Below are 72,089 nucleotides of genomic sequence, written 5' to 3'. Positions count from 1 at the left end.
CTATTCCTCCCATTCTGTATATGCTTTTTTCATTTTTATTGCCCAGATGTAGTACTTTGCATTTTTCCCTGTTAAAAACCATTCTGTTGGTTGCTGCCCACTGCTCCAGTTTATTTAGGTCTTTTTGAATCCTCTCTCTCTCTTCTCTAGTATTAGCTATCCCTCCTAGCTTTGTGTCATCAGCAAATTTAATCAGTTTACCCTCAATTCCTTCATCTAAATCATTGATAAAGATGTTGAACAATACAGGTCCCAGGACGGAGCCCTGTGGTACCCCACTTGAGACATTCATCCAGCTGGATGTGAAGCCATTTACAACCACCCTTTGAGTCCGATCACTAAGCCAGTTATGAATCCACCTAACAGTTGCCTGGTCCATTGCATACTTGGTCATTTTTTCAATAAGGATGGTGTGAGATACTTTGTCAAATGCTTTGCTGAAGTCAAGATATACTATATCTACAGCATTTCCCTGATCCACCCAGTCAGTGATTCTGTCATAGAAGGAAATTAAGTTAGTCTGACATGACTTGTTAGTTACAAACCCATGCTGACTCTGGTTAATCACTTCATTCTTATCCATGTACTTACATACATGTTGTTTAATAATTTGTTCAAAGATCTTTCCTGGTATAGAAGTCAGACTCACCGGCCTATAGTTCCCTGGGTCCATCTTCTTCCCCTTTTTGAAGATAGGAACAACATTTGCTCTTCTCCAGTCTTCTGGGACTTCTCCTGTTCTCCAAGAATTTTCAAAGATTATGGAGAGTGGCTCTAAAATTTCTTCTACGATCTCCTTCAGTACTCTGGGGTGTAATTCATCTGGACCTGGAGACTTGAACTCATTTATGTTAGCTAAATATTCCCTCACAATCTTTCTGTTTACAGATAACTTGGATTCCTCTATTCCTTTAAAAGGACAGTGAAGATCAGTTGATGTTACATTTTCTTTCTGAGAGAAAACAGATGCAAAATAGGAATTAAAAAGTTCGGCCTTCTCAACATCCTCTCTTACCATTTCTCCATTTTCATCCTGTAAAAATCCTATAGCATCTTTGACTTTTCTTTTACTTTTGACATACCCCCAAAATCCTTTTTTATTGCTTTTGACATCTCTTGCAAGCCTTAATTCATTGTCAGCTTTAGCTAACCTGATACGTGCCCTGCAGGATCTGCAGACTGCATTATAATCTTCTTTAGATATGCCTCCCTCTTTCCATTTTATAAACATTTCTTTCTTTCTTTTTAGCATGTGTTTAAGTTCTGTGTTCATCCATCCTGGTTTCCTTAAATGCTTCCCATTCTTCCTACTTTTCGGGATTGTTAACGATTGTGCTTTGAGAATCTCATTTTTAAAAATTTCCCATCCTTCCTGGACATTTTTGTCCTTAAGGACATCCAGCCATTGGATCCCTCCTATTCTCTTTCTGAGTCTCTTAAAATCTGCCTTTCTAAAATCTAACCTTGAAGTTTGAGTCTTCACATGTCTTCCTCCTCTAGTTATCCAAAATTCTATAATAGCATGATCGCTGCCTCCTAGGGTCCCAGCCACCTTTACCTCCTCAACCATTTCCTCCCTGTTTATAAGGATTAGATCCAAAGTAGCAGATCCCCTTGTTTTCTCCCCTACCTTTTGGAAGATAAAGTTGTCAGCAAGAGAGGATAAGAATTTGCTTGACCTGTTAGTTTTACTTGAGAGAGATTCCCAACAAATGTCTGGATAGTTGAAATCTCCCATGACCACTACGTCATATTTTTTGGAGAACTTGGTCATTTGATACATAAAGAGTTCATCCATATCTTCAGCTTGCCCAGGTGGCCTGTAGTAAATGCCTACAATGGTGTCCTTTCCGTTGTTCTCTCCTTGTATTCTTACCCAAACAGTTTCCACAGAACTCCCAGTCTCTGAAGCTTCAATGTCTGTGCAGATATACGCTTTTCTAACATACAATGCGACACCTCCTCCTCGTTTATCAAGTCTGTTTCTTGCAAATAAGTTGTATCCTTTTAGCCTTTTATTCCAATCATGTGTATCGTCCCACCAAGTTTCAGTGATTCCAATGACATCATATTCCTTTTCCTGCATTAGTAGTTCCAATTCTCCTTGTTTGTTGCCCATGCTTTGTGCATTTGTATAAAAACATTTTAGTTTGTGATTGGTTTCTCTTCCTCCCATATTTTTATTATTTAAATTGTTTTGTCTTTGTTCTTCTTTTCCACTTCCAGTAGCAGAGATCTCAATAGTATTTGTCAGCTGTATGGCTTTTTCTGGCCTTTTGCTTCCCTTCCCACATTGTTCTAGTTTAAAGCTCTTCTGATGAGTGTAGCAAGGCGACTTCCAAATACATGTTTTCCAGTCTTCGTAAGGTGCACCCCATCTCTAGCAAGTAGTCCATCGTATAGGTAATTCATTCCGTGATCCAGAAATCCAAATCCTTGTTGACGACACCATCGACGTAGCCAGTTGTTCACCTGTAGAATCTTATTCCACCTCATTGTTCCATGGCCATCCACTGGGAGGATGGATGAGAAGACCACCTGCGCTCCCAATTCTTTCACTTTCTTGCCTAAGTCTTCAAAGTCACTGCAGATGGTTTCCAGGTCCTTTCTTGCGGTGTCATTTGTCCCCACATGTATTAGCAGGAATGGGTAGTGATCTGTAGGTCTGAAGAGTCTTGATATCCTGTCAGACACATCTTTAATTTTTGCTCCTGGAAGACAGCACATTTCTCTTGAGGTTATGTCTGGTCTGCAGATAGCGGCCTCTGTTCCTCTTAACAGGGAATCCCCCATGACCACCACTCTCCGTTTTTTCTTCACAACATTCTTCTTTCTCCATCCAGGAGGATTCTGAGGGCTTACAAGGTTATTCATTGCTGGCAAAGTCTTATCTTGCTGTATTTCTTCCTGGTTCTCCTGTGTGAGAGCCTGGTACTGGTTCCTGAGCAGTATGGGTGCTGACTGCCTCTCGATCCTCCTGCTTCTGTGGGTCACATGCTTCCATTCCTCTGTTTCGTCAGGTGCAGTTCGAATTTCTTCTCTTTCTGAATCATGAAGAGATAATTCTGCTCTGTCTAAGAACTCTTCACCTTCCTTAATGATTTTCAAGGTAGTTAACCTCTCTTCTAGATTTCGCAACTTTTTCTCCAACAGGGACACAAGCTTGCATTTCTGGCATGTGAAGTTTGGCTTTTCCACTGGCAAGTCTGTGAACATGTAGCAGGATATGCAGCTCACCAAATGGCTCCTGGACTCTTCCATGTTCTTACTGTTAATGTTCTGAAAACAGTGAAAAAAGCTTAAAAAAAAAGCTTCAAAACCGGCGCGCGGTTTACCGATGTCCTCTTTTCAGCTCCAACAGCCAAAATCCAGTGTTCTTTGAGCTCGCGGAGACTCTTCACTTACCCCAAAATGCAGTGGGAATATGCAAATTATCTCCTCAGGACTCCTCTCCTGGTTTACCGATATCCTCTTTTCAGCTCCAACAGCCAAAATCCAGTGTTCTTTGAGCTCGCGGAGACTCTTCACTTACCCCAAAATGCAGTGGGAATATGCAAATTATCTCCTGTACACTGACACCATACACAGAGCTCCTGTGTATAATGTCACTGGTGGTCACTATATTACCTGTACACTGACACTATATACAGAGCTCCTGTGTATAATGTCACTGGTGATCACTATATTACCTATACACTGTCACTATATACAGAGCTCCTGTGCATAATGTCACTGGTGATCACTATATTACCTGTACACTGACACTATATACAGAGCTCCTATGCATAATGTCACTGGTGATCACTATATTACCTGTACACTGACACTATATACAGAGCTCCTATGCATAATGTCACTGGTGATCACTATATTACCTGTACACTGACACTATATACAGAGCTCCTGTGTATAATGTCACTGGTGATCCCTGTATTTCCTGTACACTGACACTATATACAGAGCTCCTATGTATAATGTCACTGGTGATCACTGTATTACCTGTACACTGACACTATATACAGAGCTCCTGTGTATAATGTCACTGATGATCACTGTATTACCTCTACACTGATACTATACACAGAGCTCCTGTGTATAATGTCACTGATAATCTCTACATTATCTGTACACTGACTCTATATACAGAGCTTTTTTACATTTTCATTATCAGTCACTATCTGGTGCCATTATGAGCCATGGTCATGGCGTGGCGGTATTTGTCCCTTGTATGTGGTATTATTCAGACAGTCACTATGTGGTGGTAATATGTGGTCTTCTCATGGTTTGGCAGTATATATACCTTGTACTTGGTAGTATTTGATCACTATGTGGTGGTATGTGTTCTGGTCATGGTGTGGCGGTATTTCTCTCTTCTACATGGTATTATTAGTCTAGGTAAAGTGGATAGTTGTCAGTCATTTGTTTTTTCGGATATTAAGAATGGGAACATTCTTTATTTGCAATACATATTAAATACTTGGATGTTTAACCTCTCCCTGTGTTGTGACTACTACACAGCAGCAGAGATTTATTGGTTAATAAAGTTGATTCATTTTGAAAGAGTTTGTGGACTTATGTTATTCCTATATACGGTAACTGCATGGTGCTGGTGGGCCCCAAGATTGATTTTTTCCTGGTGGGCCCCAGGTACTCCAGTCCGGCGCTGGTCCCAGACAGTTACCTCCTCATCTGTCCTGCTGCCGGCTGGGAGTCCTGTACAGTGCAGCATGTAGTGTGATGTGAATGCCACACTATGGAGATGCTGCTCCTACTACTGCCAAGTGAGGATCTCACCTCCCCAGTATGGTGCCCTCAGGAGCTCCCACAGGGCATCACAGGCCTTAGTATGAAGCAATACCACAAGTCTTCTAGTATTGCTTCATACTAAGGCCTGTGAGAGCTCCCTGAGGGCACCATACTGGGGAGGTGAGAGCCTCACCTCATGGGGCCCCATGATCTCTATGTACGATCCCTGACTGGGCCCCATGATCTCTATGTACACCGCTGACTGGGCCCCATGATCTCTATGTACGATCCCTGACTGGGCCCCATGATCTCTATGTACGCCGCTGACTGGGCCCCATGATCTCTATGTACGCCGCTGACTGGGCCCCATGATCTCTATGTACACCGCTGACTGGGCCCCATGATCTCTATGTACGCCGCTGACTGGGCCCCATGATCTCTATGTACTCCGCTGACTGGGCCCCATGATCTCTATGTACGCCGCTGAGGGGGCCCCATGATCTCTATGTACACCCCTAACCTGATTGGCCCCATGATCTCTATGTACGCCTCTGACTCGGCCCCATGATCTCTATGTACGCCGCTGACTGGGCCCCATGATCTCTATGTACACCGCTGACTGGGCCCCATGATCTCTATGTACGCCGCTGACTGGGCCCCATGATCTCTATGTACTCCGCTGACTGGGCCCCATGATCTCTATGTACGCCGCTGAGGGGGCCCCATGATCTCTATGTACACCCCTAACCTGATTGGCCCCATGATCTCTATGTACGCCGCTGACTGGGCCCCATGATCTCTATGTACGATCCCTGACTGGGCCCCATAATCTCTATGTACGCCGCTGACTGGGCCCCATGATCTCTATGTACTCCGCTGACTGGGCCCCATGATCTCTATGTACGCCGCTGAGGGGGCCCCATGATCTCTATGTACACCCCTAATCTGATTGGCCCCATGATCTCTATGTACGCCGCTGACTGGGCACCATGATCTCTATGTACACCCCTAACCTGATTGGCCCCATGATTTCTGTATACTCCCCTGACTGGGCCACATGATTTCTATGTACGATCCCTGACTGGGCCCCATAATCTCTGATCTCTCATGATGTTTTTTTTTTATTAAAGATGGAGTCCCTAAATGTATTTTGTGTTTTATTTTTACTGTGTAGTGCGGCACTATGTTGCATTTTGTCATTTCATGCAGTGTAGAAATCTTGGGAAAAGTGTGGATTGTGCTCTGGAAGAGATCAGTTATAGCTAACTATGTTATTTTCTGCAGAGATAAGTCCTGTATAGAAGATGTGATATATCGGTCTGCAGATAAAGAACTTCACCTAGAGACATCACTGGTGAGTATGTGTATTACCTATACACACACACTGACACTATATACAGAGCTCCTGTGTATAATGTCACTGGTGATCACTGTATTACCTGTACACTGACACTATATACAGAGCTCATGTGTATAATGTCACTGGTGATCACTGTATTACCTGTACACTGACACTATATACAGAGCTCCTGTGTATAATGTCACTGGTGATCACTGTATTACCTGTACACTATATACAGAGCTCCTGTGTATAATATCAATGGTGATCATTGCATTACCTGTACACTGACACTATATACAGAGCTTCTGTGTATAATGTCACTGGTGATGACTGTATAACCTGTACACTATATACAGAGCTCCTGTGCATAATGTCACTGGTGATCACTGTATAACCTGTACACTGACCCAATATACTGAGCTTTTTTACATTTTTATTATTTTAGCATTATTTGTCAATATGTGGTGGCATTATGTGCTTTGGTCATGACATGACGATATTTGTCCCTTCTATGTGGTATTATTCAGTCACTATGTGGTGGTAATATGTGGTCTCATGGTGTGTCAGTATTTATACCTTGTATCTGGTAGCATTTGATCACTATGTGGTGGTATTATGTGCTTTGGTCATGGTGTGGCGGTATTTGTGCCTTGTATGTGGCATTATTTGGGCACTATGTGGTGGTAATATGTGATCTGGTCACGGTGTGGTAGTATTTCTGCCTTCTATCTGGTAATATTGGTCTTGGTAGAGTGGATTGTGGTTGGTCATTTGTTTTATCTGATATCAATAAGGGGAAACCTCTTTATTTCCAATAGATATTAAATACTTAGATGTTTAACCCCTCCCTGCCCTGTGACTATTACACAGCAGCAGAGATGCAGTTACGGAGTGTAGCGCCGGCGTCCCTGCCCTCTGCTAGGCAGGGACGCTGTTCCCCTCACCTCTCTGCTCCGTGCCCGGCGTCCTCCTCCCGCTCTGCTGGCAGCGCGCGCTCCTTCCCGGCCACTGTGCTTAGGGCGCGCGCGCGCGCTCTCCCTCCCTCTTAAAGGGGCCGCGCGCGCCGTCCTAAGGAGTCCCCGGCCAATGGCCGGAGGACTTCACCATATATAAGGCACCTCCTCCAAAATGGAGGTGCCCGAGCAATGTTGTTGCACTGTTCACTACTCTGCTTCAGCCCTCAGGTCCCGTTACCAGTTACCTGCCAGTTTCCTGCCAGATACCTGCCTGATTACCTACTACCTGCCTGCTAATCTGAGGTCCGACGGTCTGCCTTACTACTCCTGTCAGTCTGTCTAAGGACCAGCCTGTCCGCTCACCTGGGAGCGCACTTCAGCCACCTGCCTGCTTGCCTGAGGTCCGACGGTCTGCCTTCCAACTCCTGTCAGTCTGTCTATGGACCAGCTTGCCCACTCACCTGGGAGCACACACCTGCTACCTGCCTGCTAGTCTACCTGGAGGCTCCGCCGTCACGTGCTGTGACCACCTGCCTGTCCAGTGACTCCTGCCCGCTCACCTGGGAGCGCTCATCTGCTGCCTGTCTGCTAGCCTACCTGGAGGCTCTGCCGTCACGTGCTGTGACCACCCGCCTGTCCAGAGACTCCTGCCCGCTCACCTGGGAGCGCTCATCTGCCGCCTGTCTGTTGGTCTTCCTGGAGGCTCCGCCGTCACATGCTGTGACCACCCGTTCATCCAGAGACTCTCGCCTGCTCACCTGGGAGCTCACGTCTATCATCAGCCGCCACAGGTCGTACCAAGCCTTTACCCAGAGACTGCCCCGGTCACTTGCCGTGACCATCTGCCCGTTCATTCAGAGACTGCCCCGGTCACTTGCCGTGACCATCTGCCCGTTCATCCAGAGACTGCCCCGGTCACTTGCTGTGACCTCCAGCCCGTTCACTCAGAGACTGTCCCGGTCACCTGCTGTGACTTCCTGCCCGTCTTCCCTGGTCGCCACCCGCTCCCTTACAAGGACCGCCCCCTTGTATAGTAGCTCAGAGGTTCCGCCTCCCAGACCCGTTACACGGAGGTTCACCAGAGAAAGCAAGTTGGCATTTGGTGAGATTTTCACCTCTGTATTTATAAGACAAAACCAGGAGTGGGTGAGAAATGCATAAAACATGACCTCGGATTGCTCCACTCCTGGATTTGTCTTATAAATACTGAGGTAAAAATCTCACCAAATACTCAAAGTGCCACAATCTTCTGACAGTGCGGATTCCACCAATAAATAAGTGATCACCTTCCCAACCTGTGCATCGCTGAGAACTTGTTTTCACCAATAAAAACCCTTTAATGCAAACTCCAGTAATTGTACATCGCAGTTCTGGTGAGGGCACAGTGATGGGCAGGAGCCGCCAATATAATGGGTATAACGGCTAACAGGTATTTGCAAATAGCTGAAGGGTGGGTGGGCCCCTGGAGTCAATGTCCCTGGTGGGCCCCAGACACCCCAGTCCGGCTCTGCCCCCGCCCCAGCCCGCCCCTGATTTGTCACGCACGGACCCGAAGCGACTGTGCCCTGCGATACACACATCCTGTTGAAATTTCTGCTGCCGTTTACAAGCCCCAACCCCCCTGGGCCCGGTCGCAGTGACTGCCACTGCGACCGCGGACATTACGCCCCTGGCTACGTGAATCATATGTCCCATTTTGGTGCTCCTCACCATTTGCATGGCACAGTCATGCATGCTTCTCTATCACCATAGCATGCTGCAAACAATCAGGATGGCTTCTGCTACATCTCTATATAAAAAGATAGTACATCTGTATTTCTATGATACGTAGAGTGGATGGAAATCATACATCTTGCTAATATTTATTATATTACATTCATCTGATGCTCTGTAGTAACAATGTAAATTAAATTGGCGACTTAGTGCAGTTCTATTACTATTAGTAAATGTGGCACCTTGTGTTCCACAGAATATCTGAATATTACCTGAATATTTAATCTCAGCTAATGTTCATTTATCTCTTAAATATCATTGGTCAGATGCTGATCACATGACCAGTGGTGGTGCATGCATGATGATTCCATATGAAATGCACTGAGTGACAGTTGGAATTGACCAACAACAGTGGAGGAGATGTCGGCTAACTCTAAGCAAAGCAATAATATGGATATAAAAGAGGAGGAGATTGTGGTGAGGAGAGAAGGAATGAAGAGACTAAGACCTTCCCATGACACATCTGATGATGAGAGGAAGTCTTCAGTCAACAGGACAAAACCACCAGTCCAGAAGAAAGAAGAAGTAGAGGAGAACGTGGTGAGGAGAGAAGGAGCGAAGAGACTAAGACCTTCACATGACACATCTGATGATGAGAGGAAGTCTTCAGTCAACAGGACAAAACAACCAGTCCAGAAGAAAGAAGAAGTGGAAGAAAAGGAGAAGGTAGAAAGTCAGAAGATGGGAGCCAAGAAGAGAGGAGCCATCTTCATCTCATCAGGGGACAAAAAGGAGAAGAAAAGAAGAAGGATTACATTAGGACAGAAACCCATGGATCTAAAGCAGAAGGCTGAAGAAGCTGAAGGAAGCAGCGGTGTTCGGCCAACCGGCTCCAAAAGCACAGTCTCTGATACCATCAAGAGGAGATTATTATTCCATCAAGTGCTTGGCCGGGGATGCTATGGAACGGTCCTGCTGGTGGAAGATTCATCTACCCGCAAACATTTTGCTGTTAAGATCATCGGCAAAAGAGCCCTGCTTGCTGACGGTGATGAGCGTGTGATGGTGGAGCGACGGGTTTTACAGCTGGCATCTGGGAGCCCCTTCCTTGTCCACGCAGACTTTGCATTCCAGACCAAGGTACAGTATTGATTGCTCGATATTAGGAAATGTCACACGTACCGCACACTGCTCTGCCTCATGGACCCCACTGATATCATCTTACATTTCAATATAGCATGTCCCAAGGTAACCGCAGACAATAAGATGAATGTGATGACTATACACATGGGATATTGTGGCCCCTACTGTAATCAATAACATTTATGGCGGGGCTTGGTACATTGGGAATCATTTATTAAAACAGCCTTTTTACTTATCCCAGCCAATCACAGAACAGCTTTTACTTTTCCAGGTCAGTTAAAACAACCTTAGCTGAGCTCTAATTGGTTAGTATGGACAACTAGTTTTCTAGTGAGCAGATTTATTAATGAGGCCCAATGTACCCCGCTGTATAAATGATTGAAAATATTAGATGTCATCATAGAGGTCAATGAACTGTAGAAAATCACTTGCCCGGACCTCATGTTTCTAATTGGGTGACTGGTAATATTTGTATCATTTGCAGCATTAGCTGGGCATTATCTTGTTTGTAGGCATCATCGCCATGTAGTAGTCTCTAGCTCATTTCTTTGACACTGTAGAATTTTACATATTATTATCTTGCATAGACATGGGATTTCAGAATAGATTAAATGTATTTGTTATTTTTTGTTATTTCCTGGATGACATTGTATTTTGTGTATACCATGTGGGGGGACGGGACCCTGTGTACACTATATGTCAGGGCTATTGGCTTTTGTGCACTTTATATACAATTTGAAAATGTGTTAATATTTTTGTATACAAGTATTATCTGTATCTTAAAGGTTTTTGTTAATTAATGTTGGGACATTTTTATGCACGTGCATCTACTTGTTTTTCATTGCCATGTTTTCTGTGTATAAATATACTGGAATAAAGTACAAAATCCACTGTCTTGGAGTGAAATTTCTTCTAACCTCACCAGCTAATGAAAAAGATGGTATCATATTGACCAGGGGCGAGGTGGGCCAGAGGGGCACATGCCCTCCAAGCCGGTCGCCAAGCAGCTGCTTCTTTACAGACTGCAGGGCGGCCCTGTCTCTTTCATTGTGTACATGTGCCAGCTGGGCATCTGCAGCCCAGAACAGCCGGCACAGGCCACGTTCTTATGCCTGCCGGAGAGAAGCTTCAGCCGCTGAGCAGTACGAGAGGGCAGACATCTTTGATTCTTGTAAGGCCACGACCCCACTATCAGTATTTGGTCAGTATTCGATCAGTATTTTTTCACAGGAGTGGGAGACAAAACCAGGAGTTGGTGATAAATGCAGAATTGGTGACTTGTTTCTATTATACCTTTTCTCTGATTGTTACTGACCTGGTTTTGGCTCCCACCCCTGAGAAAATATACTGACCAAATACTGATAGTGGGGCCGTGGCCTTAGCCTGAGCTCCGGATAGTGGTCAGGACAGGAGATTTATACTTTTTGTAGAGTGTGGAAGTGGCAGGATGCTGCTCACCTCCTGACAAGTCCAGGGCCGGATCCTGAATGTTATCTATGGTCGCTCTGCTGAGGATCAGAAAGATTTATTGTAGCAGATGGACCCTTCAAGCAGGTTGGGGTCGTGCTGTCAGTGTGAGATCATCGGCTCTCGATCTGTATGGATGTTCAAATCACATCGGACCTGAGATCGAGACACTTCAGACCTTACTATACAGACCCCTGCCCCAGACTGATCCTGCACCAGCTACAGGGCCAGAGCCGGCATAACCACCCATTGCACCAGGGCAAGTGCCAGGGCCCTGGGCAAGAGGGGGGGGGGCCCACTCATAGTTGGGGACACTGGAACGCTATTGGGCCTGAGAGTTGGGGGGGCCCGGTGTAACCCCCCCTCCCCCGTGCTTTACGGTGTTTGAAATACTCACCTCTCGTCATACCCTGCTGGCCGCAGGTCCAGTCTCCTCTGCGTCTTCTGACTCTGTGACGTCTCAGTGTTGAAGAGACAGGACCTGTAGCCAGCAGGGTATGAGGAGAGGTGAGTATTTTATTTATTTTTTATGTATGGAGCCCATTCTCTATGGAGCATTATATTGGGCCCATTCTCTATGGAGCATTATATGGGGACCATTATTCTGCATGGAGTAATATATGGGGTCAATTATGGTGTAATGAGCATTATGTGGGGTTCATTATTGTGTATAGAGCATTATATGGGGCCTATTATTCTTTATGGAACATTATATGGGGTCCATTATTCAGTATGGAGCCCATTCTGTATAGAGGACTATGTGGTGCCCATAATACTGTATGGAGTACTATGTAGTGCCCATAATACTGTATGGAGGACTATGTGGTGTCCATAATACTGTATGGAGGACTATGTGGTGCCCATAATACTGTATGGAGGACTATAATGTACAGTCTAAAATGAAAACTTTTGAATCCCCCCTTGACACGCCCCATGCACTGTGAGGATTCGCCGGTTTCTGAGCTATTATAGAATTTACAATAGATATCACTCATGTAATGTAAGAAGTACCGTATTTTTCGGACTATAAGATGCACCAGACCATAAGATGCACCTAGGTTTTAGAGGAGGAAAATAAAAAAATAAAAATTTAAGCCAAAAATGTGTTCATGATGCACTTTTAAGGGGGAGGGGGTCTTCTGCTGACACTGGTATAGGGGTAATGTCCCCCAATTCTGACAATATCCCCCATCCTGGTATATATGCCCCCCTCCTTCCTTTTATACGTGGTCCCCATCCTGGTATGCATGGAACCCCTCATCCCTATCCCGGTATACATGGCACCCCTCATCCCTATCCCGGTATGCATGGCACCCCTCATCCCTGTCCCGATATGCATGGCACCCCTCATCTCTGTCCCGGTATGCATGGCTCCCCTCATCCCTGTCCCGGTATGCATGGCACCCCTCATCCCTGTCCCAGTATGCATGGCACCCCTCATCCCTGTCCCTGTATGCATGGCACCCCTCATCCCTGTCCCGGTATGCATGGCACCCCTCATCCTTATCCTGGTATAGTGGTATGCATGGCACCCCTCATCGCTGTCCTGGTATGTATGGCACCTCTAATCCCCATCATGCTGCACATGGCCCCCTCAGCGTTACCCTGGTATGCATGGCACCCCTCATCCCTGTCCCGGTATGCATGGCACCCCTCATCCCTGTCCCGGTATGCATGGCACCCCTCATCCCTGTCCCGGTATGCATGGCACCCCTCATCCTTATCCTGGTATAGTGGTATGCATGGCACCCCTCATCGCTGTCCTGGTATGTATGGCACCTCTAATCCCCATCATGCTGCACATGGCCCCCTCAACGTTACCCTGGTATGTATGGCCCCCTCAGCATTACCCTGGTATGTATGGCCCCCTCAGCGTTACCCTGGTATGTATGGCCCCCTCAGCGTTACCCTGGTATGTATTGCCCCCTCTTCCTTATCCTGGTATGCATGGTCCCCCTAATCCCCATCATGCTGCACATAAAAGAAAATAAACACTGATACTCACCTTTCTTCTCTCCTCCAGCGCTGCGTCCTGTCTGCCCGTACTGATCTCTCCATGTGAGCCGCGCATGACATCACTGCCATGCGTGGCTCACAAGGAGAGATCAGCTGCCAGAAGTCACTGCTCCCCATGCCAGGACTGTGTGCGCTGGGAGCAGTGACTTCACTCTCCTTCATAGCCGGCACACACCGCAGCCGCGCTGCGGCTCCTGCTACTGCCGGGCTATCGCGTGTGCCCGCTTATTAAAGGGCATGAATATTCACCCCCTCACCATGCCCATGGGCGTGGAGAGAGGTTGAATATTCATGCCCTTTAACAGCGGGCACAGGCGATTCTGGCAGGAGCCACAGCACGGCTACACTGTGTGCTGCTAATAAGGAGCATGAATATTCATTTTCTTTAGCAGCGGGGACAGTGTAGGCTGCAGCGGGCGGCTGCTGCCTCCTGTGCCCCGCTCCTCTACCGCTCCCCCCACACACCACATATATATACCCCCCCCCCCCAACATTTGGACTATAAAACGCACCCCCCATTTTCCTCCAAAATTTTGGAGGGAAAAAAGTGCGTCTTATAGTCCGAAAAATACGGTAAGTGAAATCTTTGGCATTGTACTATATCTATATTTCTCCTCCTTATCTGTGAATTGTGGTATGTGTTAAAGGGGCCACTGAGACTCTTTTGAGCCTACGAAAACCTGGAGCCGGCCCTGTACAGGACATCACAGATTATATCTATACTGCCATCTATACAATGTGATGTCTGGTAGTCGGTGCAGGATCAGTCCAGGGCATATATGATCTAATGTCAGTGCACAATAAAGTACATACTGTACATTGCTGACATACTGTGACTACAGACATCAGATCTTATACAGTATAGATATTGCTGTATGTATATACATGTATATGACTGTAGATACCACCAAAATAAAACAATAGGTGCTTATTGACGCTAAAATAAATATTGCAAAAATTAAAAGACAATTCTACAGAGTATAACATTGGAGGACCCCAAGTCACCAACACATGAGTATCACATATATAGAGACAGTAGTGAATATATATATACTAGATGGTGGCCCGATTCAAACGCATCGGGTATTCTAGAATATGTATGCGGTACACCGGGCGCAATCAGCACAGCGGTGTTTAAATTTGGCGCCAATATCGCTTATTGGTCCGGGCCGCGACCAATCAGCGAATTGTATTAGTGAGGACCGGGGAGCGGCGCTGCGGGAGATGACCAGCTGCTCGCAGCAGAAGTATCCCGACCGGCGGCGCCGCTCCCCGGTCCTCCCTTCACACTTGCCGTCGGGAGATCAGCGGCCCTAGCCGCTGATCTCCTGACGGTAGCCGCATGGAGGTCAGCGGCGCCGCCGGTCGGGGTACTTCGGCTGCATCGCCGCTGACCTCTGTGAAGAGCGGTGTTTAAATTTGGCGCCAATATCGCTGATTGGTCGCTGCTGACGTTGTGCTGATTGGTCTCGGCCGCCGGCCCCGACCAATCAGCGATATTGGCGCCAATTTAAACACCGCTGTGCTGATTGGCGCAGAGCAGTGTTTAGACTTGGCGCCAATATAACTGATTGGTCGCAGCCGTCGGCAGCAATCAATCAGCGTCGTATTAGTGTGGGCCCGGGAGCGGCGCTGCTTATGCGGGTACTTCCGCTGCTAGCAGCTGGGAGATGACCGGCTGCTCGCAGCAGAAGCATCCCGACCGGCGGCGCCGCTGCTCCCCGGTCCTCCCTTCACACTTACCGTCGGGAGATCAGTGGTCCTAGCCGCTGATCTCCCGACGGTAGCCGCATGGAGGTCAGCGGCGCCGCCGGTCAGGGTAGTTCTGCTGCGATCAGCCGGGAGATGACCGGCTAGCGCCGGTCATCTCCCGGCTGCATCGCCGCTGACCTTCGTGCGGCAGATGAGCCGCTAACGGCCGCCATCTTTTTTCTGAAATCCCGCGTCGCTGATTGGCCGCGGCCGGACCAATCAGCGACGGGAGATTTTCTAGACAGACAGACAGACGGGATAAGACAATTATATATATTAGATATATGCCTATAACATGGTTGCCAAAAAAAATTCTAATGATTGCACGCATATGTAGCACAATGTGAATGTTAATCTATATATATAATTGTCTTATCCCGTCTGTCTGTCTGTCTGTGTGTCTGTCTGTCCAGGAAATCCCGCGCAGCTCATTGGTGCGCCAGCGGCCAATCAGCGCCGCGGGATTTCTGAAAAAAGATGGCGGCCGTTAGCGGCTCATTTGCGAGACCGAGCTCAGCGGCGATGCAGCCGGGAGATGACCGGCGCGAGGCGCTCATCTCCTGGCCGGTACCAGCTGAAGGAACCCGACCGCCGGACCCATCTGCGGGACTGAGATGCATCCGGGAGATGAGCGGCGTGAGGCGCTCATCTCCCGGCCGGTATCAGCGGAAGGACCGCCGGCGCCGCTGACCTCCATGCGGAAGGGAGGACCGGGGAGCGGCGCTGCGGGTCGGGATACTTCTCCTGTGAGCGCCCGCTATGTCCCGGGTTCTCGCAGCGTAAGTAGCCGCACAGGCAGCGCCGCTCCCCGGTCCTCACCAAGACGATTCGATGATTGGTCGCGGTCTTCGGACCCGACCAATCACTGATCTTAGCGCAAAACTTAAACACCGCTGTGCTGATTGGTCGCCGACGCTGCCTGCGACCAATCACCGATTTGGGCGCCAAATTTAAATATCGGCCGCGGCCAATCAGCACAGCGGTGTTTAAATGTGGAGCCAAGATCGGTGATTGGTCGCGGGCCAAGACAGCGACCAATCACCGATTTGTGCGCCAAATTTAAATAGTGGCCGCGACCAATTGGATGTCAGCGGCGCTGCCTGTGCGGGTACTTCCGCTCCGAGAACCCGGGACATGAGCGGGCGCTCGGAGCAGAAGTATCCGGACCCGCAGCGCCGCTCCCCGGTCCTCCCTTCACACCCTAGCCGCTGATGTCCCCACAGTATCCGCATGGTGTTACAAAGGTCCGGACATTTGTGTTAAAAATCGCTGATTGGTCGCCGACGCTGCCCGCGACCAATCACCGATTTAGGCGCCAAATTTAAATATCGGCCGCGACCAATCAGCACAGTGGTGTTTAAATGTGGAGCCAAGATCGGTGATTGGTCGCGGCCGATATTTAAATTTGGCGCCCAAATCGGTGATTGGTCTCGGTCAGCGTCCGCGACCAATCAGCACAATAGTGTTTAACTTTGGCGCCAAGATCAGTGATTGGTCGCGGGCCAAGACAGCGACCAATCACCGATTTGTGCGGCAGATCTAAATAGGGGCCGCGACCAATTGGATGTCAGCGCCGCTCCCTGGTCCTCCCTTCACACCCTAGCCGCTGATGTCCCCACAGTATCCGCATGGTGTTACAAAGGTCTGGACATTTGTGTTAAAAATCGCTGATTGGTCGCTGGCGCTGCCCGCGACCAATCACCGATTTGGGCGCCAAATTTAAATATCGGCCGTGACCAGAACAGCGGTGTTTAAATGTGGAGCCAAGATTGGTGATTGGTCGTGGACGATATTTAAATTTGGCGCCCAAATCGGTGATTGGTCGCGGGCAGCGCCAGCGACCAATCACCGATTTTTAACACAAATGTCCGGATCTTTGTAACACCATGCGGATACTGTGGGGACATCAGCGGCTAGGGTGTGAAGGGAGGACTGGGGAGCGGCGCTGCGGGTCGGGATACTTCTGCTGCGAGCGCCCGCTCATGTCCCGGGTTCTCGCAGCGGAAGTACCCGCACAGGCTGCGGCGCTCCCCAGTCCTCACTAATACAATTCCGCTCCCCGCTCCTCACCAATACGATTAGCTGATTGGTCGCGTGCGGAGAGCGCGACCAATCAGTGATCTTGGCGCTAAAGTTAAACACCGCTCTGCTGATTGGTCGTGGCTGCTGCCCGCGACCAATCACCGATTTGGGCGCCACATTTAAATAGCGCCCGCGACCAATCACCGATTTGGGCACCACATTTAAATAGCGGGCGCGACCAATCACTGATCTTGCCTCCACATTTAAACACTGCTGTGCTAATTGGTCGCGGACGCCAGCCGCAACCAATCAGCGACCTTGGCGCCAAATTTAAACAACGCTCTGCTGATTGATCGCGGTCGCTGGCCGAGATCAATCAGCAGTATTGGCGCAAAATTTAAACACCGCTCTGCTGATTGGTCGCGGCCGGTGGTTGCGACCAATCTTCGTTTTTTGTGCCAAATTTAAACAACGCTCTGCTGATTGATCGCGGTCGCTTGCCGCGACCAATTAGCAGTATTGGGGCCAAATTTAAACACCTCTTTGCTGATTGGTCGCGGTCGCGACTAATCAGCGATTTTGGCGCCAAATTTCAACCCCGCTCTGCTGATTGGTCGCGACTAATCAGCGATTTTGGTGCCAAATTTAAACACGCTCTCCAGTCCTCACTACCACGGTTCGCCGATTGGTCGCGACCGCCGCCCGCGACCAATCAGCGCTTTTGGCCCAAAATTTAAACACCGCTTTGCTGATTGGTCGCAGCCGCCATCCGCGACCAATCAGCGATTTTGGCGCCAAATTTAAACAACGCTCTGCATCGCTCTGCTGATTGGTCGCGACCGCCGACCGCGACCAATCAGCAGTATTGGCGCCAAATTTAAAAACCGCCCTGCTGATTGGTCGCGACTAATCAGCGATTTTGGTGCCAAATTTAAACACGCTCTCCAGTTCTCACTAACACGGTTCGCTGATTGGTCGCGGCCGCCGCCCGTGACCAATCTCCGATATTGCCGCCAAATTTAAACACCGCTTTGCTAATTGCGCCCGGTCGGCCGCATACATATTCTAGAATACCCGATGCGTTAGAATCGGGCCACCATCTAGTCTATATATAGTTGACAATAACAAAGGGGAAATGTAAGTGTTTTTAGAACTACTAAGAAGATAGCTTCTTACACTCACAAGCCCAAGTGAGTACACATATATAGTATATAATATTAAGCTCTATAAAGAATCTCCTATAAAATAATACATTCAAAATGGAGGAGCAGTAGTTACAAGGCAACTTAAATGTCCAAGTGAGTAAATGTGGGATGTGGTCCTATGTGCACCAATGTACCTTTCGTCCTTGCTTCATCAGGGGCCCCCAAAACATCCATTTTGGATGTTTTATTTTATAGGAGATTCCTTATAGAGCTTAATATTATATACTATATATGTGTACCCACTTGGGCTTGTGAGTCTATTGTGGTATAGCGACAAGCTCGGCTGTATGCGTAGGTAAAACACAAGATACTGTCTCTTTAAATTCTCAGGTTAGTTTATTTAGCAGTCATAAACTACCCTTGAGTCCATAAATAAAAACACAGCCCATTCAACTAAAGAGACAAAACTAAATGCAAAACTTTCAGAACTTTCAGCAGAGTCCTTATCTCGGCCAAGGTCTGGCCACTCACAATTAGCTACACACAGGTTCATCACAGCATGTGCTAGCTCCTTCCTGAACAAAGTTTCCCCAGGTACTGAACACACCTGAGTGTCAGGGCTGACTATTTAAAGCCCAGACACTCCCCTGATTGGAAGGATGGTGGATAACGTTCCACCCTACACTTTCATTATCCACTGAAAACATTCCCTTGTAAATATCGTTCTATTAACTCTCTCTGCACCTACTTGTGCATGAGAACTTGCATGTTTTCACATCACTGAGTCTAAGAGTCTCAGCGACACATACCTCCCTTCTGACACACTACCAGAGACTTTGTCACACTATGAAGATATCCTTTTAGTAGTTCTACAGACGCTTACATTTCCCCTTAGTTAATGTCAATTATATATATTAACATTCACATTGTGCTACGTATCTGTGCAATCATTAGGATTTTTTATTTTTGGCAACCATATTATAAATATATATATAATATATATATACAGTACAGACCAAAAGTTTGGACACACCTTCTCATTTAAAGATTTTCTGTATTTTCATGACTATGAAAATTGTGCATTCACACTGAAGGCATCAAAACTATGAATTAACACGTGTGGAATTATATACTTAACAAAAAAAAAGTGTGAAACAACTGAAAATATGTCTTATATTCTAGGTTCTTCAAAGTAGCCACCTTTTGCTTTGATGACTGCTTTGCACACTCTTGGCATTCTCTTGATGAGCTTCAAGAGGTAGTCACCGGAAATGGTCTTCCAACAATCTTGAAGGAGTTCCCAGAGATGCTTAGCACTTGTTGGCCCTTTTGCCTTCACTCTGCGGTCCAGCTCACCCCAAACCATCTCGATTGGGTTCAGGTCTGGTGACTGTGGAGGCCAGGTCAACTGACGTAGCACCCCATCACTCTCCTTCTTGGTCAAATAGCCCTTACACAGCCTGGAGGTGTGTTTGGGGTCATTGTCCTGTTGAAAAATAAATGATGGTCCAACTAAACGCAAACCAGATGGAATAGCATGCCGCTGCAAGATGCTGTGGTAGCCATGCTGGTTCATTATGCCTTCAATTTTGAATAAATCCCGAACAGTGTCACCAGCAAAGCACCCCCACATCATCACACCTCCTCCTCCATGCTTCACGGTGGGAACCAGGCATGTAGAGTCCATCCGTTCACCTTTTCTGTGTCACACAAAGACACGGTGGTTGGAACCAAAGATCTCAAATTTGAACTCATCAGACCAAAGCACAGATTTCCACTGGTCTAATGTCCATTCCTTGTGTTCTTTAGCCCAAACCAGTCTCTTCTGCTTGTTGCCTGTCCTTAGCAGTGGTTTCCTAGCAGTTATTTTACCATGAAGGCCTGCTGCACAAAGTCTCCTCTTAACAGTTGTTGTAGAGATGTGTCTGCTGCTAGAACTCTGTGTGGCGTTGACCTGGTCTCTAATCTGAGCTGCTGTTACCTGCGATTTCTGAGGCTGGTGACTCGGATAAACTTATCCTCAGAAGCAGAGGTGACTCTTGGTCTTCCTTTCCTGGCGCGGTCCTCATGTGAGCCAGTTTCTTTGTAGCGCTTGATGGTTTTTGCAACTGCACTTGGGGACACATTCAAAGTTTGCCCAATTTTTCGGACTGACTGACCTTCATTTCTTAAAATAATGATGGCCACTCGTTTTTCTTTACTTAGCTGCTTTTTTCTTGCCATAATACAAATTCTAACAGTCTATTCAGTAGGATTATCAGCTGTGTATCCACCAGATTTCTGCACAACACAACTGATGGTCCCAACCCCATTTATAAGGCAAGAAATCCCACTTATTAAACCTGACAGGGCACACCTGTGAAGTGAAAGACATTTCTGGTGACTACCTCTTGAAGCTCATCAAGAGAATGCCAAGAGTGTGCAAAGCAGTCATCAAAGCAAAAGGTGGCTACTTTGAAGAACCTAGAATATAAGACATATTTTCAGTTGTTTCACACTTTTTTGTTAAGTATATAATTCCACATGTGTTAATTCATAGTTTTGATGCCTTCAGTTTGAATGTACAATTTTCATAGTCATGAAAATACAGAACAATCTTTAAATGAGAAGGTGTGTCCAAACTTTTGGTCTGTACTGTATGTGCTCATTTCTACAGTGGGGAAAATAAGTATTTGTTACTTTGCCGATTTTGCAAATTTTCCTACCTACAAAGAATGGAGAGGTCTGTAATTTTTATCGCAGGTCACTTCACTTGTGAGAGACAGAATCTAAAAGTAATCCAGAAAATTACTTTGTATGATTTTTACATAATTCATTTGTATATTATTGCATGAAATAAGTATTTTTATACAATAGAAAAACAGAACTTAATATTTGGTACAGAAACTTTTGTTTGCAATTACAGAGGTCAGACGTTTCCTGTAGTTCTTGACCAGGTTTGCACGCACTGCAGCAGGGATTTTGGCCCCCTCCTTCATACAGATCTTCTCCAGATCTTTCAGGTTTCGGGGCTGTCACTGGGCAGCATTGAGTTGCAGCTCCTTCCAAAGATTTTCTATTGGGTTCAGGTCTGGAGACTGGATAGGCCACTCCAGGACCTTGAAATGCTTCTTACGGAGCCACACCTTAGTTGCCTTGGCTGTATATTTCGGGTCATTGTCCTGCTGAAAGACCCATTCTTGAGCTTTGACCTTTCTCAGAATTATCTCATGAGGCGAGATCTTGCATGGAGCCCCAGATTAAGGAAGATTGACAGTCAACAATCTATTTAGCTATAATATATGACGCGCTCCCTGGGCCGTGGGGTACTCGGTGCAGGGCCGGTCGGTGCAGGGGAGATATCACAGTGGCGGTGACCCGGTCCGTGACCCAGGGCGGTCAATAAAAGGAGATATTTACAGGGGATATATAGTTTTTATATACAGTTCGTGACGCCACTTGTGGTATGCGGCTATATGGAGCCGCCGCTGCGGAGCAGGTCCTCTGGAGCTGGTGTAAATGCAGCACAGTTGGTTTACCCCTCCACAGGTAGAGCTTAGCTCCAGGGCTGTGCTGAGATGTTATGGATGTTGCTGTTGCAGTTGTAGTGCAGGGGGTGATGGCGCGGCCAGAATAATTCACAGAGACAGTGTGGTGCAGTCTTCAGGGTTTACTCACAGTTGTTTAGTTCCTCAGGTTACACTTTCTGGACTACGACCTCCCACACCGCGCTGCTTTCACCAGGCAGGGGTGCAGCAAACTCCCAGGTGTTTCAAGAGTGCCTGACAGGACCCCGTTCTATATGACCTTCTCAGCCGTCTTTCTGCGCTGGCCCTCACCCTTCTTGCCCTGTGCCTCGCCAAACAATGTCCCTAGTCGGTATCCTCGGATCTTTCTGGGCAACCTGGAGTTCCCTGGATCCTATGTGGTTACCTTTTTGGCGACTTGAGTGCGGATGTGGCAACTGCACCCTGAAAGTACAGAAGCCTCCGGTTCCTAGTTGAACTTTGTAATTCTCACTAGTTAGGGGCCGGTCCCCTCTGCGGCTTGATCCCTCCACCGCCTGGCAGATTCAAGCATACAGGTGGCCTCCAGCACTGCCCGTACCCCTGGGATCCCTTTCACGCTCCTGGAGCCTTTCTCCTGCTCCTCTCTCTCTCTCTTCAGTCTTGGGCCTCTCTGGCTAGGCCCTCCTCCTGAGCAGAGCTCCTACAGAGCTCCTGCTCCCAACTCTTCCTCTCACTGAAGAACCCTTCTAGATTGTTCCACCTTCTTTTTATAGCACTTCTTACTGAGCTCCCCTGATTTACTTCCTCCACCCACACCCACTACATGGTTCCACCTATTTTGGTTCCCCCCACTCCAGCCAGGGACAGGGCTCAGAAGGGAAGCGACGCATCTTGCCCCTCCTGCTGGTCTGGAGTAGTGTAGTGTTGGATGCAGGTGTTAGGGTCCCGGGCAGCACTCTATCCTTACCTGAGAGTGAGATACCACACCTCTGGGTGAGATGCAGTACCTCTGTGGCGACTTAACCCACAGGGGCGCAACATATACACACATATATAATTCTAGACAATCGTGTTAAAAATGATGGTCGGCTTCCAGAAAAAAAAAGATCTCCCAGACAAGTAAGCAAATGTCCCGGGCACAGCCAAAGTCTACTGAAACCTCTTGAAAAGCTGCTTTTCTAATACTCCTTGTATGAGAACCTGAGATGCTACGTTAACCACTTCGCGCCAGAGCCTGTTTTTGCCTTCGTGACCGAGCCAATTTTTTCAATTCTGACCACTGTCACTTTATGAAGTAATTACTCTGGAACGCTTCAACGGATTCCCCTGATTCTGAGATTGTTTTTTCGTGACATATTGTACTTCATGATAGTGGTAAAATTTCTTCGACATCACTTGCGTTTATTTGTGAAAAAATCGGAAAATTTTGGAAATTTTGCAATTTTCAAACTTTGAATTTTCATGCCCTTAAATCAGAGAGATATGTCACACAAAATAGTTAATAAATAACATTTCCCACATGTCTACTTCACATCAGCACAATTTTGGAACCAAAATTTTTTTTTGTTAGGAAGCTATAAGGGTTAAAAGTTGACGAGCGATTTCTCATTTTTACAACAAAATTTACAAAAACATTTTTTTAGGGACCACATCTTATTTGAAGTCACTTTGAGGGGCCTTTATGACAGAAAATACCCAAAAGTGATACCATTCTAAAAACTGCACCCATCAAGGTGCTCAAAACCACATTCAAGAACTTTATTAACCCTTCAGGTGGTTCACGGGAATTTTTGGAATGTGGAAGAAAACAATGAACATTTAACTTTTTTTCACAAAAAATTACCTTAGAGCCAATATTTTTTAATTTTCGCAAGGGTAACAGGAAAAAATGGACTCCAAAATGTGTTGTGGAATTTCTCCTGAGCACGCTGATACCCCATATGTGGTGCAAAACCACTGTTTGGGCGCACGGCATGGCTCGGAAGGTAAGGAGCGCCATTTGACTTTTGGATTGGAAATTTGGCTGGAATCGATAGCGGACGCCATGTTGCATTTGGAGAGCCCCTGAGGTGCCTAAACAGAGGAAACCCCCAACAAGTGACCGAATTTTACAATCTACTCCTCTGTATAAATTAATCTAGTGGTGGGAAAATAAGTAGATAGGTAAATGGTCACTAAACCCATAGATGAATTCCCAGAGAGGTGTCATTTCCAAAATGGGGTCACTTCAGGGGGGATTCTGCTGTTCTGGCACTTTTCAGAGGCGCTAAGTACCATAACTAAAGAATCCCCCCTGAAGTGACCCCATTTTGGAAATGACACCCGTCTGGGAATTCACCTATGGGTTTAGTGACCATTTTAACTCAATGGATGATTACCAGAAACAAGCATACAATGGAAGGTTTAGATTCTGGAGAACCCCCACCCCCACCCCTGGAAATGAAGTGAGCTCTACTCGAATGTGTCATTCACTAAATGAACCAAATGTTTGAATGACAAATTGGGATACATTTTTACAGTTTAAAAACGTGGTTCTGTGTGGAAGATTTTAAAGCAGTCAGTGACGCATAAGGCTGGCAATGATGGGCATTGTGGGCAATAGTAGCGGGTATCACGCCTCATTCCTCTCTTAGTACATACACGACATCTTTTCTGGGGGTTCCTTCTCGTTTCCGTTGCTGGAATAAGTGCAATAAAATGTCGCTCAGTGAGTCTTTTCACATCCTCAGATTCTAATGGATGAGCGGGGCTAACACTTTCAAAAACAAGATTTTCAATTACCTTTTCTTGATAATCAAGAAAAGGATTGTAATTTCCTGCTTTTTTGTACAACACAAAAGAATTGTATGTGACCACCTGAAACAAATAAATAACCAACTTTTTATACCAGGTATATGACTTTCTTGATACCTGGTATGGCTGTAGAACCTGGTCTGCAAGGTCCACACCCCCCTTGTGTTTGTTGTAGTCAATGACTGACACAGGTTTTTGCTTCGGAGTGGTGGATCCTAGTTCTACAGTGGCCCTTGTGGCATCTGTGTGGATCGAGCTGGGGACAAAAATATCCCTCTTATCCCTATATTTCAGGGCAAGCAGCTCTCCGTTGCGTACAGCCCCTGACTGCCCCTTTTGGAACTTTTGGTTGACCAATGGTTGTGGAAACCCCTGACGGTTTTTACGAATGGTCCCACAAGCTCCGATGTTGTGTTCAACCAGACTTTTAAATAGGGGTATGCTGGTGTAATAATTGTCCACATATAGATTGTAGCCTTTTTGAAAAAATGGACTTATCAGCTCCCAAACAATTTTTCCAGATGTCCCCAGATAAGTAGGGCATCCTGGTGGGTTTAGTTGGCTATCTTTCCCCTCATATATGTGAAAAGCGGATGTGTATCCGGTTGAACTTTCGCACATTTTATAGAGCTTTATTCCAAACCTTGCCCTTTAAGATGTTATAAATTGCTTGAGGTGCAGTCTTCCTTTGAATTTTTACAAGGGACTCATCTATAGAAATATTTTGTGTTGGGGTGTAGAGCCTTCAGATTTTTTCTGACAAATTTTCAATGATGGGTCTAATTTTATATAACCTGTCATGTTCTGGGGCATTTCTGGGCAGGCATTGACTATTGTCGTTAAAATGCCAAAACCGCATGAGCATTTCATAACGGGTCCTAGGCAGAATGACTGAAAACATAGGGGTGGCTTGAACAGGGTGGTTGGACCAGTAGGATCGAATGCTCGGTTTTTTAACAAGCCCCATGGCAAATGTAAGTCCTAAATTTTTTTTGATTTCCGGGACATTAGTTGGTGTCCATAAATTTGCCCTAGCATAGTAACATCGGGGATTCTGGCTTATGAATTGGGATGCGTATAAATTTGTTTGCACGACAATATGCTCTAGCAAGCTGTCTGTAAAAAACAAATTAAAAAAATGAATTGGTCCAAAATCTTCCACCTCCACATTTATACCAGGAATGGCGTTGAAATCAGGGCTGAATGGAGCAGCCGAATCCGAAGCCTCCCATCTGGGAAATGCTATATCACGTGGCAAAGCCCCTTGTACACTGGCGTGCACCAATTCACTAGTAGCAGGGACAGCGCTTGTACTGGGCAGTGTTCCCTGATTTGGAGACGTTTCTCCAGTAGCGCTATTTGCCCCTATTGTTGTACTGGTCCTTGGGCTTGAGGATGGACCAGAATCACTGCTCATTTCTGAGCTCTCAGTGTCCTCGCTACTAAAGCCCTCAAAATCCACATCTCCATCTGACATTGCACTGTCATCACTGTCAGAACATAGCAGGGCATACACCTCCTCTGCGGTATAAGTCTGACGGGCCATTTTATTTTTATATTTTTTGACTGGACTGAACGGACCGGACTGATTGATCTGACAGGACTGACTGATCTGACCAGGACTGACTGATCTGACAAGGACTGACTGACTGATCTGACAAGGACTGACTGACTGACAAGACTGACTGACTGGACTGACTGATCTGACAGGACTGACTAACCCTAACCTAACTTTTAGGCTGCGTGCACACGATGAATTTTTCATGCGTTTATGCTGCGGAAACGCATCAAAAACACATGGTAATCCGCACCCCATGGTCCCCAATGGCATTCCGCAATGTCAATGCACATGCTGCGGATTTTTCCGCAGCGTTTCTGCAGCGCTCATAAATCTGCAGCATATTCATTAATTTTGCGGAAGCGCCGCCATTGACTTGCATTGAGACGCATAGAAACCGCGACTGTACATTTTTACAAGCGGCTTCTATGCGTCTCTATGTGCGGATGGTACCCAGTTCTGGAGGAGAGGAGACTCTCATCCAGACCTGGGTACCATTGTACCTGTGAAAAAAAGAATAAAATAAAAAATAAAGTTTATATTCACCTGTCCAACGGCTTCTCTCGGCATGCCGGCAGCGCTGAAGGACCTTCGGTGACATCACAGTCATGTGACCGCAGGCCGTTCACCGCTGTGTCTCGCGATATGCCGGCAGCCGGGAACCAGACAGGAACGAGCGCTGCAGCCACGCCGGGCCATCGGGGGTGAGTATAGCTTTATTTTAAGCATTGTTTTACGGTCACACTATATAAATCCATGCTGTTTGCATGGATTTATATAGTGTGACCTAGTTGTCAAGCACTTTCCAAGTGATGCTAAAATCGCCTGGAAAGCGCTTGTAAATCCACATGCGGAAACGCATGTGAATCCGCATGTATTCTGCAGGAAAAACGCATGCACAATCTGCATGCGTTTTTTCTGCCAGGGAGATGCAGAAATGCAGCAGAAATTTTCTGCTTCATTTCTGCATCGTGGGCACATAGCCTTACTTTCTTTTTTGATTTTTTTTGTTTCACTTTTACAGTGGCAAGGCTGACAGCTCTTGTCACACTGCTTCTCCTCTGCTCTCTCACTGAGATCGGAGGGGAAACAGTGTATTTATCAGGCAGATCGCTCGGGAAAGTTTGTTGCTAAAATAAACTTCCCTAGTGATCTCTCTGATTGGCTGGAGTGACGCTGACATCATCGAGACCTGAGCCAATCAGGTCTCGATGATGTCAGAGGTCGCAGCACCGGGATCCCCTCCGCTAAGGTATGTGGGGGTCCCGATCGCCGACCACCGGCTGTCACTATCTTTTAAATGCCGTGATCGCAATGGATCGCGGCATCTAGAAGATAGGAACAGGTTAACATCATGGGGACCTGATCCAATCAGGTCCCCATGATGCCACATGTCAGAGCTATCGCTCTGAACCGGTACCGCAGTGCTTGCAGGACCCTGGGGGCCCTGAGCGCTGCGGGACCACCCACCGTTTTTAAACGTCGGCGCTGCACAGAGCCCAGGCAGCGCCGACGTTTATGTACAGTGGGCGGTCGGGAACCGGTTAATGATCTAGTGGAAGGGTTGCATAGTAAAATAGCAATATTTGCAGATGATACTAAACTTTGTAAAGTAGTTAATACAGATGAGGATAGGGCACAGATACAGGAGGATTTAGATAAATTGGGGAGTTGGGCCAAAAAATGGCAAATGGGGTTCAATGCCGATAAATGTAAGGTCAAGCACATGGGAAAGAAAAACAGCAGTCACCCATACATATTAAATGAGAAACCGTTGGGGAAATCTGACATGGAGAAGGACCTGGACGTCTTGGTTAACAGCAAATTAAATTGGAGTGCCCAGTGTCAGGCAGCAGCTGCGAAGGCAAATAGAGTCATGGCATGCATCAGAAGAGGAATAGGGGCATATGATGAGAACATTGTTCTTCCTCTGTATAAAGCGCTGGTAAGGCCGCACTTAGAATATTGTGCACAGTTCTGGGCTCCGGTGCTCAGGAAAGACATATTGGAGCTAGAGAGGGTACAAAGGAGGGCGACTAAGGTAATAAAGGGAATGGAGGGACTAGAATACCCAGAGAGGTTGTCAAAATTAGGCCTATTTACGTTGGAAAAGAGAAGGCTTAGGGGAGACCTCATAAACATGTATAAATACATCAGGGGGATGTACAGAGATCTCTCCCATGACCTGTTTATACCAATGATGGTGACAAAGACGAGGGGGCACACTATGTGTCAGGAGGAAAGGAGGTTCCTGCACCAGCATAGAAGGGGATTCTTTACGGTCAGAGCCGATAGACTCTGGAACTCTCTGGGAGAGGAAGTGGTGATGTCCAACTCACTTAATGAGTTCAAGAGAGGCCTGGACGCCTTTCTTGAGAACAATAAAATTACATCTTATGCTTAGTGATAGTTAATTAATCCAGGGATTTAATCTGACTGCCAGATTGGAGTCGGGAAGTGAATTTTTCCTCAATGATGTAAATTGGCCTATACCACATGGTTTTTTTTTGCCTTCCCCTGGATCAACGCTGCGGAATAGCTGCAGTGCGCAAGAAATAGGCTGAACTGGATGGACGCTTGTCTTTTTTCGGCCTTATAAACTATGTAACTATGTAATATCTACAAAGTGACAAGGAATCTGGTGGATTGGTGATTCCTAATGCACTAATATATTATATAGCAGCGCAACTGCAACATTTGGGTAGGTGGCATAGCGCTGCAAACCCAAATAATATTAAGGGGTTAATTACCTCAGGAACACCGTGGAATATTCCTATTCATATAGTTGAACTGAATGACCTCGAGCACAAGAAATCAATATACCCTACACTTGCTCTACTCTACAAGGTCTGGGATAGGGGTAACCATATAATGGAAATAGGAGACTGCAGTGAATATACACCTACTAGCTATTGAACCTGTTCTACGCCCGGGTGGCGAGCATTTTTATTGGTATATGGTCTCCCATGCTGGTATGTGCTGCCCCCCTCCTTGTATTTGTGCTGCCTCCATCCTGTCCCCACCATCCAATCCTGGTATGCGTGGTACCCCTCACCCCCAATCCTCTTATGCGTGACACCCCTCACCCCCAATCCTGGTATGCGTGGCACCCCTCACCCCCAATCTTGGTATGCGTGGCACCCCTCACCCCCAATCCTGGTATGCGTGGCATCCCTCACCCCCAATCCTTGGTATACGTGGCATCCCTCATCCTGGTATGCATGGCACCCAATCCCGGTATGAGTGGCACCCCTCACCCCCAATCCTGGTATGCGTGGCACCCCTCATCCCGGTATGCGTGGCACCCCTCACCCCCAATCCCGGTATGCGTGGCACCCCTCACCCCCAATCACGGTATGCGTGGCACCCCTCATCCTTATCCTGGTGTGTATGGTATCCCTCATCCTGGTATGCATGGTACCCCATCCCTCATCCCTATCCTGGTGTTTATGGTATCCCTCATCCTGGTATGCATGGCACCCCATCCCTCATTCCCAATCCCGGTATGCGTGGCACACCTCACCCCCAATCCCGGTATGCGTGGCACCCCTCACCCCCAATCCCGGTAAGCGTGGCACCCCTCAACCCCAATCCCAGTATGCGTGGCACCCCTCACCCCCAATCCCGGTATGCGTGGCACCCCTCACCCCCAATCCCGTTATGCTTGGCACCCCTCACTCCCAATCCTGGTATGCGTGGCACCCCTCATCCCTATCCTGGTATGTATGGTATCCCTCATTCTGGTATGCATGGCACTCCATCACTCATCCCCAATCACGGTATGTGTGGCACCCCTCATCGCCAATCCCGGCATGCGTGGCACCCCTCATCCCCAATTCCGGCATCCGTGGCACGCCTCATCCCCAATCCCGGCATGCGTGGTACCCCTCATCCCCAATCTCAGCATGCGTGGCACCCCTCATCCTCAATCCTTGTATGCATGGCTCCCCTCATCCCCAATCTCGGCATGCGTGGCACCCCTCATCCCCAATCCCGGTATGCGTGGCACCCCTCATCCCCAATCCCGGTATGCGTGGCACCCCTCATCCCCAATCCCGGTATGCGTGGCACCCCTCATCCCAATCCCGGTATGCGTGGCACCCCTCACCCCCCAATCCTGGTATGCGTGGCACCCCTCACCCCCCAATCCTGGTATACGTGGCACCCCTCACCCCCAATCCTGGTATGCGTGGCACCCCTCACCCCCCAATCCTGGTATGCGTGGCACCCCTCACCCCCCAATCCTGGTATGCGTGGCACTCCTCATCCCCCAATCCTGGTATGCGTGGCACTCCTCATCCCCCAATCCTGGTATGCGTGGCACCCCTCATCCCCAATCCCGATATTCTTGGCACCCCTCATCCCTAATCCTGGTATGCGTGGCACCCCTCACCCCCCAATCCTGGTATGCGTGGTACCCCTCACCCCCCAATCCTGGTATGCGTGGCACCCCTCACCCCCCAATCCTGGTATGCATGGTACCGCTCACCCCCAATCGTGGTATGTGTGGGACCCCTCATCCCCCAATCCTGGTATGCATGGTACCCCTAACCCCCCAATCCTGGAATGCGTGGTACCCCTCACCCCCAATCCTGGTATGTGTGGTACCCCTCACCCCCAATCCTGGTATGTGTGGTACCCCTCACCCCCCAATCCTGGTATGTGTGGTACCCCTCACCCCCAATCCTGGTATATGCATGGTCCCCTTACCCCACAATCCTGTTATGTGTGGCCCCCTCATCCCTTTCACACTGTACACACATACAAAAAAAATAAACAGTTATACTCACCTTTCTTCTCTGTACTCCAGCGCTGCTGCGTCCTCTCTGCCGGAGGCCGGGGGAGGAGTGCGGCGCCGGAGCACCATGCTGTCCGGCGCCATTTTGCTGAAGACACACGGTAAATGTGTCTTCAGTAAAATGGCGCCGGATAGCGCAATGCTCACGCGCCGGTCCGACGCCTTCACTCCTCCCCTGGTCTCCAGAGAAGAGAGGCGCTGCGGCAACGCTCCTCCCGGTCAGGTAAGTATGTAAGTATGGCGCCGGAGATCGCGGTATGCGTTCAGTGTCTACGCATACCGTGATCTCCGGCGCCATATACTCCTCTTACCTGTAACGGCTGGATGCCTGCTTCTCTCTGGAGCCAGACTGCGCGTCACGCATGTGCAGTCTATCGAGGCTTCAGACAGAGACACGCATCCCGCCTTATATTATAGATATGGTTTAATAATAAATATGCTGAGTCCTATAAATTAGAGGGATTTCGCAGTTGGTTGGATAAAGGTATACTGTATTTTTCGGACTATAAGACGCACCTAGGTTTTCGAGGAGGAAAATAGAAAAAAAATGTAAGCAAAAAATGTGGTCATGATGCCCTGTTATGGGGGAAGGGTCTGCTGCTGACACTGTTATAGGGGTAATGTCCCCCAATTCTGTTAATATCACCCATCCTGGTATACTGTATATGCCCCCCTTCCTATTATGCGTGACACCCCAATCCCCTATCCTGGTATGCATGGCACCCCTCCATCCTGGTATGCATCAGGGCTGTGGAGTCGGAGCCCATTTTAGTGGAGTCAGAATAAAATGGACTCGACTCCTAAAATATATAATAAATTGGGTACAGTAGTTCAATGCAGTTTGTGTGGAATATTTTTTCATAAGAATTTGGGAAAGTTCTGAAATGTCCTATAAATGTCTGTCCTATTCCTGATCTAAAGGTCTGGACTTTTAGCTGAGATGAATCTGTGCTACAGTAAATTCATCACTTAAACATGAGCCGTGTATGAGGGAGTCTGAGTCGTGGTCATGGAAATTGAGGAGTCGTAGTCGGAGGTTTGGCTTACCAACTCCACAGCCCTGGTATGCATGGTACCCCTTATCCCTATCCTGGCATGCAAGGCACCCCTCATCCTGGCATGCATGATACCTCTCATCCTCGTATGTATGACACCCTCCATCTTGGTATGCATGACACTCCTCACCCTGGTATGTATGGCACCCCTTCATACTGGTATACATGGCACCCCTCATCCCCATCCTAGTATGAATGGCATCCCTCTTCCTGGTATGCATGGCACTCCTTATCCCCATCCTGGTATGCATGGACCCCTCATCCCTATCCTGGCATGCATAGCCCCCCTCATCCCTATCCTCGTATGCATGGCACCCCTCATCCCTATCCTCGTATGCATGGCACCCCTCATCCCTATCCTGGTATGCAAGGCCCACTTCATTCCTATCCTGGTATGCAAGGCCCCCCTCATCCCTTTTCCTGGTAAGCATGGCACCCCTAGTCCCTCTTCCTGGTAAGCATGGCACCCATCGTCCCTCTTCCTGGCACACATGGCACCCCTCACCCCCCTTTCTGGTATGTATGGCACCCCTCATCCCTATCTTGGGATGCATGCCCCCCGTATCCCTATCCTCGTATGCATGGCACCCCTCATCCCTATCCTGGTATGCATGGCATGCCTCATCCCTATCCTGGCATGCATGGCCCCCCTCATCCCTATCCTCGTATGCATGGCACCCCTCATCCCTATCCTGGTATGCATGGCCCCCATCATCCCTACATCCCTATCCTGGTATGCATGGCATGCCTTATCCCTATCCTCGTATGCATGACACCCCTCATCCCTATCCTGGTATGCATGGCCCCCATCATCCCTATCCTGGTATGCATGGCATCCCTCTTCCTGGTATGCATGGCATCCCTCTTCCTGGTATGCATGGCATCCCTCTTCCTGGAATGCATGGCACGCCTCATCCCCATCCTGGCATGCATGGCCCCCCTCATCCCTATCCTGGTATGCATGGTACCCCTCATCCGTATCCTGGTATGCATGGCACCCTTCATCCATATCCTTGTATGCATGGCCCCTCTCATCAATCTTCCTGGTATGCATGGCCCCGCTCATCCCTCTTCCTGGAAAGCATGGCACCCCTCATCTCTCTTCCTGGTAAACATGGCACCCCTCATCCCCCTTCTGGTATGCATGGCCCCCTCATCCCTATCCTGGTATGCATGGCACCCTTCATCCCTCTTCCTGGTATGCATGGCACCCCTCATGCCTCTGCCTGGTAAGCATGACACCCCTAGTCCCTCTTCCTGGTATGCATGGCACCCCTGGTATGCATGGCACCCCTCGTCCCTCTTCCTGGTATGCATGGCACCCCTCGTCCCTCTTCCTGGTATGCATGGCACCCCTCATCCCTCTTCCTGGTATGCATGGCACCCCTCATCCCTCTTCCTGGTATGCATGGCACCCCTCATCCCCCTTCCTGGTATGCATGGCACCCCTCATCCCCCTTCCTGGTATGCATGGCACCCCTCAGCCCTATCCTGGTATGCATGGCACCCCTCATCCTTATCCTGGTATGCATGGCACCCCTCGTCCCTCTTCCTGGTATGCATAGCACCCCTCGTCCCTCTTCCTGGTATGCATGGCACCCCTCATCCCCCTTCCTGGTATGCATGGCACCCCTCATCCCTATCCTGGTATGCATGGCACCCCTCATCCTTATCCTGGTATGCATGGCACTCCGAATCCCTGTTGGTATGCAAGGCCCCTCTCATCCCTCTTCCTGGTATGCATGGCACCCCTCCATCCTGTTATGCATGGATGGCACCCCTCATCCCCATCCTAGTATGCATGGCACCCCTCATACCCATCCTGGTATGCATGGCGTCCCTCATCACTATACTGGTATGCATGGCCCCCCCTTATCCCTATTCTGGTATACATGGCACCCCTCAACCCCCTTCCTGGTATGAATGGCCCCCTCATCCCTATCCTGGTATGCATGGGATGCCTCATCCCTATCCTCGTTTGCATGGCACCCCTCATCCCTATCCTCGTATGCATGGCACCCCTCATCCCTATCCTGGTATGCAAGGCCCCCCTCATCCCTATCCTGGTATGCATGGCACCCCTTGTCCCTCTTCCTGGTATGCATGGCACCCCTTGTCCCTCTTCCTGGTATGCATGGCCCCCTCATCCCTATCCTGGTATGCATGGCACCCCTCATCCCTATCCTGGTATGCAAGGCCCCCCTCATTCTTCTTCTCCTCTTCCTGGTATGCATGGAACCCCTTGTCCCTCTTCCTGGTATGCATGGTACCCCTCATCCTCCTTCCTCGTATGCATGGCCCCCTCATCCCTATCCTGGTATGCATGGCACCCCTCATCCCTATCCTGGTATGCAAGGCCCCCCAAGTTCATCTTCCTGGTATGCATGGCACCACTCATCCCCCTTCCTGGTATGCATGGCCCCCTCATCGCTATCCTGGTAAGCATGGCACCCCTCATCCTTATCCTTGTATATATGGTCCCCCTCATCCCTCTTCCTGGTATGCATGACCCCCCTCATCCCTCTTCCTGGTATGCATGGCCCCCCCTCATCCCTCTTCTTGGTATGCATGGCACCCCTCATTCCTCTTCCTGGTAAGCATGGCTCCCCTCGTCCCTCTTCCTGGTAAGCATGGCTCCCCTCGTCCCTCTTCCTGGTATGCATGGCAACCCTTATCTCCATCACGCTGCAAAAAGAAAACAAAAAACACTTCTACTCGCCTTCCTCCCCTCTGCTCCATCGCTGAATCCTGTCTACCAGCAGCTGATCTCACTGCCATGCGCCCTCACAAGGTGAGATGAGCTGCGGGAATAGTCACTGCTCCCCACACCGGAACTGTGTGCATGGGGAGCAGTGACTTCATTCTCCTTAATAGCCGGCACACAGGGTAGCCGCAGCGCGGATACTGCTGCTGAGCGATCGCGTGTGCCCGCTACTAAAGACCATGAATATTCACCCCCATGGGCATGAATAGCCATTTTCATTAGCACCGAGCACAGTGTAGGCTGCAGCAGGCGGCTCCTGCCTCCTGTGCCCCGCTCCCCAACCAGCCAGAGTATTATTTATATGCCACATTCGGACTGTAAGATGCACCCCCTACTTTCCTCCAAAATTTTGAAGGAAAAAAGTGCATCTTATAGTCCGAAAAATACGGTATATACGATATAAAACATATTGTCTGAAGGGATCCTTAAGTGCTTTGATCAATTAAAGGGGGGATTTGGGTTGACACAATTCTATAGATATTTACAGTTTCGGCGTTCATTTAATGCACAATCAAAATGGACTCCCTTTTGGGTAAAACATAATACTTTAGTTAAGTTGGTATTAGAGAAGGGAAATACTAAGATTCCTATGTAACAGAGGATACCGGACTGATGCTGAATGTCCACGATGTAAAATGGATGATGCGGGCCTATTACATACGCTATGGGAATGCCGGGAGTCAGGTAAATGCTGGAAAGGAGTTCTGTCTATTATAAAGAGGGAATATAAAATAGATATTCAACCAGACCCAAAAAATGCCTATTAGGTATATTAGAAGATTATATGGAATTTGACCCAATTTCAATAGGGATTTCACGTATTTTATTTCAAACTAGGAAACATACTGCATCCAAATGGATTAACCACTCACCCCCAGAAATTAGTGAACTCAAAAATAGGATAAATAATATCAGATTAGAAAAAGAGGTATATCAAAAATGAAACTCAATGAATAAATTTGAGAAAATATGAGGCTTATGGTTGGATACACCTGGAATGCCATCAAGGGGGTTATTGCTGGAGAGACAATTTGACTTATGGAGGAAGGGAGGCATTGACGAGGTCTAATGTTTCATTGTGTATTGGAATTCCTTAACATGTGGAATGGGTAATATAGCACACCTATATGTGTAGAGGATTATAATGCTTATTACAATATTATGCTTATATAAGAGATTTCAAGAATGTGGAATGTTAATTGTAAGATATAGTAACTGCAAGTTATCAGACGGTAATGGGCAAGCTGAAAGGATATATCGGAGAGATGCATGTATGTTATTTTATTATTGTATGTACTGGTTTCTTGTTTTGTAAAAAAAAAACTAATGAAAAAAAACTCAAAATTGGATTGGATTAAAAAAAAAGAATAGGAAAAGGTTTCTACCCTGTGTGGGTTCTCCGGTGCTTAATTAAAGCCGATTTCCGTTTAAAACATTTCCCACATTCTGAACATGAAAAATGCTTCTCCCCTGTGTGAGTTCTGTGGTGGTTAACCAAAGCTGATTTCTGGTTAAAACATTTCTCACATTCAGAACAGGAAAAAGGCTTCTCCCCTGTGTGAGTTCTCTGGTGGTTAACCAAAGCTGATTTATTGTAAAAACATTTCCCACATTCTGAACATGAAAAAGGCTTCTCCCCTGTGTGAGATCTCTGGTGATTAACCAAAACTGATTTATGGTTAAAACATTTCCCACATTCAGGACAGTAAAAAGGCCTCTCCCCTGTGTGAGATCTCTGATGTCTAACAAGTTCGGATTTCCGGTTAAAACATTTCTCAGATTCAGAACAGGAAAAAAGCTTCTCCCCTGTGTGAATTCTCTGGTGGTCAACCAAAGCTGATTTATTGCAAAAACATTTCCCACATTCTGAACATGAAAAAGGCTTCTCCCCTGTGTGAGTTCTCTGGTGAATAACAAAATATAATTTCTGGTTAAAACATTTCCCACATTCTGAACAGGAAAAAGGCTTCTCCCCTGTGTGGGTTCTCTGGTGAATAACCAAAACTGATTTATGGTTAAAACATCTCCCACATTTGGAACAAGAAAATCTATTGTCCACTGTGTGTGTTTTTTGAGTTATAGACTTTTCGAGGGTAAAACTATTTCCATTTTCTGGCAGTGAAAATGTCTTCTTTGCTTTAGGAGCAGTTCGTTTTTCAATCCTTATTTTTTTATTTTGACTTTCCTTAGTAGTCGGTAATGAATCAGAAGACAGGACCTGTTTCATAGGATCAGATGACAGATCTCTGATGTGAAGGGATGATTGTAGATCTGGAGTAATGGCATTCACTTCAATTGTATCCTGTGAGATCTGAAGATCATCTGATATAAAAATCTCCTGTCCCTCTGATCTCCTGGTACAGTCATCTGCCAAGAAAAAAAAACAATTATTAATTTTGAATAAAACAACCTGGAAATTTTACTTTTGAACATTTCTACTTAAAATGTCTGTAGAAATGACAACTTATTGACAGAATGACAATTCACAGTCTAATAGAAAACTTCAAAGGATGAACCAGTGGAGCGTGGTGTTCAACTGTTTGTTCATTCTGCCTCCAAAATATGGAATAAGAAGCCACCAAACAATGTTATGTAGATGAAAATGATACCAATAAAAACTTCTACTCATCCATAAACCAATCCAGCAATATCCGCTCTCCCAAAGTCAGATCTCCCCCTCTCTTCTGAGCCTTGCAGTGCGTTCAAACCACATTTATCATCCATGTATTTGGCATTACTATAGTGAGAAGAACCCTCTTCATTTACGGTGTGTGTCTCCTGGAGCACAATCTGGGCACTATGTGCTGGGTAATAAAATGGCCAATGGGCAATTTTGACTCTCCAACATCGACTGCGAGCTAATGTCCAGAAAGTGGCTGTGGAGTAAAACTAGTCACTACTCCTATAGATTAATTCACTGAGGGTTATAATTTCCAAAATGCAGTCACTTTATGGGGATTTCTATTGCTCTGGTTTTCTGCCATTTTGTCATATTAAGGTTTCTGCAAATGTTGTGTCCCATCTCCTCTGGGATCTGCAAGATCTGCATTCAAATAGCTAAATGGCGCTCCTTCCCTTCTTACCCTGCCATGTGCCCAGACAGTAGTGTACAACCATATATAGGGGATTGTCACATTCAAGAGTAGTTGGAAATAATTTGTAAGGTCCATTTGTTTCCTATTATCCTTTGTGAAAAATTCCAAAGTTATCATCACATAAAGTGACACACGTCAGATTTGAAAAATGGAACCTGATTAGGAACAAAAAACTGTCTGCGAGAAGGGGTTAAATCAGAGTATTTTGGGAACGAACTGTTGTAGTCAAAAACTGTGAGTATAGACAGTAACACATCTACTGAAATGATCGAACTGAACAGTCTTCATCAGCAAAATAATGAGTAACTAGTGGTGAAACCTCTCTGGGGTAATTAGAGTCTGGGGCTCGGTGGCTCTTCATCATCTAAACTATCGTAAGGGACAATATTTTATGTCAGATAAATTCAAGAAGAAATATTAGACATTGAAGTAGAACTTTTTATAATAGTGCAGAGATGAGGGGTCTTAAATTTAGACCTCGGTATTGGGAAGACGTAATGGAGACCTTCTTTTAAAGACCACCATGGAGTTACAGAGACACGTAAGTGAGTCAGGCCAATCCCACCACAATTAAACTATCATAGAGAATGAACCTGTAAAAAAGACAGAATAAAAGATATGTTACATCCCCAACAACAACGTATATATAAGGGAGAGCTCCAACACTAAACCGGAGTCACACTCATTTATGGTGGACCATTGGAGGTATGATGAGTCCTGACCAGGAGAGTAGAGAAAGTATTAGTGCCCTCATTTCAGGAGAGATTGTGCAGGAATCTGAATTCTTTAGGATTGAAAACATAATGGAATTTATGATGTGGAGTGAATCCATGAAACCAGGGCTCGAGCCATGCCACCACATCTCCTGCAAGCGTTAATAGATGTATATTACAGCCATCAGCCACGCACAGCTTAGAGACATATCATGGCACAGGTGTAGTTTTATTTATGTAGTTTATCAAGATCCTGTTTGAAGATAGTTTGAAAAGTCAGGATAAAGGGAAACTCCGTTGTTATTGTACAAAAATTCACACTTGGCCCTCACTGCACATTTAATATTGTCGATTATAAAAGTTAAGTTTGGTCAGAAAGACTGGACCTGGTCTTGTAGGGACCATATGAGAACATTCAGCCGCACAGAAGGGAGAGAAGGTAGATTCATCCAATAAGATATCAGGGATCTAGGAAGCCAACAGCATCATTACCCTCCGCTTTCTCTTACAGGCCCATCAGAATATTTTTCTTCAAGTAATTTTCTCACTTGTCAGCACTTTCTACGTACGCTGTCATTTGTCTTTGTAGTTTACAGATCTGGGCAGGTAACGGTCAGCGTCTACTAATCCCAGGGGGTAGGTGGATCCTCCAGGTTGTAAGTTCTACAGAAAAGGGCTTTTACAATTACACAAAGTAATGTGAACATTTTCAGATGGAGGAAAATGTTGTGGTCTAGCGGGAAAATGGTGATCACACGATTGTGATACGGCCAAACTACATGACCGGTACACCAGCCACAGCCGGTGTCTGAGAAGAATCTGTGACTTCTCTGCACTTAGTGGTCACTACTCACCTGGGTAGTCATGTTTAGGAATCTCCTCCTTACACCGCTCATCACCCCCCACATATGTCTCTGTAGTATTAATATGGATCAGATCTTCACCCTGAAACAAATATTGTAAAAGTCACAGACAGATGGAGAAGTCACATCTATGATCAGCTCTAATCCTGCCATCTCCACCGTTCTCATTACACAAGTATAAACCATATAATCCTGGTGGATAAAACAAGACTGAGCACAAGACCTTCACAGCCGTCTACCCATCATAGGGGAGATCTCATGACACCTTCTCTCCATCTACCTGATGATCCTGAGGAACATTGGGATCTTCTTGTCTACAGTCCTATGGAAGAAGAGGATGGGGACATCTCCCTGGTGTTGTCCTCTTACTGGATAGATCTGGAGGAAACACAAACAGAGACTGAATTCATTCTTTACATACAGATAATTATAGGCCGTGTGTATTTAGTCCTGTCTATTACCTGGTGATGTGAGGGGCTGGGGAAGCTCCATCATGATGTCCTTGTACAGATCTTTGTGTCCTTCTAAATACTCCCACTCCTCCATGGAGAAATAGACGGCGACATCCTGACACCTTATAGGAACCTGACACATACAATGATACCGTCATCCCCTCGATCCCTCCATAGCGTTACTGTATAATGTCCCAGCATTCCCAGCAGCGTCACCTCTCCAGTCAGCAGCTCAATCATCTTGTAGGTGAGCTCTAGGATCTTCTGGTCATTGATGTCCTCATGTATGAAGGGGTGAGGTGGAGGTCCTGTGATTGGGCTCAGGGGTCTTCCCCATCCCTCAGACACAGGGTCCTGACAGCGCTCACTAGAGGTCTTCTTCACTACTGTGTAATCCTGGTTATGGAGAGACACATTAATAAATCTCACTACAGACATTTCCAGAGTCCTCACCTCTCCAGTTCTGTCCATCTGTTATTTCCATAGATAAGAATGATGTAATGTGACGTCATCAGAATCTCTCACCTCTCCAGTAAGCCGGAAGAGGATCTCTAGGGTGAGGTGCATTATCCGCTCCGCCATCTTGTCTCTATCCATATCCATCCTTGATAGGTGATTCAGAAAAATTCTCTTAATATAGAAGATCTTCACTGAGAGGATCTGATATTGTAGAAACCTGAATGAGAAGAAGATGAGCCGATGTAACATCATAAAGAATCCTGTGTAATAATACAATTACTGGAGACAATAAGGGAAATATATCAGGAGATAGAATGTGTAGATGTTGTGTTCTTCAGTTTTTATGGACTGGAACATAAGTTGAATTGCTGACTTAGACATCTCCTCCATACTTCCAATCACTGGCTAAGTTGGCCACTGCTTCAGTAAGAATCACCCAGAAACCCAAGCAGCAATGGTATTTTTATTATTTTACAACATTCTGCTTTTGTACCTGACGTACTAATAAAACCTACAGTTAGGTCCATATATATTTGGACAGAGACAACATTTTTCTAGTTTTGGTTCTAGACATTACCACAATGAATTTTAAACAAAAATTCAGATGCAGTTGAAGTTCAGACTTTCAGCTTTCATTTGAGGTTATCCACATTAAAATTGGATGAAGGGTTTAGGAGTTTCAGTTCCTTAACATGTGCCACCCTGTTTAAATATATATGGACCTAACTGTATATATTTTAGGCCACAGACAACAAGCAGTTTCTTCCCCAGAGTCTGCAGCTGAATACGTTTCTTATAGACTCATCTTCCATAACGCTAATTCTCGTCATATACATTACACATGGCATGAGAAATAACAACTTCATGATGACGACATCTTCATCTTCTAATACGGCTCTAGAAACAAATTTGTCCAGAGTCCGTCACTGACTACATCATCACCGACCGTCTATGTGAATGTTTCCCGTCTTCCCCAGGTTGTAATCTTTTATCACGTTAGATCTCATTTATAAGAGCGTGTTTGTAAGAACAAGACAGTTATTTGATGCTAATGTCTCCATGTACAGTGTTTTTTTCCTGGATATTATGTTTCTTTTAGCATTTTCCTGTAGGCTTCCATATATTACATGAAAAACACCAAAAAAAGAAAAGCAAGTGTTAAAATATAAAATAAAATTGGGGATGGTGGGACTGTGACAACATTATACTGTATGTGGGGGGATGGCGGTACTGTGGGAACATTATACTGTATGGGGGGGGTGGTGGTACTGTGGGAACATTATACTGTATGTGGGGGGGTGTGGTGGTACTGTGAGAACATTATACTGTGTCAGGGAGGATGGCAGTACTGTGAGAACATTATACTGTATGTGGGGGGATGGTGGCACTGTGGGAACATTATACTGTATGTGGGAAGATGGCGGTACTGTGAGAACATTATACTGTATGTGGGGGGGATGGTGGTAATGTGGGAACATTATACTGTATGTGGGGGGGATGGTTGTAATGTGGGAATATTATACTGTATGTGGGGGGATGGTTGTAATGTGGGAATATTATACTGTATGTGGGAAGATGGCGGAACTGTGACAACATTATACGGTATGTGGGAAGATGGCGGTACTGTGGGAACATTATACTGTATGTGGTAAGATTGCGGAACTGTGGGAACATTATACTGTATGTGGGGGGATGGCGGTACTGTGAGAACATTATATGGTGTGGGGAAATAGAGGTACTATGAGAACATTATACTGTATGTGGGGGGGATGGTGGTAATGTGGGAACATTATACTGTATGTGGGGGGGATGGTGGTAATGTGGGAACATTATACTGTATGTGGGAAGATGGCAGTACTGTGGGAACATTATACTGTATGTGGGAAGATGGCGGTACTGTGGGAACATTATACTGTATGTGGGAAGATGGCGGTACGGTGAGAACATTATACTGTATGTGGGAAGATGGCGGTACGGTGAGAACATTATACTGTATGTGGGAAGATGGCGGTACTGTGAGAACATTATACTGTATGTGGGGGGGATGGCGGTACTGTGAGAACATTATATGGTGTGGGGAAATAGAGGTACTATGAGAACATTATACTGTATGTGGGGGGGATGGTGGTAATGTGGGAACATTATACTGTATGTGGGGGGGATGGTGGTAATGTGGGAACATTATACTGTATGTGGGAAGATGGCGGTACTGTGGGAACATTATACTGTATGTGGGAAGATGGCGGTACGGTGAGAACATTATACTGTATGTGGGAAGATGGCGGTACGGTGAGAACATTATACTGTATGTGGGAAGATGGCGGTACTGTGAGAACATTATACTGTATGTGGGGGGGATGGTGGTAATGTGGGAACATTATACTGTATGTGGGGGGGATGGTGGTAATGTGGGAACATTATACTGTATGTGGGGGGGATGGTGGTACTGTGAGAACATTATACTGTATGTGGGGGGGATGGTGGTAATGTGGGAACATTATACTGTATGTGGGGGGGATGGTGGTAATGTGGGAACATTATACGGTGTGGGGAAATAGAGGTACTATGAGAACATTATACTGTATGTGGGAAGATGGCGGTACTGTGAGAACATTATACTGTATGTGGGAAGATGGCGGTACTGTGAGAACATTATACTGTATGTGGGGGGATGGTGGTAATGTGGGAACATTATACTGTATGTGGGGGGGATGGTGGTAATGTGGGAACATTATACGGTGTGGGGAAATAGAGGTACTATGAGAACATTATACTGTATGTGGGAAGATGGCGGTACTGTGAGAACATTATACTGTATGTGGGAAGATGGCGGTACTGTGAGAACATTATACTGTATGTGGGGGGGATGGTGGTAATGTGGGAACATTATACTGTATGTGGGGGGGATGGTGGTAATGTGGGAACATTATACGGTGTGGGGAAATAGAGGTACTATGAGAACATTATACTGTATGTGGGAAGATGGCGGTACTGTGAGAACATTATACTGTATGTGGGAAGATGGCGGTACTGTGAGAACATTATACTGTATGTGGGGGGATGGTGGTACTGTGAGAACATTATACTGTATGTGGGGGGATGGCGGTACTGTGAGAACATTATACTGTATGTGGGAAGATGGCGGTACTGTGAGAACATTATACTGTATGTGGGAAGATGGCGGTACTGTGAGAACATTATACTGTATGTGGGAAGATGGCGGTACTGTGAGAACATTATACTGTATGTGGGAAGATGGCGGTACTGTGAGAACATTATACTGTATGTGGGGGGATGGCGGTACTGTGAGAACATTATACTGTATGTGGGAAGATGGCGGTACTGTGGGAACATTATACTGTATGTGGGGGGATGGTAATGTGAGAACATTATACTGTATGTGGGGGGATGGTGGTACTGTGGGAACATTATACTGTATGTGGGGGGATGGCGGTACTGTGAGAACATTATACTGTATGTGGGGGGATGGCGGTACTGTGGGAACATTATACGGTGTGGGGAAATAGAGGTACTATGAGAACATTATACTGTATGTGGGGGGATGGCGGTACTGTGGGAACATTATACTGTATGTGGGGGGATAGCAGTACTATGAGAACATTATACTGTATGTGGGAAGATGGTGGTAATGTGAGAACATTATACTGTATGTAGGAAGATGGCGGTACTGTGGGAACATTATACTGTATGTGGGGGGATGGCGGTACTGTGGGAACATTATACTGTATGTGGGGGGATGGTGGTACTGTGAGAACATTATACGGTGTGGGGAAATAGAGGTACTATGAGAGCATTATATTGAGAGGCTTAATGACCGCAGTGGCTCCTGCGACCGACCCCTACTTCAGCTGGATGTGTTCTCGGACTGACATTCAGCTGAAGTGCCACAATACACGCTGCTGACCAATCAGAGGCCAGCAGCTGACATCGGCATGTACGCCATTAGGGGGCGCATGGAAGTAACATCATGCTCTCCTGTCACTTGTAGCTGAAGTCAGCGGCAGCTCCAGAAAAAAGACACCGAGCGGCGAGGGAGCAGAGAGAAGGCGAGTATAATGTTCTGTTTTTTTTTAAATCAGCGAGTACACGGTGCCCTTGGCCATAATCCTACATGTAAGAGTGTGGGCTGTGCATTATACTACATGTATGACTGTGGGCTGTGCATTATACTACATGTAAGAGTGTGGGCTGTGCATTATACTACATGTATGGACTATGGGCTGTGCATTATACTACATGTAAGAGTGTGGGCTGTGCATTATACTACATGTATGAGTATGGGCTGTGCATTATACTACATGTATGACTATGGGCTGTGCATTATACTACATGTATGAGTGTGGGCTGTGCATTATACTACATGTAAGAGTGTGGGCTGTGCATTATACTACATGTAAGAGTGTGGGCTGTGCATTATACTACATGGATGACTATGGGCTGTGCATTATACTACATGGATGAGTACGGGCTGTGCATTATACTACATGGATGACTATGGGCTGTGCATTATACTACATGGATGAGTATGGGCTGTGCATTATACTACATGTAAGAGTGTGGGCTGTGCATTATACTACATGTATGACTATGGGCTGTGCATTATACTACATGTAAGAGTGTGGGCTGTGCATTATACTACATGTAAGAGTATGGGCTGTGCATTATACTACATGGATGACTATGGGCTGTGCATTATACTACATGTATGACTATGGGCTGTGCATTATACTACATGTATGAGTATGGGCTGTGCATTATACTACATGTATGACTATGGGCTGTGCATTATACTACATGTAAGAGTGTGGGCTGTGCATTATACTACATGTAAGAGTATGGGCTGTGCATTATACTACATGGATGACTATGGGCTGTGCATTATACTACATGTATGACTATGGGCTGTGCATTATACTACATGTATGAGTATGGGCTGTGCATTATACTACATGTATGACTATGGGCTGTGCATTATACTACATGTAAGAGTGTGGGCTGTGCATTATACTACATGTAAGAGTGTGGGCTGTGCATTATACTACATGTATGAGTATGGGCTGTGCATTATACTACATGTATGACTATGGGCTGTGCATTATACTACATGTATGACTATGGGCTGTGCATTATACTACATGTATGAGTATGGGCTGTGCATTATACTACATGTATGACTATGGGCTGTGCATTATACTACATGTAAGAGTGTGGGCTGTGCATTATACTACATGTAAGAGTGTGGGCTGTGCATTATACTACATGTATGAGTATGGGCTGTGCATTATACTACATGTATGACTATGGGCTGTGCATTATACTACATGTATGAGTGTGGGCTGTGCATTATACTACATGTAAGAGTGTGGGCTGTGCATTATACTACATGTAAGAGTGTGGGCTGTGCATTATACTACATGTAAGAGTGTGGGCTGTGCATTATACTACATGTATGAGTATGGGCTGTGCATTATACTACATGTATGACTATGGGCTGTGCATTATACTACATGTAAGAGTGTGGGCTGTGCATTATACTACATGTAAGAGTGTGGGCTGTGCATTATACTACATGTATGACTATGGGCTGTGCATTATACTACATGTAAGAGTGTGGGCTGTGCATTATACTACATGTATGAGTATGGGCTGTGCATTATACTACATGTATGACTGTGGGCTGTGCATTATACTACATGTAAGAGTGTGGGCTGTGCATTATACTACATGTAAGAGTGTGGGCTGTGCATTATACTACATGTAAGAGTATGGGCTGTGCATTATACTACATGTATGACTATGGGCTGTGCATTATACTACATGTATGAGTGTGGGCTGTGCATTATACTACATGTATGAGTGTGGGCTGTGCATTATACTACATGTAAGAGTGTGGGCTGTGCATTATACTACATGTAAGAGTGTGGGCTGTGCATTATACTACATGTAAGAGTGTGGGCTGTGCATTATACTACATGTATGAGTATGGGCTGTGCATTATACTACATGTATGACTATGGGCTGTGCATTATACTACATGTAAGAGTGTGGGCTGTGCATTATACTACATGTAAGAGTGTGGGCTGTGCATTATACTACATGTATGACTATGGGCTGTGCATTATACTACATGTAAGAGTGTGGGCTGTGCATTATACTACATGTATGAGTATGGGCTGTGCATTTTACTACATGTATGACTGTGGGCTGTGCATTATACTACATGTAAGAGTGTGGGCTGTGCATTATACTACATGTAAGAGTGTGGGCTGTGCATTATACTACATGTAAGAGTATGGGCTGTGCATTATACTACATGTAAGAGTGTGGGCGGTGCATTATATTACATGTATGGACTATGGGCTGTGCATTATACTACATGTATGACTATGGGCTGTGCATTATACTACATGTAAGAGTGTGGGCTGTGCATTATACTACATGTATGGACTATGGGCTGTGCATTATACTACATGTAAGAGTGTGGGCTGTGCATTATACTACATGTATGGACTATGGGCTGTGCATTATACTACATGTAAGAGTGTGGGCTGTGCATTATACTACATGTATGGACTATGGGCTGTGCATTATACTACATGTATGACTATGGGCTGTGCATTATACTACATGTATGACTATGGGCTGTGCATTATACTACATGTATGGACTATGGGCTGTGCATTATACTACATGTAAGAGTATGGACTGTGCATTATACTACATGTATGGACTATGGGCTGTGCATTATACTACATGTAAGAGTGTGGGCTGTGCATTATACTACATGTATGGACTATGGGCTGTGCATTATACTACATGTAAGAGTGTGGGCTGTGCATTATACTACATGTATGGACTATGGGCTGTGCATTATACTACATGTATGACTATGGGCTGTGCATTATACTACATGTAAGAGTATGGACTGTGCATTATACTACATGTATGGACTATGGGCTGTGCATTATACTACATGTATGACTATGGGCTGTGCATTATACTACATGTATGAGTATGGGCTGTGCATTATACTACATGTATGACTGTGGGCTGTGCATTATACTACATGTAAGAGTATGGACTGTGCATTATACTACATGTATGAGTGTGGGCTGTGCATTATACTACATGTATGACTATGGGCTGTGCATTATACTACATGTAAGAGTGTGGGCTGTGCATTATACTACATGTACGGACTATGGGCTGTGCATTATACTACATGTACGGACTATGGGCTGTGCATTATACTACATGTACGGACTATGGGCTGTGCATTATACTACATGTATGACTGTGGGCTGTGCATTATACTACATGTATGACTGTGGGCTGTGCATTATACTACATGTAAGAGTGTGGGCTGTGCATTATACTACATGGATGACTATGGGCTGTGCATTATACTACATGTATGACTATGGGCTGTGCATTATACTACATGTAAGAGTGTGGGCTGTGCATTATACTACATGTACGGACTATGGGCTGTGCATTATACTACATGTACGGACTATGGGCTGTGCATTATACTACATGTACGGACTATGGGCTGTGCATTATACTACATGTATGACTATGGGCTGTGCATTATACTACATGTATGACTGTGGGCTGTGCATTATACTACATGTATGACTATGGGCTGTGTATTATACTACATGGATGACTGTGGGCTGTGCATTATACTACATGTATGAGTATGGGCTGTGCATTATACTACATGTATGAGTATGGGCTGTGCATTATACTACATGTATGAGTATGGGCTGTGCATTATACTACATGTAAGAGTGTGGGCTGTGCATTATACTACATGTAAGAGTGTGGGCTGTGCATTATACTACATGGATGACTATGGGCTGTGCATTATACTACATGGATGACTATGGGCTGTGCATTATACTACATGGATGACTATGGGCTGTGCATTATACTACATGGATGACTGTGGGCTGTGCATTATATTACATGTATGGACTATGGGCTGTGCATTATACTACATGTACGGACTATGGGCGGTGCATTATACTACATGTATGACTATGTGCTGTGCATTATACTACATGTAAGAGTGTGGGCTGTGCATTATACTAGATGTAAGCGTGTAGGCTGTGCATTATACTACATGTATGGACTATGGGCTGTGCATTATACTACATGGATGACTGTGGGCTATGCATTATACTACATGTATGGACTATGGGCTGTGCATTATACTACATGTATGACTATGGGCTGTGCATTATACTACATGTATGGACTATGGGCTGTGCATTATACTACATGTATGACTGTGGGCTGTGCATTATACTACATGTAAGAGTGTGGGCTGTGCATTATACTACATGTATGAGTATGGGCTGTGCATTATACTACATGTAAGAGTGTGGGCTGTGCATTATACTACATGTAAGAGTGTGGGCTGTGCATTATACTACATGGATGACTATGGGCTGTGCATTATACTACATGGATGACTATGGGCTGTGCATTATACTACATGGATGACTGTGGGCTGTGCATTATATTACATGTATGGACTATGGGCTGTGCATTATACTACATGTACGGACTATGGGCGGTGCATTATACTACATGTATGACTATGTGCTGTGCATTATACTACATGTACGGACTATGGGCTGTGCATTATACTACATGTATGAGTATGGGCTGTGCATTATACTACATGTAAGAGTGTGGGCTGTGCATTATACTAGATGTAAGCGTGTAGGCTGTGCATTATACTACATGTATGGACTATGGGCTGTGCATTATACTACATGGATGACTGTGGGCTGTGCATTATACTACATGTATGGACTATGGGCTGTGCATTATACTACATGTATGACTGTGGGTTGTGCATTATACTACATGTAAGAGTGTGGGCTGTGCATTATACTACATGTATGAGTATGGGCTGTGCATTATACTTTATACTACATGTAAGAGTGTGGGCTGTGCATTATACTACATGTATGACTATGGGCTGTGCATTATACTACATGGATGACTGTGGGCTGTGCATTATATTACATGTATGGACTATGGGCTGTGCATTATACTACATGTACGGACTATGGGCTGTGCATTATACTACATGTATGACTATGTGCTGTGCATTATACTACATGTACGGACTATGGGCTGTGCATTATACTACATGTAAGAGTGTGGGCTGTGTATTATACTACATGGATGACTGTGGGCTGTGCATTATACTACATGTATGGACTATGGGCTGTGCATTATACTACATGGATGACTATGGGCTGTGCATTATACTACATGTACAGACTATGGGCTGTGCATTATATTACATGTATGGACTATGGGCTGTGCATTATACTACATGGATGACTATGGGCTGTGCATTATACTTCTGTTATGGGGCCCCATCACTTCTATGTTCGCCCCTGGTGAGTGTAATAGTTTATTTTTTTCTATACACTAAAGAACAGAGGCAGAACGGGGGACATATACTAGGTTGAGGCCCAGGATAAGGGACATACATATACAGTGGGTACGGAAAGTATTCAGACCCCTTTAACCCCTTAACAACATTAGACGTACTAATATGCGTCTGTGCCCTGGGACTTAAGAGCCAGACCCATATTAGTACGTCATGGCGATCGTGCGCGCACACAGGCTGTGCGGGCGCGATCGCCGCCGGGTGTTAGCTGATTGTCACAGCTGACACCCGGTACTATGTGCAGGGAGCGGTCACGCACCGCTCCCAGCACATTAACCCCCGCGATGCTGCGATCGAAGTCGATCGCAGCATTGCGGTTGCAAGGGGAGGTGATCGCAGATACTCACCACCTCTTCCGGCTTCCAGCGCTGTCTGCCGTGGCTTCCAGGATGTTGCCATGACGACCCGATGTCGTCATGACAACATCCGGGTCACCAGACATCAGGAAGATTTTTTGGACATGTGCAGTGCATCTCCAAACAATCTTCTCCCTGTCCAGCGCTGACAGCCTGCATGGCACAGGGATGGTGCTGCATTCCTGTGCCATGCAGGCGATCAGAAAAAAAAAAGTGAAAGTCCCATAGTGGGACAAAGTAATAAAGTATAAAAACTATCAGAAAGTGAAAAAAAAAAAAAAATTGTAAAAATATAAAAAAAATATATATATATATAATCCACCAAAAATAAAAATATAATGTACCCATCAATAAATATTATTATAAAAAAAACAAAAAAAACAATAAAAGTACACATATTTGGTATCGCCGCGTCCGGAACAACCTGACCTATAAAACTGTCCCACTAGTTAACCCCTTCAGTGAACAGGATAAAAAAAAAAAAAAAAAAACGAAGCAAAAAACAATGCTTCATCACCATACCGCTCAAAAAAAAAATGGAATAACACGCGATCAAAAAGACAAATATAAATAAAAATGGTACTGCTGAAAACGTCATCTCGTCCCGCAAAAAACAAGCTGCCATACAGCTCCATCAGCCGAAAAATAAAAAAGTTATAGCTCTCAGAATAAAGCTATGCTTCTATAAAATTGCTTTTATTATGTAAAAGTGCAAAACATAGAAATACGATATAAATGTGGTACCGCTGTAAACGTACTGACCCGAAGAATAAAGCTACCTTATCAATTTTACCACACGCAGAACAAAAAAAAAAAAAATTCCTGAATTGTTGGTTTTTGTTTATTCTGCCTCCCAAAAATCAGAATAGAAAGCGATCAAAAAATGTCACGTGCCTGAAAATGGCACCAATAACGTCAACTCATCCCGCAAAAAACGAGCCGTCACATGACTGTCTGCCAAAATCTGGAAAAATTATAGCTCTCAAAATATGGCGATGCAAAAACTTTTAGTGTGTGACAGCTGTCAGTCATAAAACCCCCATATGATTCTGGTATCGCTGTAGTCTCACCGACCCGAAGAATAAGGTCGTCTAATCACTTATACCGCATGAGGAACGGCGTAAAAAATAAACTCTCAGGTTAGGGTTGTGCTAGGGTTAGGGTTGTGCTACGGTTAGGGCTGGGGTTGGGGTTAGGGTTGTGATGGGGTTGTGATTTTTTTCAAAAGTAAGAAAAAAAGATGACGATATGGCGACTAGTGTTGAGCGCAAGTGTTCGCTACTTGAGTTTGCATCGGGTGTTCTGGTATGCATTGAGTATCGTGGGTATTTGAGTGACATGCTCGAGTCTCCACCCCATATGCTTCACGGCCCAAAAAACTTTGCGGGGATTGCCTGCCATGCACGAGCGATCCCCGCATGTTTTTTTTTGGGTGTCTAATAACCGTGAAACATCCATGCGGGGACTCGAGCATGTCACTCGAGCATGTCACTCGAGCACACGCAGTACATGGTGCATACCTGAGTACCCGATGCAAACTCAAGTAGCGAGCACTTGCGCTCAAGACTAATGACAACTTATTCAATATGATGACCTAATGTTATCAAATTCTGTGTCGTACCTCTGGGTTCAAAATGTTCACTATACACCTTAATAAAATCCTTGAGGGGTATAGTTTCCAAAATGGGGTCACTTGTGGGGGAGCTCCACTGTTTAGGCACATCAGGGGCTCTCCAAACGCGACATGGTGTCCGCTAACAAATTGAATGGAAAATCGGCTCAAATTGTTAGACGCCATGTTGCGTTTGGAGAGCCCCTGCGTGCCTAAACTTTGGAGCTCCCCCACAAGTGACCCCATTTTGGAAACTAGACCACCCAAGGCACCTATCTAGATGCATAATGAGCACTTGGAACCCCCAGGTGCTTCACAAATTGATTCGAAAAAGTGAAAAAAAACACTTTTTCATTTTTACGAATCAATTTGTGAAGCACCTGGGGGTTCCAAGTGCTTATTATGCATCTAGATAGGTGCCTTGGGGGTCCAGTTTCCAAAATGGGGTCACTTGTGGGGGAGCTCCAATGTTTGGGCACACAGGGACTCTCCAAATGCAACATGGTGTCCGCTAATTATTCAAGCAAATTTTACAATCAAAAAGTCAAAAGGCGCTCCTTACATTCCGAGCCCTGCCGTGCGCCCAAACAGTGTTTTTTCCCCACATATGGAGTATCTGCGTGCCCAGGGTAAATTGCACAACAAATTTTGGGGTCCATTTTTTCTTGTTACCCCTGTGAAAATAAAAAAAATTGGGTCTAAAGTAACATTTTTGTGAAAAAAGTTAAATGTTCATTTTTTTCTTCCACATTCCAAAAATTCCTGTGAAACACCTGAAGGGTTAATAAAGTTGTTGAATGTGGTTTTGAGCTCCTTGAGGGGTGCAGTTTTTAGAATGGTGTCACTTTTGGGTATTTTCTGTCATAAAGACCTCTCAAAGTGACTTCAAATGTGATGTGGTCCCTAAAAAAATGGTTTTGTAAATTTTGTTGGAAAAATGAGAAATCGCTGGTCAACTTTTAACCCTTATAGCTCCATAACAAAAAAAAAATTGGGTTCCAAAATTGTGGTGATGTAATGTAGACATGTGGGAAATGTTATTTATTAAGTATTTTGTGTGACATATCTCTCTGATTTAAGGGCATAAAAATTAAAATTTTGAAAATTGCTAAATTTTCAAAATTTTTGCCAAATTTCCATTTTTTTCGCAAATAAACGCAAGTGATATCGAAGAAATTTTACCAAAATCATGAAGTACAATATGTCACGAAAAAACAATCTCAGAATCAGGGGGATCCGTTGAAGCGTTCCAGAGTAATTACCTCATAAAGTGAAAGTCAGAATTGTAAAAATTGGCCTGGTCATTAACGAGCAAACCACCCTCGGGGGTTAAATTTTTTTTTTTTTTTTTTTTTTCAACATCATTTTTATTTGATTTTTCAAAACATAAATACATAACATACATCTAATCTGGTGCATAGAGAGGTCAGAGTGCCCGTACGCTGACTGGGTCTATAACAACTCTATTCACATATTTAATTGGTATAACAGTACATTTTTCACTCTTTATTTCATTGCAGCCATTTGGTAAATTCTAAAAAGTTCATTTTTTTTTCTCATTAAAGTACACTCTGCACCCCATCTTGACTGAAAAAAACAGAAATGTAGATATTTTTGCTAATTTATTAAAAAAGAAAACCTGAAATATCACATGGTCATAAGTATTCAGACCCTTTGCTCAGTATTGAGTAGAAACACCCTTTTGAGCTAGTACAGCCATGAGTCTTCTTGGGAATGATACAAGTTTCTCACACCTGGATTTGGGGATCCTCTGCCATTCTTCCTTGCAGATCCTCTCCAGTTCCGTCAGGTTGGATGGTGAACATTGGTGGACAGCCATTTTCAGGTCTCTCCGGAGATGCTCAATTGGGTTTAGGTCAGGGCTCTGGCTGGGCCAGTCAAGAATGGTCACAGAGTTGTTCTGAAGCCACTCCTTTGTTATTTTAGCTGTGTGCTTAGGGTCATTGTCTTGTTGGAAGGTGAACCTTCGGCAAAGTCTGAGGTCCAGAGCACTCTAGAAGAGGTTTTCATCCAGAATATCTCTGTACTTGGCTGCATTCATGTTTCCTTCAATTGCAACCAGTCGTCCTGTCCCTGTCGCTTAAAAACACCCCCATAGCATGATGCTGCCACCACCATGTTTCACTGTTGGGATTGTATTGGGCAGGTGATGAGCAGTGCCTGGTTTTCTCCACACATACCGCTTGGAATTATCACCAAAAAGTTCTATCTTCATCAGACCAGAGAATCTTATTTCTCATAGTCTGGGAGTCCTTCATGTGTTTTTGAGCAAACTCTATGCGGGCTTTCATATGTCTTGTACCGAGGAGAGGCTTCCATCGGGCCACTCTACCATAAAGGCCCGACTGGTGGAGGGCTGCAGTGATAGTTGACTTTGTGGAACTTTCTCCCATCTCCCTACTGCATCTCTGGAGCTCAGCCACAGTGATCTTGGGGTTCTTCTTTACCTCGCTCGCCAAGGCTCTTCTCCCACGATTGTTCAGTTTGGCTGGACGGCCAGGTCTAGGAAGACTTCTGGTGGTCCCAAACTTCTTCCATTTAATGATTATGGAGGCCACTGTGCTCTTAGGAATCTTGAGTAATGCAGAAATTCTTTTGTAACCTTGGCCAGATCTGTGCCTTGCCACAATTCTGTCTCTGAGCGCCTTGGGCAGTTCCTTTGTGCTCATGATTCTCATTTGGTCTGACATGCACTGGGAGCTGTGAGGTCTTAGATAGACAGGTGTGTGCCTTTCTAAATCAAGTCCTATCAGTTTAATTAAACACAGCTGGACTCCAGTGAAGGAGTAGAACCATCTCAAGGAGGATCACAAGGAAATGGACAGCATGTGACTTAAATATGAGTGTCTGAGCAAAGGGTCTGAATACTTATGATCATGTGATATTTCAGTTTTTCTTTTTTAATAAATTTGCAAAAATTTCTAAATTTCAGTTTTTTTCAGTGAAGATGGGGTGCAGAGTGTACTTTAATGAGAAAAAAATGAACTTTTTAGGATTTACCAAATGGCTGCAATGAAACAAAGAGTGAAACATTTACAGGGGTCTGAATACTTTCCGTACCCACTGTATATATCAGGATGGGGGGTGGTCAAAATCTCGCAACGGGTCCCATCAGACCCTAGTTATGCCTCTGATTGTACTGTGTGGGGGGGTGGCGGTACTATGGGGGCATTACACTGTGTGGGGGCATCATACATCCTGCAGAAGGGGCATAATGGGGGCATTACACTGTGTGGGGGCATTACACTGTGGGGGTCCTGTACTCTGAGAACAATACGTTTCCTCCCTTCCTGTCTCCATAGTTGGGTCGTATGTATCTATTACAGGAAACAGAACAGAAACCTTATGATTCTTATAAAGGGGCAACACAAGACCCCCAAAGAGCCTCGTGCTGAAGGGGTTAATGCCCCCTGCACTCAGTAATGGGGTCTCCACATACCTCCACCTGCAGAGCCGCCACCACATATATGGCTGTTGTGTGCGCACAGGACCTGTGATGAGGTCACAGGAGGGGAGGAGTCAGGGGTCACATGATCAAGGGCCTCAGTGGATGCAGGACTCTGCTGTGCTGGTTGTCATGGTGATGGATGAGCTGAAGTTTATGTGTGGGGTCAGGAGGGGTTTACAGTGTGGATGTAGCAGTGCCGCGTGTGTACGAGGTGTACGGAGCGGAGCCGCGTGTGTACGAGGTGTACGGAGCGGAGCCGTGTGTGTACGAGGCGTACGGAGCAGAGCCGCGCGTGTACGAGGTGTACGGAGCGGAGCCAGGTGTGTACTAGGTGAGCGGAGCCGCGCGTGTACGAGGTGTACGGAGCAGAGCCGCGTGTGTACGAGGTGTATGGAGCGGAGCCGTGCGTGTACGAGGTGTACGGAGCGGAGCCGCAGGTGTACGAGGTGTATGGAGCGGAGTCGCGCGTGTACGAGGTGTACGGAGCAGAGCCGTGCGTGTACGAGGTGCACGGAGCGGAGCCTTGTGTACGAGGTGTATGGAGCAGAGCCGCGTGTGTGCGAGGTGGGCGGAGCCGTATGTGTACGATTTGTATGGAGGGGAGCCATGTGTGTACAAGGTGTACGGAGCAGAGCCGTGTGTGTACGAGGTGTGCGGAGCTTCGTGTGTACGAGGTGTACGGAGCGGAGCCGCGTGTGTACGAGGTGTACGGAGCGTAGCCGTGTGTGTACGAGGTGTATGGAGCGGAGCCGTGTGTGTACGAGGTGTACGGAGCAGAGTCGTGTGTGTACGAGGTGTACGGAGCAGAGACACGCGTGTACGAGGCGTACGGAGCGGAGCCGTGTGTGTACGAGGTGTACGGTGCTGAGGTTTTATTCGATAATCTTGTTCTGCCCTTTGGATTCTCCAATGCACCAACAGGATTTCACGACTTTCTGAATGATATTTCTCTGATTACATTGGGAGATTTCTTGTGATTTTCCTTGATGATATAGAATTTTCTCCTGATTTGGATTCTCACCAGGAACATGTCCGTCTTGTATTAGAAAGGTTGAGGGAGAATTCTTTCTTTGTTACAATTGAGAAATGTTTTTTTTTCTGTTCAGGAAGTTTCATTCCCGGGGGTAATTTTATCGGCTGATGGGTTTACGATGGATCCTGGGAAGGTGAAAGCCATAATAGATTGGGTCCAACCTGGTGACCTGAAAGTGTTGCAACGTTTTGTAGGATTCGCCAACTATTATAGGAAATTCTTTAGGGGTTTTTTCTCAGATTACTGACTTCACACGTAAAGGGGCAGATCTCAAGGTTTGGTCACCAGATGCTATTGGGGCTTTTGAAAAATTGAAGGAGTGTTTTATGTCTGCTCCTGTTCTAATCCAACCCGATCTCCAAGAACCATTCATTGTGGAGGTGGATGTTTCGGAGGTCGGGGTCGGGACCGTTTTATGTCAATGTTCCAAGACTCTGACCAATTTGTGGCCATGTGCTTTTTTATCAAGAAAATTTTCATCTGCTGAAATAAATTTTGTGGTTGGGAATTGTAAGTTACTCACTGTTAAATCAGCCTTTAAGGTTTGAAGACATTTTCTGGAGGGAGAAGTTCATCCAATCACTGTGGTCACTGACCAGAAGAATTTAGCGTATATTGAATCAGCTAAATGGCTAACTCCTAGACCGACCAGAGGGCCCTTATTTTTCTCTAGATTCAATTTCTCTATCACTTTCAGGCCGGGATTCAAGCAGTTTTAGTTCTCTTTCTCCCCCAAAACCTCCATTCTCCATGAGGGCATTGTGGTTTCTGTGATATCCTTGGAGGTTGAAGCTGAGATCTGTAAAGTCCTATCTGTTCTGTCTACTCATGAGCAGCTAAGGGAATGTTCATAGAGTTATTCTAGTTGCGACCTGTAGAGGTCACCAGTTGTCTGTTTATGTTGTTTAGAAGCTGGACATCATCTAGTAATGCTCTGAGGCTGTGTGCCCACTATGCGTTTTTCAAGTGTTTCTGCCGCGGAATTTCCGCAGCGAAAACGCTTAAAAAATGATAGGTAATTCGTCCCCCATGGTCCCCAATGACAAGCCGCAATGTCAATGCCCATGCTGCGGATTTTGCGCTCAAAAATCCGCAGCATGTCCATTAATTTTGCGGATATGCAGCGTAATCGCCGCCATTGACTTGCATTGAACCGCGTGACATCCGCATCACTGCAGATGCTGATATCACACGGTTCAATGTGCGGATGGTACCCAGGTCTGGAGAAGAGGAGACTCTCATCCAGACCCGGGTACCATAGAACCTGTAAAAAAAAAGAATTTAAAATAAAAAATAAATATTATACTCACCTTCTGATGTCCTCCCGGTGTTTTCTCCCCTCCGTCTGGTCTGCTGTATGGGTCACATGATTCAATGACGTCACCGCAGGTCCTTCGCAACACCGCGAGCCGCCCAAGACACCGGACGGAGCAGCGAAAACACCGGGAGGATATCTGAAGGTAAGTATAATCTTTATATTTTACCATTCTTATTCTTTTTTTTTTAACTAACTTGGTCACACTATATAAATCCATGCCGATTGCCGGTTGCATGGATTTATATAGTGTGAACAAGTTGTCAAGCACTTTTCCAAGTCATGCTAAAATTGCTTGGAAAAGCACTTGATAACCTGCATGCAGAAATGCATGCAAAAACGCTTGAGAAAACGCTTCAACCTGGCGGGAAAAACGCATGTAAAAACCGCATGCGTTTTTCCTGCCAGGGAGAAGCGGAAAAAATATGCAGCATTTCTGCATGATGGGCACATAGCCTTAGGCTATGTGCCCACGTTGCATTTATGAAGCAGAAAATTTCTGCTGCATAAATGCAAGTCCTCTCCCGGAAAAACGCATGCGGAATTCCGCACGCGTTTATCGCGCATTTTTCGCGCGTTTATCACGCGTTTTCCACATGCGGAATTGCCTTGCGTTTTTTATGCATTGGACAAAGGCAATTCCGCTTGCGGAAACGCAAAATTAAATGACATGCTGCGGATTTTTGAACGCGGCATAAACGCTGTGGAAAAATCCGCAGCATGTGCATAGAAATTGCGGAATCCCATTGGGGACCATGGGGTGCGGATATACATGCGTTTTTCAAGCGTTTACGCTGCGGAAATTCCGCAGCATATACGCTTGAAAAATGCTACGTGGGCACACAGCCTAAGGCTTAGTGCTCACGATGTAGAAATGAAGCAGAAATTTTCTTGAGCATTTCTGCATCTCCTTGGCAGAAAAACGCATGCAGTTTTCACATGCGTTTTTGCCATGCGTTTTTCCAATGCATTGTATAGGCAAATCTCCAAGCAGAAACACACAAGAATTGGTCATGTCAGGATTTTTTCTGCGAGTAAAATCCACGCAGAACAAATCCTGACGATATGCACAGAACTTGCAGAATGTCATAGGAAGTCATGGGATAAGGTATGCAATGCGTTTCCGCGCTGCAAATCCGCACCAAAAAACGCACCAAAAGCGCATCGTGGGCACACAGCCTTATTGTCACAAGAGTCTGTCCCCTTTAAGAATGTGTGCTGAGGGACCGTCCCCCTCCTTCCTCAGGGAGAAAGAGTTCCTGTAATCAGTTGGGCTTTCAGGGAAGCAGATAAGATGTGTGACTGGCTCTACACTCTCTACAACTTTTCCCTTGTCAGATGATTCCGGTAAGAGCAAATACAATCACATGTTTTGTGTGAAATACTGTAAAGTGAAGTGTATTGTGCTCTGAGATACACCATTTAGTTAATGCCTCTTGCACTGTACTCAGGTTGATGCATTCTGTATAGAATAGAGCCTGTGGCTGTGATCTTTACCTCATTTATTCCTGTTTACTGTAACCTGTATTATCACTATGTTAGTGTTAGTTTCTTTAATGTACTGACTGTCATCATTTTGTATTGTGTTATAGTTTTTACCACACTATCAAGTTCATACCATCACCATTAAATCAAGATTACAGAATGCTACAGTGTATTTAATTGTGTATGAATGATGGTTAAGCTGTATGCTAAATCCCCCACAGCATCATATGTGGAGGAAGGCAGAACAGTAAAAACGGACCCTGGCTGCAGGCGGTGGTTGAATAGACTGTACGGGACAGCTAACGCCCACGCTGCACCGCATACGGGCATTACAGCAGCCGCCATACAGCCACAGAGAACAAGAGCCCAGCCCCCCCCCCCAGCAAACATGATGCCATTCCCACCACGCGGAAGCCCGTCCACATATAGACTCAGCCTCCCGCCAAAGTATTCAGCAGTCTACAGGTAATCGCGCAATGTCTCGAAGCGCTCACTCAAAACGAGGTCACGAACAGGCTCTAGCAAGTCATCAATAGCAGAGCTTGCTGCATTCGCTCGCACTGAAGCCGAGGCGGCCAAATCGAGATCATCCTTCGCCGTGCAAGAGATGCAATTAAAGTTGAGACAAGTAGATCAAGAATCAAAAACGGCTCTTCTACAAGCAGAGAGTGCGCGTCTGCAAGTAGAGATGAGCGGTGTTCGACTCAAACTGTTCGCCAATCTCAAATTCGAGCTGTTTTGGGCGGTGTTCGAGCCGTTCGGCGAACACGAACGATTTTAAAAAAATTCGGCTGTTCGAGGTTATGTTCGATAACTGTTCGTGCACCAAAATCAAAACTGGATTTTTTCTCAGTAATGCTGAAAATTAATGTTAATACACAGTTTGAGTGTACAGCGGGGCGGGGGGGAGGAGCAGGGGATGGATCTCTGCAGGAATAATGAAGATCTCCATTTTTTTTTCTCTTTCCCGCATTTACAGTGGGGAGGTGCAATATGTCAGCCTATCAGCAGCGCACACACGGAGCGAACTGCTTTTTTTCACACAAGCAAGGGCATGTGTCATTGGCAGTGTATGTCATATGTCCTTGCCCTATAAGACCAAGCCATCTTCGCCATCACCACCATTTTCTCACTGCTGCAGCTGCGTGTTAGACGGCACCGCTGTTGCTGTGTGCGCTATACTTTGTTAATTTCAAACCAATTTTCGCACAAATCTGCAGATAGCTTGGGAGTAGGGAAGAGTTGTGATTTGCAGTCCTTTTAAGGACTAGACTACATCATTTCATACGACTTTTATCAGGCAGGTCTGTGCTCTTAAATAGATAGGTTGGGAGTAAAGACTAATTGTAATTGGAGTCCTTTTCAGGGCTACGTTACATCAGTTCCTATCAGTTTTTGCCAGGCAGGTCTGTGCCAGTGCTGTGCAAGTTTTTTTCACAGCATTTGGCTAAATCTAGCAAAGCAAATCCTTTTTGGCCTATTGCAGAGTGTGTTAGTCAGTGGAGTAGCCTATCTGTGTTGCAAGCTACACCATCTGTGTATAGAATACAATTTTTTTTACTGCACCTAGTGAAGTAAAACCTTTTGGGCATAGCATCATTCTATTAGTCCATCTATACTAACCTCCACCAGGTTGCAAATTCAATATAATATTTTTCTGCATCGAGCTCTGAAATAATATTTCAGCTTCTATCAGTGTGTGGGACTTGTTCTATTAGTCCATCTATACTGACCTCCATCAGGTTGCAAATTCAATATAATTTTTTTCTGCATCTAGCTCTGAAAAAATATTTCGGCTTCTAGCAGTGTGTGGTACTCATTGTATTAGGCCATCTATACCAAGCTCCACCAGCTTTGAAATTAATAATTTTTAGCTGCATCTAGCCCTGAAAATAATTTTTCTTCCCAATAGTGGTAGCAATAGAAATATGGGGCGTGCGCCTGGCTAACAAAAATATATGCTTCATAACAAAAAACACCAGCCTAGCGCATTGCATTAATAAGATGGCATCATCGTCTCTCCCAGTGCTAGGCCTACTACGCATGCTAGCATTCCTGTGCCTAAAACACAATGTATGGGTCCGCGCTAGCCACTATGCTGAGGGGTCTAAAGCTGCTGCTAACGCTTTATAACAATTCAATTGGCAGATTTTCACAGAGCTCTTCCCCAACGCCCACCCATCGGGCAATAGTTGCCCACCCTCCCTATGGGATCTAGTGGCGAATAGTTGATGCCATTAATCAGAGCGTCAGTTGCCCCGTCGACGTGGCAAGCATACGGTAAGGCATGGGAAGAGTGGACACGACTAGTAGCAGGCAGACGGGTTGACCAATGTGAACAAGCCAGATCACAAGTCACCATGGAATTTCTCCACCAGCTAATGATGAGGGGCATATCAGGGGCATCAGTGCAGCGGTGTCTGACCGGAGTAGCATTTCACTTCCAACTACTGAATTGGGGAGATGTGACAAAGATTCATCATCAGACAATCCATAAAAGGGTGGAAAAGGGGTCAGCCAAGTCAGGAGTGTAGACGTCCCGTCCCGTCTCACTAAAACTGATTTCTCACATCATATCCCTAACACCATTAACATGACACTCACAATTTGAAGCAACACTACTGTCTACTGCATTTGTGATCGCCTTCTTCGGGGCGCTATGCATAAGCGAATTAGTCCCTCAATCCAAAATTACCACCAGTGGAGGCTTATTACACCAGGACGTAGTCATAGCCAATAATGCAATACGTCTACGCATACGCCAATCGAAAACGGTTCCAGTGAGCAGGGGCACTTGGGTACTTCTACAACCCACAAACGGTACACTGAGTCGGGTAACAATAGTAAAAACATATCTAACCATCAGATCACAAAGTAATTTCTTCCTATCACACATTGATGGAACGCCATTATCAAGATACCAGTTCCAAGCTATATTTAATAAATGCATAACATCGGCAGGGAACCACCCCAAAGATTCCGGGACACACTCATTCTGCATAGGCGCTGCCACGGAAGCAGCAAGAGCAGGACTGTCAGAAACGGAAGTTCAGAGGATAGGGAGATGGCGATCCACGTGTTTGGCGAGATACATAAGACCGGACTTGTTATCCTAACGTGGTTTGTTTCTTTTACAGGTGACGCTAAGCCAACAGTGTGGGTGATAGGCCACTCGTATATATATTGGGCAGAAAAAATGGCGAAAGTCCGCCCAGGCGGGAGGAAATTAGAGTTTCATAACACATATTTCAACTGGAGAGGTATTAGAGGCCTGCTATGGCCACAGGTACTAATGGAGGTAATCAAGGTAGGGAGAGAGGCAAGAAGTCTGGTCATCTTAGTTATACAGGCCAGGGGAAACAACCTAGGTCATCACAAGAGCGCATAACTAATGGCAATAATGAAACTAGACACTGAGCGCTTCAGAGAATTTTTCACAAAACCAACTATAGTATGGTCAGAGATTGTGCCGATAGCGGTATGGCAAGGTGCGCGAGACATCACGGCCATCGAACGGACAAGGCGGGTAATAAATATTCGGATGGCAAAATTTAGAAGAGACAGAGGCGGTGCAGTGATACGACACCGACAACTGGAAGGAGATAAAGCAGGCCTCATACGGCCCGACGGTGTTCACTTAATGGATATTGGACTGGACATATTCCTGTCAGGACTCCAGGACGGAGTGGAACAAGCGTTAAGAGTGATGGGTGGGGGTCAGAGTCCTGCATACGAGTACGCAGGATCCTCTGTGGCCTGGAAATAGAAAGGACATGTTGGAGAGTTACACTTGTTGGCCAACTTGCCGGAGTGGAGACCCAGGGCATGCTGCAACAAGCTGAATTATTTTAGAAATAAAATGCCTTTCTAATGGAATGAGTATAAAGAGTTAATAAAGCTGTGACCGATCCTCACCCATCCAGTTGTAAGAGTTACATTATTGTATTGTCAAGGAAAGGGGGGCGGTAGGGGGGCTGAGCATCTGGGTTTGGTTGGGGGTCCCCACAGTCTGCCTAGGCTAGATGCATTTAAAAATTCTTATTAGATACACAGGCGGTGCAGCTTGCTTCGCAGCTGGGCTACTACGCCCAAAGTATTGCCTAGGCTAGATGCAGTTAAAAATTCTACGCTGACTAGCAGACACTGAAGCTTTGGAGCAGACCTCTGAGTAATCAGCTCTTCAGACTCAACCATCTGTGTTACCCCAAGCCATAGTGTATGTAGTTTCTTACAGTTAAAAGGGGGGGGGAGCGACCCAACCCACCTGGAATTGACGATGCCAACGTCACGTAAGACACAGCAAGGGGACTCCAAAAAGAGTCTCCATTTTTCCCAAAATTGTGGCACAGACAACACTTAACCCTAGAACGCATACGTGGGGCCTCGCAGGCCCGCCCTGTTAATTGTTTTCTATTTTCTGCAAGATTACTTTAGTTAGAATTTTGAAACTCTAGGTATTCTTCATGTATATAGTTGTTTGTCATTTGAGTTTGAGTTATTCCATGTTATTTGCACACGGGCCTAAAAGGCCTCAGGTATGTGAAAGTGTAGATTTTTATGGTCATGCGTTCTAGGGTTAAGTGGCATCAATTGCCCCACAGTTGCTTAAAACGGTTGGTGAGGTGATTTTACCAAATCCTCAAGGTTTTAGTCTCCCCAGGATGACACAGGGGTAGAAAAGTCCTTGTGAATCCATGATTTGTTCATCTTTATGAACGTGAGTCTGTTTACATTCTCAGTGGACAGCCACGTGCGCTTATCTGTCAGCACACCACCAGCAGCGCTGAACATACGTTCAGAGAGAACGCTGGCTGCAGGGCATGACAAGATCTCCAAGGCGTGAGTGGCGAGCTCCGGCCATTTTTCCAGATTGGAATCCCAAAATGAGCAAGGGTCCAGTGACACAGTCATGGCTTCGATGTTCACTTGCAGATACTCCTGTACCATCCTCTCTATGCGTTGACTATGTGTCAGACTTCTTGTCTCCTGTGGCCTTGCAAAGGATGGTCTAAAAAAGTGGTGAAACGATTCCACAAAATTGCTGTTACCAGCAGATACTGTGTTACTGTTACGGTTTGAGTGATGAAGACTCGACAGTCCCACGGTTGGCAAGTTAGAACTGTGACATTCACTACGTGCACCACTGGTGTTTTGTGGAAAAGCACATGTAAGATTCTGCAACAGCGTCTGCAGATACTCCTGCATGCGTAAATCCCTTTTTATGGCAGGAATTATTTCGGCAAATTTACTTTTGTACCGGGGATCTAACAGTGTGGCAACCCAGTAGTCGGGATTACTTCGAATTCTGACAATCCGAGGGTCATGTTGCAGGTAGTGCAGCAAGAAGGCACTCATGTGTCTTGCGCATCCAGGAGGACCAAGTCCTTGTTGTGTTGGTAGCGAGGTAAGAATCATGCTTCCTTCCTCTGCCCTCTCCCCCCAACCTCACACAACAGAAATGTGATCAAGGTCTCCCTCATCTGATGAGTCTTCCATGCCCATCGCCAGTTCGTCCTCCACTTCTTCCTTGGCTCCTGCACCTTCCTCAACAGTTTGGCTGCTACCATGCGCCCTGGTTAATCCCTCTCCCCCACCCTCCCATGCCTGCCGCCTTGGTGCTGCCGACCGTCTGGACCTTGGAGATGTTATCCCTTCCGCATACGACTCCTCCTCTACTTCCTCCACCTCCTCTTGTCCCACCACCTGACTCTGAATTCTGTTTAATGTGTGCTCCAGCATGTAAATCACCGGAATAGTCATGCTGATAATGGCATCGTCGTCAGCACTAAACATCTTCGTCGCCATTTCAAAACTGTGCACAAGGGTGTGTGGCGCCCCTGAGGGTTCAGTCGCCACAGAGTTACTGCATCTCACCCAGAGGTGTGGTATCTCACCCTCAGGTAAGGAAGGCGTATGGCTCGGGACCCTAACACCTGCATCCAACACATACCCACAGTGGGGGTAGGGCGAGATTGCTCCTAAGGGAGAGCACAGTCCCAGGTCCCTAGCTGGTGGGAGGGTCCTATGTAGTGGGTGCTTAGGGGAGCACATGACAGGGAGAGTATAAATAGGAAGCCATCTTAGAAAGAGCAAGCCAGTCAGAGGAGGAAAAATGACAGGAGCAGAGGCTCTGCATGAGCTCTGCTCCGGAGGCAGGCCTAGCCTGGGAGGCCCAGGACTGAAGGAGAGAAGAGAGGAGTGGGAGCAGGAAGGCTCCAGGAACCGAAGGGACCCTAGGGGTACGGGCCGTGCAGAAGGCCACCCGTACTCCCGCTGCTACCAGGAGGTAGAGGGGTCAGGCCAGATAAGGGGAACCGGTCCCTCAACTAGCGGAGAAACAGCAAGGCTCAACTAGAAACCGGAGGCTGCAGCATTTCATGTACTGCAGGCCAAAGTCCACACCAGTCTCACTAAGAAGGTAGCCACATAGGACCCAGGGGACGGAACACACGTCGCCCACCAAGGCCCGAGGATACCGGAAAGAAGTGTCACTGGGTGTGAGGTGCAGGGAGAAGACCAGAGAAAGGACACACAGAAGGGGGTCCTGCTAAGTACTCCGGAGCTATCTGGGGGTGGACTGAGCCCCTCACTGAGTACGCACAGCACGACGGGGGAGATTGCTCTGGTACCTGTAATCTGGACTGCAACAACTGTGAGTAAAGATCTTGGGACTGCATCACACGGACTCTGTGTTCATTACTGACTCCCTGCACTATAACCACCATCATCCACCCACACTGCCCTGAAGCTACACTCTTCCTGTGGGGAGTAATAATACCATTGCTGCAAAACCACCAGCTTCAGAGGACTGTTCCGCAGCGGCGGCCCCTTTGGCCGCACTCCACATGTGGCGTAGTCGGACATTATAAAACCCATATATACAAATTACCCTTGGATTGACCGCCCTGGGTCACGGACCGGGTCACCGCCACAGTGACTACAACCCCCAGCGTCTACCGGCCCGGCTCAGGGTACTCCACGGCCCAGAGGGCGCGTCAACTTCATAGGTCCCTGATCTGAGACCACTCCTGCAGCGTGATTTGCCCCACCTCTGGATCTCGTTGGCCCAGGCTATACGTCAGAACGTATTGCACCAGGGCTTGTCGGTGCTGCCACAGTCGCTGCAACATGTGCAGAGTTGAATTCCACCGTGTCGGCACATCGCATTTCAGCCGGTGAACTGGCATGCGCAACGACTTCTGTAGAGATGTAAGTCATTGAGCTGCGGGATGCGAACGGCGGAAGTGAGCACACAGCGACTGTGCCCTCTGCAGAAGGCCATCTAGTCCGGGATAGTGGGATAAAAATTGATGGACAACCAGGTTCAACACGTGAGCCATACAAGGCACGTGTGTGACATTGCCCCGGCGAAGGGCCGCACCCAGGTTTGCAGCATTGTCGCACACGGCCTTCCCTGGTTGCAGGTCCAGTGGAGACAACCATTCATGAAACTGGGTCTCCAGAGTTGACCACAACTCCTCAGCTGTGTGATTCACATTTCCCAGACATTTCAAAGTAAACACTGATGCCGTTGAGCCCTGCTGCCAGCATAGTAAGGAAGTGTGCAGGATTCCTTCTGCGCAGTTAGAAAGCAGGTGGCATTACCAGACAGGCTTTGGGTGCAGGTGGAGGACCGAGAGGAGGTTGAGGAGGTTGAAGCAGTGGAGGAACTTCGAGATAAAGAGGATTGACGCACAACTCGTGGGGACGGTAAGACTTGGACAGCAGCCCCTTGTCCTGCTGTCATCATAGTTACCCAGTGCCCAGTCAGCGACATGTAACGTCCCTGTCCGTGCCTACTCGTCCAAGTGTCTGTGGTGAAATACATCCTGTCACACACAGAGTTTCTCAAAGAAGCGGTGATGTTGTGTGCGACATGCTGGTGGAGCGCAGGCACACCTTTCTTTGAGAAGTAGTGCCGACTGGGCATCTGGTACTGGGGCACTGCGACGGACATAAGGTCTCGAAAATCCTCTGTGTCCACCAGGTGGAAAGGCAGCATTTCTGTAGCCAACAGCTTGCAGATGGTGAAATTCAACCTCTTAGCTTTGTCATGGCTAGGAGGAAATGGTCTTTTACTTTTCCACATCTGAGGGACCGAGGGCTGGCTGTTGTGCTTAGACGGGGTTGAGTAGGGTGTCCCCGGCAAACTGCCGGTCTGTGAGGAAGATGCAGGCGGACATGTTAGGTTGCCTTGATCCAAACGTGGTGCTCTCGATGTCAGAGAGCGCTCAACACCAGCAGGTGTTTCCACTTCCCAATGAACTGACTACCTGCCAATCACACTGGCTGTTGCGGGTAAAGAGGTGGCAGGTCTGCATCCAAAAACATGTGCGACTGCTGTCCCGCCAGTCACAGAGGATGAAGAGGCTGCGGATGCACAAGATGGGGCAGACGGTGGTTGGCCCGGCCCGCTAGGCCGCATTGTAGCACAGTGAGCTTCCCACTGCAACTTATGCTTCATATCCATGTGACGGTACATGCATGAAGTACTCAAACTATGGATTTTTTGGCCTCTACTTAGCTTTTGGTGACAAATATTACAGATAACACGAGTTGGGTCATCCTTATCTATCTGAAAAAATGCCCAGGCTATGCAAGGCTTAGAGCCCATGCGACCTGAAGAGCCACTACGACTTGTGGTCAGAGGCAGAGTTGTGGTTGAGGATGCAGTTGTTGACGTGCTTCCAGTACTCCATCTCTGTCCAGGAAGGCGCAACCTAACCTCATCGTCAATAGCATCTGTGACGCCCCGCTGCGCTTGGTACCACAGATCCTAGAAGAGTGCATTGATGGAATCCTCCACAAGAGGCCCCCATAAACATTCACACATCTCCACCTTCCACCTCAGACCAGCAGAGGGAGCCCGTTAGGGATATAAATAGGGAAGGTGGAGCTAGGCAGTTCAGTTCCTCTGAAGAGTTCCAGCAGTAGAGAAGCCTAAGAGAGGTCAGTCTGCAGTGGAGCTCAGTCTAGTCTAGAGAACTCAGTTAATAGTTCAGCAGTGGAGCACGAGGCTCCTGCTAGCTAGATTCAGGGAGCCCAGATAGAGCTTAAGGTGTGCCGGCGCCATAAGATCGGTGAAGCGCGGCAAGCTGCCGTTAGTGTGTATAGCCTAGTGAGGGCCCAAGTAGGCCGAAGGCGAGTGGCGAGTTAGTACATAAGGTGCAGAGGAGCTTAATCAGCTCACCCCGAAGCATTTACCGGACACCGGATCCGAGCTTACCGGGATCTCTATGACCCAGTAAGGCATAACCGGAATCCCTGGAAAACTACAAGTCCCAGGATCGCTAAGGTGCTGATACGTAACAGAGCCAGGAGACGCATAGGCCCCGCATACTGGGAGCGTGAACTCCAAGAGAAGGCCCTACCACAAGGTCAGCCAGCGCAGGACAGAGACAAAGTTAGGCCTAGCTCCAGGCAGGTCAGAAACTTACTACGCAGAGGCAAGAAACAGGTGGCCCTACACCCGCTCATTGGGGAGGATGCTGATATGCACCGTTCACCCTACAGTGCTCCGGAATGTGCCTGAATTTCCACCAGTAAAAGGTACTGAAGTGACTACCGTGTCTGTTCCCGTTCTTGCTCTGACCCAGCTGGGTCTCGCCTGTCCTGCATTCCCCCTGCATACGCTGCCCTGATACCTAGCTCCACCTGTGGGGAGCTATACCATCGAGCTGCCTTATCACCGGCCTCAGTGGACTGCTGCAGCGCTGGTGCTTCTCACCAGATACCACAGGTGGCGTCACGAACTCTTATAAAATTAACAATTATCCACCCTTTTAAAGAGTGACCCCAGGGTACGGGCCAGGGAGCCCACCACCGCGACATCCCCAAGGCCAGGCAAAGGCCCGGGTACCGAGTCATCCCCATCCCCTGGGCTAGTCACATCCTCCTCCACCTCCTCTGCTGACCTCATCGACTGGCTGACTGTGGGTTGACAGTAAGTGGGATCTCCAACCTCATCATCATCACCCTGTGTGTTCTCACACCCGTCGTCCTCAGAGCCAACCTCTTCCTGCCCTGACCGAAAAGTCAAGTTGTCGCTCCAATCAGGTATTTGAGTCTCATCATCGTCTTCATCATTGTCTCCACCAACAGGAGTTACAGTTTGGGAACAAGGGTCTACATTATGCTCAGAACCTTCTTCATCTGGTCCTGGATCCGACTTATAAAGATTCTGGGCATCAGTGCAGATCATTTCCTCATAGCTCTGGAGCAGACCTCCGTTTCCCAGGCTATAGTATGAGTAAACAGCTCTGCAGACTCAACCATCTGTGTTACCCCATACTCAGACGGGCAGCTGGAGACTTGGGAGCTGTGAGGAAGCAAGTGCGATTGGGGTGACACGTCTGAGGACTGGAGTATTTGTGATGTTGAAGTTGAGGTGGAGGAGAGCCCACTTGAAGGAGCACTTGATATCCGTTGAAGCACCTGCTGTTTTTGTACCTCATCTGGAATTTGTAGCGATGGGCGTGTCCGTAAGAAAGGGATCGTATCACATTGTCCACGAAAAGAAGTAGACATCTTAGTTTGGCTCGAAGATGGTCTTTCTTCTGCAGATGTTACTCCCCCCCCCCACCGCGGGGGGGCTCGACCCACCCCACCAGCGGACAGGCACCAGTATTGGGAGAGGGGGGCTGGCTGGCTGTCAGGGTCCACCGCGGCTCTGGCACAAACCCGGCGACACGGAGGTCGCACGGGCAGGAACGGACTGGCAGTGTCGGCTTCGCACTTTTTTGGTTTTAGAAGGGCATGACATGCCTATATCTGTGTCTCCCCCTCCTTTTACTCCTCCACCTCTTTTCTTTTCACATGACTATATGTACTTGTCACTTTTCCATGTGTTAGTTGTGTCTTCTGAGCAGCTTGTCAGGTTTTGGACACCTTTTGAAGGTGTTTTCTATGTGTTTCTATGTGTTTTTGTTTGCCTGCCATTGGTTTTAACGGTGTTCGAAGGTGTTCAACGAACAGTTCGGCAAACATACGGGTGTTCGACGAACCGAACCGAACTCGAACACTACGGGGGTGGCTCAACACTATCTGCAAGTATCTCTGGAAAGACTTGCCACCGACAGAGAGGTAGCGGCCGCAATAACCAAGGCAGAGTACTTAGAAGCAATGGAGTATCCTGATTATGAGATACACAGCAATGTTCTGGGACCAGATCCAGATCAGCAGGATCCAATACAGCGCGTCTCAGAGTACGTCAACCGACATCACGGAAGAGATGACAGCCCTCATGCATTACATCGACCAGCCTACGCCGATTACCAACGATCCAACCCCGAACTTCGCTATTACAAACGAGAAAACGTCTTATGTAGTAGCTGTCGGCCACAGCCACAGAGATGTCGGCCACAGCCACAGTTCCTCCGAGCCGAAGGTACAGTCCCCGTCCCGCCTCAAAGAGACACCTTTCTCTCCAGAGAGGTATCATACAGACTATCCGAAGCCAGAAACGTCTGACAGGGATGGTGATACGCCACACATTAGACGTGACTATAACACACCAGCTTGTATCAGCAATAACCAAGCCACCATGGACTTTGCAAAGCTCCTTGCTCGCCGGGAGCTGATTACACAGGGACTTGTAAAGTTCACCGATCGAGCTGAGAACTATAGGTCATGGCGAGCCTTATTCCAGAATGCCATCAGAGGTTTGGAACTTTCTTACAGCGAGGAGTTAGACCTCCTACTAAAGTGGTAAACAACTGTGCATAGCCACAGAAAACATAAGCATAGGGGGTGAATCACTAACCAACCTTGGGCAGTAAATCCCCCCTCTTTTTTCCTTTATTTATGTTTTAACCATTAACTGTCCAAAGAGCATTGAAATAATCAGAGAAACAGACAGACTGGTATAAATATGCAAATTCATTTTATTAGAACATATTATAGAGGGTAATAAAAAGACAATAGGCAGGGTGGGTACAATATTAATTCATGAAACAATATATATCACCCAATGTATGGGCTAATATCAGGGGAGAAGTATAATGACCTACTAGCTCTGAGCCATGTTCATAGTCACTAATTATTGCAATTGCCCTGTGGCCAAAAAGCGCCTAACCTATCCATAGGCCAATTTTTAAGAGCCCAGTGGCCCTATAATTTTTATGGCAATAGAAAAGGCATAATGCAATGGATGTAAAATCCAAAATTGGACAAACAATGCACAGATGGAAAAACTGAGCTGAGTTGTATGGACATCAAAAAAAACCCTTAGTACCTTGATAAAGTGGACTGCAGTACCGCGAAACGCGCGTCGGGCGCTGTTCTACCCTCACCACCTTTCCTTCATCCCTGGTAAGCAATATGCTAAATGGGTTTATAGGTACTAAGGGTTTTTTTTGATGTCCATACAACTCAGCTCAGTTTTTCCATCTGTGCATTGTTCGTCCAATTTTGGATTTTACATCCATTGCATTATGCCTTTTCTATTGCCATAAAAATTATGGGGCCACTGGGCTCTTAAAAATTGGCCACTAACACGATTGTATGAGTTACCTATGGATAGGTTAGGCGCTTTTTGGCCACAGGGCAAATTGCAATAATTAGTGACTATGAACATGGCTCAGAGCTAGTAGGTCATTATACTTCTCCCCTGATATTAGCCCATACATTGGGTGATATATATTGCTTCATGAATTGATATTGTACCCACCCTGCCTATTGTCTTTTTATTACTCTGTATAATATGTTCTAATAAAATGAATTTGCATATTTATACCAGTCTATCTGTCTGTTTCTCCTAGTAAAGTGGCTTGGAAGCGAGTTCACTGAACACGCCAAAAGAATCAGAGACATTAATAAAAAGCATCCACACACAGGTCTACGCAAGGTGTGGGAAAGACTTGATGAGTGTTATGGGTCAATAGAAGCAATAGAAAATGCTTTATATAAGAGAATTCATGATTTTCCCAAAATAGTGTCTAAGGGTTACCAAAAGCTCAGGGAACTAAGCGATTTGTTAGCGG

The 72,089-nt window shown here is 46.3% G+C and overlaps 1 protein-coding gene across 1 annotated transcript; it reads right to left on the bottom strand.

The window, feature by feature from the left end:
* Positions 1-34,498: 34,498 nt before the first annotated feature.
* Positions 34,499-40,273, bottom strand: LOC141226851 (uncharacterized). The gene is made up of 5 exons (XM_073667186.1): positions 40,098-40,273; positions 39,891-40,014; positions 39,710-39,807; positions 39,421-39,511; positions 34,499-37,125 (listed from the first exon to the last, which is right to left on the bottom strand). The coding sequence occupies exon 5, from the start codon at positions 36,983-36,985 to the stop codon at positions 36,140-36,142; it is 846 nt and encodes a 281-aa protein (XP_073523287.1). The 5' UTR covers positions 36,986-37,125; positions 39,421-39,511; positions 39,710-39,807; positions 39,891-40,014; positions 40,098-40,273; the 3' UTR covers positions 34,499-36,139.
* Between the last annotated feature and the right edge of the window lie 31,816 nt (positions 40,274-72,089).

Source organism: Phyllobates terribilis, unplaced genomic scaffold (genome assembly GCF_046119375.1).
Source record: "Phyllobates terribilis strain yellow unplaced genomic scaffold, ASM4611937v1 Scaffold_415__1_contigs__length_1637097, whole genome shotgun sequence".
NCBI classification, from domain to species: Eukaryota; Metazoa; Chordata; class Amphibia; order Anura; family Dendrobatidae; genus Phyllobates; species Phyllobates terribilis.
The sequence above is the reverse complement of the archived record's forward strand: the minus strand, read 5'-3'. Positions and strand labels throughout refer to the sequence as shown.

Excerpts from the sequence above, each read along its gene's own strand:
- LOC141226851 (XM_073667186.1), bottom strand. The coding sequence starts at position 36,985 with ATGAAACAGGTCCTGTCTTCTGATTCATTACCGACTACTAAGGAAAGT.